Here is a 70135-nt window from a genome sequence, read left to right as displayed (position 1 = left end):
GAGGGCATTCTGGCATTCATGCTACTACTAGCAGAATTGCTAGATTGTTTTATTGGCCAAAGCTGCACAAAGAGGTGAAAGCTTATGTTAAGAATTGTATAGTTTGTCAGCAGTTTAAGTCAGAAACAGTGGCTTATCCTAGGATGTTACAACCTCTCCCAATTCCTCAAGGGTATGGGAAGATATAGCGATGGATTTTGTTGAAGGGTTGCCTAAATCCAAGGGTAAAGATGTCATTTTGGTGGTGGTGGATAGGTTAAGCAAGGGTGCTCACTTTATTGCTTTACACCATCCTTTTACTGCAGTTGATATGGCTCAGCTATATTTGGATCACATATATCGGTTGCATGGCCCTCCTAAATCAATTATATCTGACCGAGATAAGGTGTTTATTAGCAATTTTTGGAAGGAACTGATGCTACTGCAAGGGGTAGAGCAGAAGATGTCTAGTTCATACGATCCCCAAACAGATGGTCAAACAGAGGTGCTGAACAGATGCTTGGAGGGTTATTTGAGGTGCATGTGTTTTGAAAAACCTCATGAATGGGCTAATTGGTTACCCTTGGCAGAATATTGGTATAATACCACTTATCAGTCAGCTATCAGGTGCACTCCATTTGAGGTCATCTATGGTCAGCCTCCACCTATACATTTACCATATTTACCGGGAGAAAGTAACAATGAAGCAGTGGATAGAAGTTTGGTCATTAGGGAGGAGGTGATTAATATTTTGAAAGAAAATTTGAGGAAGTCTCAACAACTCATGAAACAGTTGGCTGATGCTCATCGAACGAAAAGGAGTTTCCAAATAGGAGACTGGGTATATTTGAAGTTACCACACTACCGACAGCAGTCAGTGACTCAGCGGCTCAATCAAAAGTTGACAGCCAAATATTTTGGACCATATTTGATTTTGTCTAAGGTAGGAGAAGTAGCGTACACATTGCAGTTACCAGCTGGGTCTGCTATTCATCCTACAGTACACGTATCATTGCTAAAAAAGTATTATGGTCCTGAGCCCACTTCAACAGCGGTGGTTAATGAAGAAGTGCTGCAAACCACTGTTAGGGAACCTGAGAGTGTGGTGGACACTAGGGTTCTTAAAAAATTCAATAGAATGTTGGTGCAATGGCTGATTAAATGGAAGCATGTGGGGGTGGAAGATGCAACTTGGGAAGATGCTAAGTTGATGATGCAGAAATTTTCAAATTTTGATCCTTGGGGTCAAGGATCAGGTTATCGGGAGGGTATTGATATGGATAAATGATCAGTGGGCTAAAGGGCAGTGGATAGAGGTGTTATCTGTGGATAAATGTACAACAGGGGTTACTAATAACAGTGGATTAGTAGCAACAGTGGATCAGTAGCAGAGGGTATTAGTAACATAGGTTAGCAGCAGGGGTTGTTAGTAGTGGGTGGTTACAACAGGGGTTGTTAGTTAGTTGAACGGTTGTTACAAAGATTGTTAGCTGTCAGTTGTAGGGTTGTTGGGGTGGGATTATAAATAGTAACAGTTGTAATAGTATAGGGTATCTTGTGAAATAATAATCAGTTTCCCTCCTAAATTCTCTCTTAACCACCATTAACGAACTTTCGGAGCTTATTCAATCATTAAGTTCCCTGAGCGTTAATAGGACTTGACCATTGTTAATCAATCTCAAGTTCATTCAATTTCAATCCTTATCAGATAAGTACATGTTTTGACCCATCATCCGACTCATATGAATCTACATTCGAGAATAGAGAGTGTACATGATGTAACGAAAACCACTTTAATGAGTAAATTAAAAAAAAAATAAGATATTAGTTTAGTTTGCCACATTACTTTAGAACAATTACAAAATCAAGCTATGTGGTTTGGACGACGGGGGTAGCCCAAGGATAAACAAAATGATTAATATGCAAAGAGCTTAAAAGGTTGAAAGGTTCATCGGATGAAAAGCTGTAAAATGAGGAAATCGAGAAACAGTAATCAGACATCAGTCATGTCTAGAAACTCGTCCCACCAACTCATGCTCACCAACTCACAAAGTCAGAGCAGGTCTGCACAAGCACACTCTATTAACCAGGGGTCCAAAGCCTTCAACCCCAAAAGGGGAAACCCTCCATTTGCAAACAGGTTTAGCTAGTATAGTTTATGCTATTTCAGGAGATGTCTTCCACTATAAGAAGACAGCTCATGTACACTTCTAAGACATTCCGAAAAGGCAGAGATTCCTTAATCTCTAGTCATTCAAAGAGTTCTTTGTCACTTCCAAACAACTCTTCATTACTTCCATTCTATTTGCTTTCTTTTCTGGATTCGAGCTGGCCTCGGAGAAAGAACCTCAAAGCAAATAACAAGAACATACTAGTGAACCTCCTTCCACGTTTTGCAAACGTGGAGGGACCCCGCGACCTGCGTTAGGCAAAACTGAACCCTTCAGCCCTTTTGCCTAACCAGCTTAGCTACCATCCTTGGTCCCGTGTTTGTTGCATCAACAAGTTGGCGCCCACCGTGGGGCTACGCCGCTGTTTCTCCTCAAAAGAGACCTGGTACGTGTAGCTCCTTTCATTCAAAACCACCATGTCAGAAAGTGGATCTCCGGGAGAGGTAAACCAGATCCCTAACACCTCTACCCCGGGAAGTGGTCAAGCTCACACAACAATAACAACGCCTTTTTCAACTCCGGGGAGTACACCCGAGTTTCTTACCTTTAACACACCAACCCCATCCAGATCTGGAGCTCCGTCTCCCAACGTTGGTGTGTCAGACACTCCGGCACGTGTTGAACTTACCCCCGAGGGGGTCGCTAATAACTTCCTTGAGCTAAGATCACTTCTTAACCAACATGTGAACAGAGAAAGGGAAAAAGGGGTAAGGATTCGTCTAGATTACGACGAACCTGAGCCAACGTTGTCTCCTGGGCCACCTCTACCACCCTTCGTTACAAGAGGTGAAGCCGGTCCCAGCAACCCTTCAAACCTTCACCCTTATCTGTCCATTGTGACAAACCCCACTGTTCATCCTATTCTCTCTTCCCAACCAACTGTTAGTGGTACTCCTCTAGGACACGAGTTAACGCTCGACCAACTCCTACAATCCCCGGTGACCAGTTGTCCCACTTCTCTAACTACCACATGGGAGCAAGCCCTGTCCGTGCTCCCTTTAGCACGAAGTGCTGTTGCCAGCACCCCTCTTGGGGTAAGTTGCTCAGTTGGTCCGGGAAGCCTTCAAGGTTTCAATTTCATACCCAACATGATGTCTCAGATGATGGCCAACTTCCCCTGGCAACACTTTATCAATCAAGTGCTTGCCACCCAGGGAAACCATGGCAATAACAACAACGTAGGTACGAGACCTGAAGAAGACCTGGCTAAACCTTACAAGCCAAGTAACCTTTCATGCTTTTCTAGACAGATAGCTGATTATGATTTTCAGTCTAAAATCAAAATGCCAGCTCACATCAGAACGTATGATGGGACTGAAGATCCCGAAGATCATCTTCAGATCTTCACTGGAGCTGCTCGAATAGAAAAATGGACGAATGCTGAATGCTGTCTAATGTTCATGCAGACTCTTGTTGGGTCCGCTAGAATCTGGTTCAACGACCTACCCGCTCAAAGCATTCGAAGCTTCGACGATCTCAGCAGAGGTTTTCTGGCAAACTTCTCCCAACAAAGGAGGTACGTTAAAGACGCAACAGTGATCTTTCAGATAAAACAACGCGATGATGAAAGCCTACGGGCATTCATTGAACGATACAAGAAAGAAGGGCTAACCTATGTGGGGGCTGATGAGAAAATGAGGGTTGCCGATTTTATGAACGCCATAACCTCCAAGTATCTCACATGAGATTTCAACAAATCTCTGCCCAAAACCTTGGAAGAAGCCCTTGAAAGAGCCGAGGCTCACATTCGGGGAGAGGAAGCTGTGGATATCAAAGAACAAAGAAAAAGGGGTCCTGGTTGGCGAAGCAGTAGCTCAGCCAGAAAGAGAGGAAACTTTAACTCTTACGACAGACGCTCAAAGGGTTCAGACCCTCGAAGGGTTGAAGGGCGAAACCCTTCAAGCAGAGATAAAGGAATGAATTTCACTCCCCTCACCAAAACCCCTCAAGAAATCCTGGCAACGGAAGAAGTCAAGCAAAACTTTAGACCTCCCAGACCTCTTCCCAAGAGTCGAAAAAATGAGAACTCCACTCAGTTCTGTGAATTCCATGAAGAAAAGGGACATCACACCAATGATTGCTTCCAACTGAAAAAGAGAATTGAAGAGGCTGTTAAGTCAGGAGAACTCGCCCATTTGGTAAAAGGGGTTCGAGACAAGATGGCTGAAGGCAAAGGGAAGGAAGTAAACATGGTGTATTCTGATGAAAAGGTCCCTTACAAGAAGCGACGGTTGGAAGATTGGGAGCTTCAGTGTGTCTGCTTCCCCCCGACAAGGAAGGACCCACTTCCTGGTCCCCTTGTGGTTGAAGCCACCATAGGCACTTTACAAACGTGTAAAGCATACATAGACACGGGGGCAGCCACTGAAATTATGTTTGAGAAATTTTTCAACCAATTAAGTGATGAGGAACGTTCAAGGCTTCAACCCTCCGGGACCTCCATAAAAGGTATCGCCGATGTAACCCTGAAGCCTTTGGGGCAAATAACCCTTGATGTCTGTCTTAAGGAGGGATCAAAGGAAAGAACCCGATCACTAACCTTCGTGGTTATCAACATCCCTTCCAACTATGACGTAATCATAGGGAGGCCCGGACAATGTGCATTCTACATGGCAGTGTCTGTTGGCCATGGCACTGTCAAATTTCCCACTGAAAGAGGAATTGCAACCCTTCAACCCTCTCAGGAAGCTTATCTAATCGAAGGGGAAAGTTCGAATGGTGAGAAAGACAAGCAAGGGTTAGTCATCAACCCTAAATACCCCGAGCAACGAATAAGGGTCAACCCCAACCTTTCTCAAGAGACCCTTTCATACCTTGAAAAGTTGCTGAAACATCACAGCGATGTATTCGCCTGGTCTCCCGAAGATATGACTGGGATCCCTCAAAGCATTGCTGAACACGAGTTAAGGATACCACCCAATGTAAAGCCGGTGGTTCAAAAGAAAAGAAGCTTGGCACCCGAGAGAAGCCTGGCAGCTTGCCAGGAGGTCGAAAAACTTGTATCAGCTGGCATCCTCCGAGAGGTCAAGTACCAATCATGGATTGCAAATCCTGTTATGGTCAGAAAACCCGACAACTCTTGGAGAATGTGCATAGATTTTAAAGATCTTAACAAGGCTTGTCCCAAGGATTGCTACCCGCTCCCGGAAATCGATCTCAAGGTTGATTCTCTCACAGGGTATCCGTTTAAATGTTTTCTCGATGCATACAAAGGTTATCACCAAATTCTCATGAAGAAGGAGGATGAAGAAAAGACAGCCTTCCACACCGACAAGGGCATTTTTTGTTACCAAAAGATGCCTTTTGGCCTCAAGAATGCGGGTGCCACCTACCAACGACTCGTCGACAAGGCCTTTGAAAGCCAAATTGGTAGAAACATGGAGGCATATGTCGATGACCTGGTGATCAAAAGCAAAACGGAATACCAAATGCTTGACGATATCCAAGAAACCTTCAAAAACCTTAGAAAGATCAACATGAAGCTTAACCCGGAAAAATGCTCGTTTGGGTTTGATGAAGGAAAATTCCTGGGCCACATCGTTGGAAAGCAAAGTATCAAAGCCAACCCTAACAAGGTAAAAGCTGTCCTTGAAGCTAAACCACCAAGAACCAAGAAGGAGGTTGAAAGCTTGAACGGGAAGCTTGCAGCCTTGAAGCGTTTTACCTCAAAACTGGCCGAAAGATCTCTACCATTCTACAAAACGCTCAAGAACTGCTCAGATAAAAAAGATTTCAGATGGACCGATGAAGCTGAAGAAGCTTTCAATCAAATGAAACAGCACTTAGCTTCCCTACCTGATATCGCAGCACCAGAAACCGGGGAGCTCATATCGGTGTACCTTTCAGTTGCCGACGAAGCCATCAGTGCAGTTCTCACTATTGAAAGAGACAAGGCTCAGGTACCCGTTTATTTTTTCAGCAAGGCTCTAAAACTAGCTGAAACAAAATATCCTCCCCTTGAAAAACTCGCTCTAGCCCTGGTCCAAACAGCCAGAAGGCTTAGAAGATACTTCCAAGCACATCCTATACAAGTGGTCACTGACCAACCTGTCAAGAATGTGCTTGAAAAATCTGAGAACTCAGGAAGGTTGGCAAAATGGGCAGTGGAACTAGGTGAACATAACATCACCTACGTCCCACGAAAAGCCATCAAAGCTCAGGTCTTGGCTGATTTCCTAGTCGAAGTCCCAAGCCAAACAATTGAAGAAGTGAACACCACAACCGCTGAAACCTCCAACCCTGAAGCCTGGAAATTATTCACTGACGGGGCTTCAAGCGTTGAAGGGTCAGGAGCTTGTTTAGTCTTAATCAACCCCGAGGGGCTGGAATTCACGTATGCTCTCCGTTTTAATTTTCAGACCACCAACAACGAGGCTGAATACGAAGCACTGATCGCCGGTCTACGGCTGGCCAAAGAAATGAAAGTCAAAAAGCTTGAAGTGTTCACTGATTCACTACTAGTATCAAGCCAAGTTAATGACAGCTATGTCGCCAAGGAGCCAAACATGAGAAAATACAAAGAAAAATCTAAGGAGTTAATGAACACCTTCCAGGCATGCAACATCAAACAGATTCCGAGATCCCAAAACAAAAAGGCCGATGCCTTGAGCAAATTGGCATCTCTCACATTCGCCCACCTCACAAAAAAGGTGTTGGTTGAAGTGTTGAAGGCCCGGTCGATTGATGAATTGGAAGTACAAGATGTGGTCACCGAGGAAGATCCAAATTGGATGACTCCTATCAAAAAATTCCTTCAAAACAATGAACTGCCTAATGATCAAACGGAAGCTGAAAGGGTAAAGATCAAAGCAAGACAATATGTGTTGCAAGGAGAAACTCTCTATAAAAAAGGTTACCTTGCACCATTGCTAAGGTGTGTAGGCCCTGAACAAAGCAAATATTTGGTTAAGGAAGTGCACGAAGGAATATGCGGAGCTCATTTTGGAGCTAGGTCGGTGGTTGCAAAGCTCATGAACTTGGGATATTTCTGGCCTTCAATGCATCGTGACACCGTCGAGCAATTGAAGAAATGTGATGCCTGTCAAATCCACTCCCCAATACCAAAAAGTCCCAAACATGACTTGGTCCTCATAACCTCAGCATGGCCATTCCATAAATGGGGAATGGACATTGTTGGACCATTCCCTCCAAGCAAAGGGGGAGTAAAATTCCTGTTGGTAGCAATTGACTACTTCAGCAAATGGCCAGAGGTCAAACCCCTTGCCAAGATCACAGGAAAGTAAATCATAGACTTTGTTTGGGAGAATATCATATGCCGCTATGGGCTGCCAGGGGTAATTGTCACCGATAATGGGAAACAATTCGCTGAGAAACCCTTCAGCCTTTGGTGCAAGGAGTACAGGATCAACCAAATCTTCAGCTCAGTGGCTTACCCGCAGTCAAACGGTCAGGTTGAAAGGACCAACAGAAGCATAGTGGAAGGCATCAAAACAAGATTGGGGAGATATGAAAGTAATTGGCTGGAAGAATTGCCTAGCGTTGGGGCAATCAGAACAACAGAAAAAGCAAGTCATAAAAAGACACCTTACAGCTTGGTATTTGGATCCGAAGCCGTAATCCCCGCTGAAATAGGAGTTGTAACCCAACGAATCGTCAACATGGATCCCGAGGTAAACACACAAGAGACCATGTTGAACTTACAACTCCTAGAGGAGGCCCGGGATCAAGCAGCAATACAAGAAGCCAAATACAAGCAAAGGATGGAAAGCTACTACAACAAGAAGGTCAAGAACGAACGATTCAGGCCAGGGGATCTAGTCCTCAGAAACAACGAAGCAAGCAAAAAAGAAAATCAAGGGAAACTAGGCCCGAAATGGGAAGGTCCATCACCATCCTCGAAGCACACAAAGGAGGGTCCTACAAGCTGGGAGATCTAGAAGGCAAAAGGCTCCCAAGGCACTGGAACGGAAAAACCTTAAGAAAATTCTATGTTTAGAAAGTTTGGTTTGTAGCAAAACAAAAACCTTTTGTAAAAGCAAATGTTGCTTGAATGAATGAAGTTACTTTATCAAACTTGTCTTTCTATCCTAATATCAGGTTGAGAACCTAGCAAAAAACTCCATGGCAAGGGCCATGTAAGGGGATGAGCTCCCAGGCCATATCGCTCAATAGGTTCAAGGGTTGAATGGACCTATATAAGGGGTGAGTTCCTAGATCAATACAACTCCATGAGACTTATCAAAGAAAAACAACAATGTCTCATAGACAGGTTTGAACAGCCTACACCAATCGTTCCTTAAGTCTAAAAAATGTACTCAATAAATAGACTTACGAAATCAAACAAATTACAACGAAATAAAGAAAAGGATAGATACTACGTTTTGATGATAAACACTAAGGTAAAGTGACTGCAGCACTGAACCCTTTAAAGTGTAAAAAACATAAAGACAAAGTAAACAAAGACAAGACAAGAAAATAAAAACAAAGGACAAAAGATAAACGAACTTATCAACTAAACATGCAAACCAAACCAAAAGCTACCCAAATTTCAAGCCAACAAAAAACACGCTTGAAAGGTTAAAGGCTTCAACCCACTAACAACTACAAAAAAGCCTGAAGGGTTGAAACCTCACAAGGCAAACCAAGCAAATGGAGCAAACATAACACCAACAACAACCATCATGTCATAGTTAGGAAGGCCATAAAAGACCTTCAGAAGATAGTCAAAGCAAGCCCTAGTGACTTGCAAATAAAACTAGTGTTCAATGGCCATACAGGCCTAACCAACCACAGGAACCTTAAGGGTTCCCAAAAACCTAACATTGTTTAAAACATTACAGACATTAAAGTGTTTGCTAAGAAAGCTACGAATAAATATCAGTTAACAGAAGGCTTGGAACCTTCAGCTTTAGACTTCTTGGCTTTCTTAGTCTTCTTCATCTTAGCACCTCCTTCACCACCTACCGCAGAGGTCTCTAAACCAGCATCCTTTGAAGTCTCAGGCAAACTCGAGAGGGTATCATCACTATCCCCAGAGTATGACCTTTTCCTTGACAAGGAACCCAAAACCTCAGCACAAACTTTCTCATTCAACCCCTCAGGCTTCAATTCCTGTAAAACAGACAAAGGCTTACCAAAGCAAGATGATACCTCATGAATAAAGGGGTAAGTTAGCCTTTCCATCTGCTCAACAGAAGCCTCGGGGCGAAACATGGGTGACTTCTCCAAGGGTTGTCCAGACTCATGAAGTTTGTAGCCAGCAGTGAGGCCTTGATGCTTCCCCAAGTTCAAAAGCTTGGTGTAAACATCACCAAGGGCAGAGTTAAATTCCTTGGAATGCAAAAGATAAGTCACAACCTGCTGGAAACCATGCTCGATCAACCATTGATTGTCCGCAGTAACTTGACCAAATGAAGCTTTCAACCCTTCCTTTTCTTCACGAAAAGCCTGCTGCTGGACAGCTAGGGCCTCTCGATCAGCCTTCAACTTCAACAAGTTAGCTTCAAAGCTCTTCCTCAGGTCACCCATTTCAATATCATGCATCTTCTTCAAACCATCAACCTCCTTCTTCCACGCTGCTTCCTTCTCTGCAAACCCAGCTATTTCCTTCTTCATTGATGCTAGGGAGGATTTCATCTTATCCTTCTTCTTTGAGAAATCCTCATACTCCCGCATCCTTTGGCGAAACCGAGTAATCCCTTGGGGAAGCATGGCAGCAAGGTTACAGGTGGTTAAAACCATGCGAGATAACATAAAGTCATCGTCCATCTCAGCAATGGTTTCACGAACAGAGGGAGGAGCAAGATGACTAAGAGCATCCTCACAAACGGCAGCATCCTTAAAGGTATCATCATTCTTCACTTGCCAAGCAGGCACATAAACACCTTCAGGGTCCAACCCTCCAGCGTCCCTGCTTGAAGATTCTTGAACAGGAATAACCTTCTTACCTCGAACCTTCTTGCCATGAACAACCAACTCCTTATCTTGTTCAACACCCACTTCAACCTGATCCTCCGAAACCTCAATATCATCAGTCAAATCCACTGGCTCAGTGGAAGTGGATTGAGGTCCAGCTTTCAGCAAACGACGAGAAGATCGGCGACTTGAAGACTTGGGGGCAGTAGACTTGGTAAAACCCTTAACATTGGCAACATTAACATAACCCGTGCCCTCAAACCTTTGCTCGGAAGTCCTAACAACAACATTCTCACCTGGAACAGACGGGGCATCCTCAAACACAACGTCGGACGTGTCGTCACTCTTGATGAAGTCCAAAGCAGACATAACTGGTAAAAACAAAACAAAAGAAAATAAGGCATAAGCAAAGTAAAATAAGAAAAGGCATAAGGGAAAAAATGCATACCAACGCCATTTCTCATTAACACCGGATCCCGATCGGCTTTTCCCCAAATATTACTAACCCCTAAAAGCACTAACAAATGTTCGGGAAAGGGACGAACCCTCGAAGGGCACCCCCGAATGGCTGAAAGAAAAGCATCGTTCAACTCTGACTCAGAAGGCTCCGGATCATTGAGAACAGCATCCGGACGCCTCCACACCATTTTGAAAGGAATGATAGAATCAGAAACCCAGAAAAACTGATCCTTCCAGGACCCAAGCGTTGTAACCATGGATGAAATAAGACAAGTATCAACCTTTGATGTCTCAAAGGTGAACCAATCACCATCTTTGGCTAAACGAAAAAATCTCCGAAAAAGCAACAAAGAGGGATCATACCCAAGAGCACGACACAACATTTCAAAGTGCAAAACCCTAGCCATCCCCTTCGGATGAACTTGCCCAAAAGAAACACGATAATATTCAAGCAAGTTCAAAACGAAAAACGAAAAAGGGTAACGAAGATTAGACCACTGAAAGTGACGACAATACAAAGCAATCGAACCAGGATTTGGTTTGTCAACAGAGACATCGCAAGAAGGGGCAGTTGGATTAAATTTCTTATCAATACCATATTCAAGACAAAACAGGTCTACTTCCTCTTGTGTCATTCGAGAGAATGACCTTGCTAAATCCTTAAGGGCACCCATGATTGAACAAAGTAAAAACGAAAATGGAGAAGAGAAACTAACCTGAGGAAGGAAACTGTGATTGATTGTAAGTAAAATGAAGAAATTTTACAACTTTAAAATAAATATGAGAGTAAAGTAGGGGTAATAAAGGTAAATAAATAATCCCTGCAAAACCGCCGCCTGACACATGTCAATCAAATCAACTGTCAAATCGTTTCAAATTCAAAATTCAAAAAAGTAACTGCCTCAAACCTTTCAAGCCTCCAAGCAACGAACCCTTGAAGCCTTCAAAAGACATGCATAAAAGTCAGAAGTCTTTGAGCATACTACCCCAAAAACCTCTGACTTGAGGGGCTGACGACGGGGGTAGCCCAAGGATAAACAAAATGATTAATATGCAAAGAGCTTAAAAGGTTGAAAGGTTCATCGGATGAAAAGCTGTAAAATGAGGAAATCGAGAAACAGTAATCAGTCATCAGTCATGTCTAGAAACTCGTCCCACCAACTCATGCTCACCAACTCACAAAGTCAGAGCAGGTCTGCACAAGCACACTCTATTAACCAGGGGTCCAAAGCCTTCAACCCCAAAAGGGGAAACCCTCCATTTGCAAACAGGTTTAGCTAGTATAGTTTATGCTATTTCAGGAGATGTCTTCCACTATAAGAAGACAGCTCATGTACACTTCTAAGACATTCCGAAAAGGCAGAGATTCCTTAATCTCTAGTCATTCAAAGAGTTCTTTGTCACTTCCAAACAACTCTTCATTACTTCCATTCTATTTGCTTTCTTTTCTGGATTCGAGCTGGCCTCGGAGAAAGAACCTCAAAGCAAATAACAAGAACATACTAGTGAACCTCCTTCCACGTTTTGCAAACGTGGAGGGACCCCGCGACCTGCGTTAGGTAAAACTGAACCCTTCAGCCCTTTTGCCTAACCAGCTTAGCTACCATCCTTGATCCCGTGTTTGTTGCATCAACAGTGTCTTGATAACTTTAATTTTTTAATATTGTCGAATCGAAGATGGTAGCTTGATAACAAGAAATGTACCCATTTCTTGAACTAGATAAAATAATTTCTAATTATTTTTTTCAAATATTTTGATTCTTAGAACGGTAACAATTACATAATTTACATTAAAATGTTGTAAAAGAAAGTTACACTTGGAAGTTAAAACTTTTAATTAGTTAATACGTTGACATCAAGGATTCTTATAATGCTTATAAGTTTAGGTAATTACTTATATTCGGATAGTTGAAATTAAAAAAAAAAGGAGCTATTTTTCATTTCGATACATTTTTTTAATGGCGAACTTTCATTAAATAAATCACTAGCCAGGAGCTAGCACATATAACTTACACCCAATACCCACAACAACATTACATCTCATTACACAAAACTGAATCCTAGTGTCTTGAGTTCCTTCTTTAATATCGCCGGGTTCATTTTTGATACATGACGTAAACAAATGAGGCTATTTGGGTTATTAGGACCGATAAATAATCCATTTCTTGTAACTCATCGGTAATTAACTTATTACAACATAAATTGAATATTTCTCGAGCTAATCGAATTATATAAATAAATGACATAGCTGGCCGGCTTGCTTGTTTGCAAGTTGCATTGTTAAATGGATAAATGATTAACCCAACAGCCCGAGTCCATATTTAAATTTTTATTTCACATGTCTTGGGCTCAAGCCCGAGTCCAAATGGTTCCATTCGAACTCGCGGAGAATATGATATTCATCATAAATAAATACATGGTGTTTTACGAAACCTAGTTATGTAGCTAAACCATAATAATAATAATAATAATCATGGGCTATAAAAAGAGGGCCCACACTTGCATTTCCAACCCTCAGGCTCATAGTTTGTATAGTGGAGGCTGATTGTGGGCACTTGGGTGGGTTGACATGGGCTACACCCAAAGCACTTGTGTTCACAACTTGGTGGTCTTGATCCAATCCTGTTTTCAATCCCTCTTCCATATCTCTCATCTTCATTCTTCATCACATCTCCATCCTACATTCATCAAGTCAAACCCAACATCACTCATAACTCAGTTGGTCAAAGGAGAGAGAGAGAGAGAGACTTGTAGATAATTAAAAATGGTACCTTTGTGGAAAATCTTGAACTTGACACTGATTTGGAGGGCATGCTAAATTGAGAAGAAGTAATGTGTGTTTTTGTGCCTGTTGATCAAAAGATTGCAAAATATGTGGTGAAGACAATGAAGATGCTGCGCATATTCTGATGAACTGTAATTTTGCGAGGAGGGTTTGGGAAGCGGTCGAGACGTGGACAGGTTTATCAATGGTAAATGCCGTTAACAATGCGAAAGATCTGCTAAAAATGATTTTAGAAAGTAACAGAAATCGATGCAAGAGGAAGATTCTACACGCGATCGCAGTACAAACTATGTGGCTCTTATGGAAGAATAGAAACGATAAAATCTTTTCGGGGAGAAGACGCACGGTTCAAATGATCATTGAGGAAATAAAAGATACTTCCTTTCTAGGTGTGAGACAAAGATCAAAACATAGTTCCATTACAAAACAACAATTGTGGGAATTTAGCTTTAATCTATAGCTCGTTTATTTTTTCTTTTGTTTTGTTTCTTTTCCGGTTTGTTTTTGTATTTGGTTCAGCTTCTGGCTGAGTACGTTTGGTTTACATTTTTATGAATGAAGTTTCGTTGGCTATTCAAAAAAAAGATCAAAAGATTGCAATGCATAAGACTGGAGGGTATGGGGCAAGAGGATGGGCCGCCACGTCACCGGGATTGACGATGGGCCTAAGGGGATGGACCAAGGGGTGGAGGATGGGGCTATATATATATAGTATAGATAGGGGATGGTTCAAATGAAAACCACTTTTATTGTGAAAACTCGAAAACTAACTAAAAAAAGCCTAAAAACAGACACAGAATTTTTTTTTTAAATTTTTTTTTATAAAAATCGCTTGTTTTTATATATAAAAAAAACTTTTTTTTCAAAAAAAAAATAAATAAATAATTTTGTAGTACACATGTGTAATACACATACACATGTGTAGTATTACACATGTGCACTACACAAATTTTTTTTTTTTTTTTTGAAAATTTTTTTTATATAAAAAAAACCTGCGAAAATTGGTTTGCAAAAAAAAAAAAAATAAAAATTGGTATGTTTTTTTGGCTTTTTTAATTAGTTTTCGAGTTTTCACAATAACTAGTGGTTTTCATTTGAACCTTCCCCTATATATATATATATATATATATATATATATATATATATATATATATATATATATATATATATATATATATATATAGGGAAAGGTTAACATACAAAAAGCCTTATCGTACTTCATGTACGCGACGCGCGCAACCATCGGATCAGGGCAAAAATCACGCATGGATCAGTTAATCACGCATGGGAGCCAGTTAATCACGCATGGGAGCAGTTAATCACGCATGGGATCAGTTTTTTGGAGATAATCACGCATGGAAGTATAATTACGCAAGTTAAATTGATCAAAAAATGTGATAATCACGCATGGGATAATAATTACGCACGTTCTATTTGGTCGCGTACGTTAATGTACGTTAAGCCCTTAAGTACATTATACTTTATGTATGTATGTATGTATGTATGTATGTATGTATGTATGTATGTATGTATGTATGTATGTATGTATGTATGTATGTATGTATGTATGTATGTATGTATGTATGTATGTATGTATGTATGTATGTATGTATGTATGTATGTATAGGTATGTGTTTGAAGGAGTGGCCCGGCTTGGGCGTCGGCTGGAGGACGGGGAAGACGGGACGAGGCTCCGGGGGCGGTGTGGGGGTGCGGCGCCAGGCCACGCCGGGCTTAAGCCGCCCCCCATACCTTCCAGTCTAATAATAAGAGTTTTGTCTATTTTTGGTCTTGAAAAAGCTAGCTAGTTAATAATATAAAACGCTAAAAGTAGTAGTCACCTTGTTTTGGAGGGACGGAGATTGGAGGGCTATCAGTTGGTCCAAAAGGCCTGCTGCTGCTAATTACTCTCATAATTATACAACACATCATTATCATAACAAACCTACACAATCTTCCATTCATCATGATCATGGTTTGTTCTTGAACTAGACAAAGAAAGAAAGAGAGAAAGATGATGAAAGCCTAAATCAGAATGATTGCATATATACATACAATCAGGAGGGGGCCCCTACAGAACATCATAAAGAAGAAAAATCCAAACAAGTGATTCTATCTTTCTTCTTTCTAGTGATCCCAAAAAGATCAATCTTTTACAACACACTTGAATATGTGTATGAGAGAGAGAGAGAGATGAAAGCCTAATTGTGCTTGGAACATAGACTGAAAAGCTATATTTTTATACAGAAACTTTCATTCCACAAATGGAGGTAAAGAAATCAAGTGATGAGAAAGAGAATCATACTTTTTACCATTTATTTTCTTTTACCATCAATGAGTTGGTTTTAAAATAATGAATGGGATATGAATTAGAATTAAAGAGTGTACCTGAGAGTCAACAACTTATGAAAATTTGATCACATGACCCTTTCTTTCAACTTTTAATCTTGGCCATTGATTGAGTTGTATACCCCACTTATGACAATCTATTATTAATTCAAATAGTAGAAGATGAATAATATTCATTGCTCTTTCTTTGGGTACCACTATGTATTTGTACCAAGTGTATTTAAGAATGTACTCCATTCATTACTGATTTGAAGGTTCAAATATGCATTTTATTTCAAGTCAAGTTATAAAATCATTGTACAAATTAAGGTATACTTTTTACGGATCCTCACTCTTTGAGGCTTAATTAACAATCAATTTTAGTTTAATTTCTAGTTCACTTTAACAAAAGTAACATCAAGGTTTCAAAATTTGCCAAAGTAAAACAACTTTTTTACTAACATAAATTGTTGCTTGAAATAAATAAATGTTACATTATATACACCAACATATAAAGTAATGCATATTATTGTTTTAAAAGATCTATCATTGCAGTTATTTTACTAGTAATACGCCCCGTTAGCGGTATGCGCATATAATGTATATATGTGTGGGCGCTCGGGGAGCAAAAGTGAAAGTGCACCAATTTTAACGTTATTTTACTAATTTCGTGAAAATAACGTTAAAAGAGGGGGGTGGTTAATCATGCATCATGCGGTGGTGACGTTGATAGCCGAAAGACAAGGGAGTACATGCACTAATCGGCCGTTGTCTTAATTGTTGAGTGTTATGTGCCTTACGTCCAAGGCTTGATGCAAAACTACTATCGAGCCGGGGGTCTCACTGGAAGCAACCTCTCTATTCTTAACGGGTAGAGGTAAGGCTGTCTTTACCATTCTCAGACCCTACCTTAGCTTTGCTATTGATGGGATTTACCGAGTATGATGATGATATTTTACTAGTAAAAACTTATAATAAATGTTTTGTAATCCTTCGGGTTTCAGTTTCTATATTTTGTTATATAGAAGTTTTGTTGTTAAAAAAAAATAAAACCAACATATAAAGTAATGCATATTATTTTGAAGAGAAAAATGCTCGGATAGTCTCTGTGGTTTCGCCTTTTTTCACCTATAGTCCCCAACTTTCTAAAACTACCTGAATAGTCCCCAAGTTTTCATTTTTTGTTCCCGGATAGTCCGTGGGTCTAACTTCAGTTACTTTTCTCTGTTAAAATAATGTGAAATGACAAAAATACCCTTTCCTTAAAAGGCCAAACCACAGGGACTATCCGGGCATCTTCTTCATTTTTATTTATAAAACCCCACCACCACACTTCATCTTCAACCTCCACCCTCCTCCACCATGTGAATCATAAACCACCCTATGAATCATAACCCGCACACCCTGTGAATCATAATCCGGACGGTATTTTTGAAGCTTATCAGTTCGATTCCATTGCTCATCTTGCGGAGAGTCTCCATTCGGAAGTTCTGTTCATCCAGGGTTTGTCGTTGTTCATTCGTTAAAAGTGGTTCAGTCTTACGGATTAGCATAAAACAAATCTGTGTGCAAGGGTCGATATCAGTACTGTTTAAAAACAGTTTCACAGTTGTTGTTGATAGCGAACAGGAATATTTTTTTAACAGATCTATTAGAACAAATCAGTTCAGTTTGAATCAACTTCTGAACGTTGCTGGTTATACAGATCTGCATAATAATTGCGAATACATCCACAGAATTTAGATGTTTGAAACAGTGTTCATTCGTTGAAACATGGTTCATTCGTCCTATCTGCTGATAATCTGAAAGTCCGAGTCTTGTGTGTTAATCACTGATCTGGATATTCACGGATAAACACTCTATTGATCTGTATGAATCAGTTGTCTGTTTATATTCAAGTAAATCTGAAACAAGAATAATATTCACGAATCAAGATTGATTCGCCCGGATCTGAAACAGATCAGATTGTTGACCAGTTAGCGTGAATCGACGTTGTGATTAGTATTGTTGCAGTGGATCTGTTCTGCACATATTCAGTCACTTGTTGTTTACGCATCCGCGTAAATCTGTGAATTTGCAGAGTCAAGAGTTCAGTCTATTTGCAGATTAATATACAGTCTATTCGCTCGAACAGAAACAGTAAATCTGCTGTTCATTGTCTGAAATCAGTAAATCAAATCTGAAACAGTTCGATAACGCCGCAGAATTAATTACAGTCGCTGAAGTTTGCACATTCATCGAGTTAGTTTTGTTTGGTTCAATTTGGTGATAATTCAAACGAATCCGGTGGAAGGAGAGGGCAGGTGTGCGGGTTATGATTCACAGGGTGGTGGTGGAGGGTGGAGGAGGGTGATGGTGGGTGGAGGTTGAAGATGAAGTGTGGTGGTGGGGTTTTATAAATAAAAATGAAGAAGATGCCCGGATAGTCCCTGTGGTTTGGCCTTTTAAGGAAAGGGTATTTTTGTCATTTCACATCATTTTTAACAGACTAAAGTAACTGAAGTTAGACCCAGGGACTATCCGGGAACAAAAATGAAAACTTGGGGACTATTCAGACAGTTTTAGAAAGTTGGGGACTATAGGTGAAAAAAGGCGAAACCACAGGGACTATCCAGACATTTTTCTCTATTTTGAATAGATTGACTGTAAAAAGGTAAGATAATTAAAGACTACACTTGCGTGAAAACTAGCTTTTAACCTGAGAAGAGAAAGTTAGGGCACTACTTTAGAGACTGATTTGGAATGTGGGGTGGGAAAGCTTTTGCTTTAAAAGTCAGAAGGATTTTGATTTGATCAAGGAGTGCTCTAAAAATACATATAGAATATCAACATAATAACTGAAATATTTTATTTCAATATAATAAGCTAGCTACGTTATTTCTTTCACGGTGCCTACCTCGATTCTTAAACGATCTCTACCATCTGGTCGAGTCAGCTTCGCCCCTTTATTCGTACATCTCTTTCTCGAATGAAAATTTCCCAATAGTCAAGGTAGGACGAAGAACATTGTAATAAATACTAAATATGATTTTAAAAGTTAACTAAAATCAGGAAAGAAATAAAACAAAAATATATGTGTGTCTATTATATGTATATGTATAAGGCAATGTATGTTGGCAGGTCTTTCCTGTGAGGGTTTATCTGATGGGCCAGTGAAAGATAGATAGATGTTTTCTCAAGTATATATCCACATTTGCAATGGCATGCTCTCATTAATACTATACTTATTATAAATTTTGGGTTTTCTACAACTAAAATAGTAGCTGGAATGGGTCAGTAGTCAGATATTATTGGTATATGGTCTTAACCATTAGCTCAGACCCCTCAACCCTAACTGCCCCTACTTTCTGAATCAAAATTAACAACCCATAGTTTTACATCATTTGCTGCCCAAACAACAACTTAAGGGTAATGTAAATAACCTTTTTTATGAAAATAAAAAAAATATACATATATATATAGGGTCTATAGTGGCTCGTATTTTAGTACCAAATGAAAATATAGGGGCTCTCCAATGGCGCCCATCGCGTAAATATTCTTAACAAGCAATCCCAAATAGTCAAATACACCTCATGTCAAACCTTAGATTTATTAAAGACGACGCATACGGAGTGTTTGGCATAGCTTTAAAGTGATACGATATATTTAGAGTTAAATGTCATTTCCGTCCCTGTAGTTTGTTCACTTTTGCCATTTAAAATTGGCCTGAAATGGCAAACGTGAACAAACCACAGGGACGAAAATGGCAGTTAACTCATATATTTAATAATAACTAGGATCACATAATAAATTAATTCTCAGACTGTGAATATAGTTGTTTTCTCTATGGTATTGAAAACAATAACCAGAATCAAAAGACAAAATGGACCAATAAAGATGATCACTGGCATACATACCAACTACAAAACATTATTGCAGGAAATGAGTAACTAGGTTAAAGATTTTACTTATTAGGGTGAATTGCTTCGACAACGGCTTCAATCTCTTCCTTAGTTCTTTCAAGAACACCGGGTCCTTTGACTTTTTCTATTGGGGTGTCTTCATCAATGTCGTTGCTTGTTCCATGTGTTTCCTTGTCATGGCTAGCTGGTGATTTCTTCTTGTTTTCTTCCTTGCCTTTTTCAATCAAGTTTGAGGCTTTTGCTTTTGCTTCTTCCTCTACATTTTCAAAAAAACCCAAAATAAAATACATAAATTTATATGTGTCGGGGTAGAGGATCCTGTACATTAATTCAGAAGTGTGAGAAGTGTATTATAACCCTATATATAACACTATACAACACCATATAAACACCGTATAACACTATGTAACACCATATAATAACATATAACACTATGTAACACTATATAACACTGTATAACAAATATAACACTATATTTTCTCTGATACGAAGACTGACTGACAGATGTATACTGACACATAGGGTAGGGATAGTGTACATTAATTCAAAAGTGTGAGAAGTGTATTATAACACTATATATAACACTATATAACACCATATAAACACCGTATAACACTATGTAACACCATATAACAACATATAACACTATATAACACTATATAACACTATATAACAAATATAACACTATATTTTCTCTGATAGCATGTCTATGATAGATGTATAGTGTTATATATTGTTATACAGTGTTATATAGTGTTACATAGTGTTACATGATGTTATATGGTGTTACATAGTGTTATGCGGTGTTTATATGGTGTTATATAGTGTTATAATACACTTCTCACACTTTTGAATTAATGTACACTATCCCTACCCTATGTGTCGGTATACATCTGTCAGTCAGTCAGACAGTCTTTGTGTGTATGTGTTGATGGCATGAATAATGTATTTTCAGATAGAGCATCAATGAGATCCTTTTATAGATCAAACTTAGTGCAAAAAGAAGGTCTTTTTGTTAGATTTACACTGGACCCTAATAGTAATACCAACCAATAGCGGAAACTTGTCAAAGCGAAGCAAAGCAGGCTTAATCTCTCACACGCATCAAATCTTGTAACACTACTAACTAACTAACTAACTAACTAACTAACTAGATTATGATTACCATAATGTAAATTATCTGAAGACAAATGCACAACATAATTAATGCGCGTGCATGATGTATTATTTTACTGGCCTTGGACGTAAGGCACCAGCAATTAAGACAAAGGCCAATTAGTGCATGTACTCCGTTGTCTTTCGGCTATCAACGTCACCACATGATGCATGATTAGCCATCCCCTCTTTTTAACATTATTTTCACGAAATTAGTAAAATAACCACATATATGCAAGCGGGGCGTAAAGGAGTTGTGTTATTACTTGCTGATCATTAAAACCCGGCAGTCAAACGAACGATTAAAGTTGTGTTGCTTGCTGGTCAGAGAATTAATTAATTAATTAATTGTCGATCATCAAAACCCTATTTCTGATGAATCAACCAGTGAGTCAGTCAGTCAGTCAACTGAAGCTTTGTTATTGATAATCAAAACAGGTAAATTATGCAATAATAATAATAATAATAAAAGAGAATTAACCAACCTAGAGATTTTGTGGATTCAGATCCTCTGTCCGCCATTGCTAGTGACTTTCTTTCTTTCTTTCTGGAACAAATAAACAAACAAAGTCCTCCTCCTCCTCCTGTATCAGCCAAGCCTTTTGGACTTTGTTAGCTGGGCTAGCGTTATTCATTGGCCCAATAAATAAAGATTTTAGAACTCACTAGCAGCAGCAATGATATTTTTGTTTTTCAATAACTTTTTTTTTTAATTTTATGCTACTTTTTAAAAAAAATAATAATAATAAAAAGTAGTAGTAGTAGTGTCTTTTTAGTGCTTCTGGTTCTATCTCACTTTTTATATTATATGCTGATCACTTTTTATATAAAATTAACATTATGTATATATAAAAAAATTACAAATAGCTATTTTTATTTCTTTAATTTTTAATTACCTTATCGCTAAACACAAAATAGCGGGCGCTGTTTCGTCACTATCGCTACATAGCATATAGGTACCTCGTCGTTATTCGCTATCGATAACTATGATCTAGACCTTTTAGTCTAAATCTATAAATAAAAGAGGTTAGATTGTTAGCTTGGTACCCAATGGGGTGGTGGTTCATTAGCAAAGACAAAGTCTTTAAAACACCTAGGTTGGGAAAGGAAAGTCTTGAATTTAAATCTCACAAACGACATGACATTAAAGAAATTAGTCATTAAAAAAAAGATTGTTAGCTTGGTCAACAAGGTGGTCAAATTTCATCAATGATAAATTCATGATCAACAACGAGAGCATTAATTTCCTGAGGTGTCCCATTTTTGGTTGAATAACTTTTTGTCTACGAATATTTTTTGAATTTTTTTTAATGACCAATAATTAATTTCCGTTGTTGGCAAAATGACTAAGGAGCCGTTTGGCAACTTCTAAATGGTTAAGTGCCGAACCAGTAAGAGGTCTGAACCATTAAGTGCTAAACCAGTAAGAGGCCTGAACCATTAAGAGTCAGTATAATGCTTAACCGTTCAGAGACAAATGTCTAACCAATTCAGATTAGAGGTCTTAACCATTTAGACTCAGTATAATACTTAACCATTCAGAGGAAAATGTTTGAACCATTCAGACATTTGCTCATGAAACAAACAGTCTGAACCATTAAGTGTTGAACCAGTAAGAGGTCTGACCCATTAAAAGCCCCATTAAGAAGTAACCAAACAGCCCCTAAGTGGTAAATGGTTGTGGGTAGCACCTTAATTTCATTAGTGGTAACTCTAAGAAGTGGTACCGAGAATTTCCACTGTTACGACTGATAACTTCAAAGTAGTTGTAATCGTCGTATGTTATACCCCGCCTATCATACCCTTTCGTGAAGGGCTGCAACAATACAGCATGATCGTTGTAATCATATATAAAGGAAGACATATGACCTTTCCAACATGAAAAAAAATCACGATTTTCTTCACATAAAAAACCATCTCGTTCTTTACATAAAATCGTTTGGTCTTATCTGTTTATTGATTTCGTATAAACATGAAATACTTTAATCAAGTAATGCTGACACGAGTAATTTTTATGGTTGTTAAGATTAAGCGTTCGTTTCAGTTTGGTTTGCTCATTTACATACTATGTTTAATGAGACGGATTTGATAAAAACCCACAAAACATAAATTTTCTTTAAAACTACTACAAGAAGTGTTTTTTCAAACTTAAACTCATTTACAAACCGCACACCACCAGAATACAACATTAGTCGGATTCACAAGCTAAATTCGAACACTAAGCTTTATAGCCAATTCTAATGTTGAAAGAAGCCATCAATCAAGTTTATGGGGTTGGTTTTCTCTAAAAACATGTCACCACGAAAGGAAGCCGAACATGATCTCCCTAAAACTAATCTCGCATAGAGACATGACGTTTATTAATTAGATTACCTTGAACTATACGGATTGGTAGGGGACTGCATGTCTCACGCATGATGCGAAAGGATTATAACAACTTTTATCAACGACGACACTTTACCAAAAGTCTACTATCTTTGTCCATAGACATGACTTAGATTCCTACTTTTGTGTTTGACAACAACAATGCAAAATGTTTTAGTCCCCTCAAATGTCAATAAATTCAAAGAATCTTCCAATAAAAGCAATAGAATGAAATACCTACAAGAGATATGCCTTTCAATTCAAACCTTAAAATAAGCAAACCTAAATTAAAGTTTTATCTATCACTTTGACTAATAAGGACTACCAAGAAGGACCCCCTTTCTATGCTATGCACCCTACTTTATCTTTTCCCATTTATGACCTACAAAATTCTATTTGATTCCCAACATTCAATATCATCATCATTTTCGTCGTCACATGGGCACGCAAGCGTGCACGTGTACACAAATATATATTACATCGTTTGCTTGCCAATGATCACTCACTCATCGTTCGAGAAACATGAACAACTCCCTGAAAAGAGGATTATGGTCACCGGAAGAGGATGAAAAACTCGTCAAGTACATTTCTATCCATGGTCTCCATGGTTCTTGGAGCGTTGTTCCTAAGTTTTCCGGTTTATTTCTATCTCACTTGTAGCCGTTATTCAAGTCTTTTATATATCTATATGTTCATGTCAAAACAATTTCACGCATAATAGACGTGAATCTTTGATCACGTTTCTACTTTTACTCGTCTAAACCCTGAATACTTTTCACTCTTTACGAAGATAATAATACATACACCAACTTATGAGCAATGTTAATGCAAAAATTTTAATACGATAATAAAATTAGATACACGACATGGCTAAATGAGATGTTTATTTTTGACATGACTCGGAAAAAAAAATAATAACTTAAGTAATTTTGTTTTTTTTTTTTAAATTTAAATATGGTTATATTATATATTGAGATATTTACTCATTTTTTAAAAGCAGGGTTACAAAGAAGCGGCAAGAGTTGCAGATTAAGATGGATTAATTATTTAAGACCCGGCTTAAGACAAGGAAACTTTTCTGATGAAGAAGCGACACTCATAATCAATCTACACAATAAATTGGGAAATAAGTATAAAATGAATGCTGATGTTTGTTTTTTTTTTTTTTATTATAATTTAAAATTCTGATTTATTTTGTTTGAAAATAGATGGGCAGAAATAGCAAAACATTTACCAGGAAGAACAGATAGTGCCATTAAAAACTTCTGCAATTCCAACATGAAGAAGAAGAAGAAGAAGAAGCTTCTTGCTGCTAACCCAAAGAATAAAGAGATTCAAAACCTTAACTTTGACTTGATGATTGCTGGTCAATATCGGAATCCAGACAATCCGACGATGCAATTCCAGCCAAGTGAAATGAAGGGTATGGATTTGATGATTCACAGTGAAAGTGATCTTCCTCCCCTTCCACCATCATTAGTTCTTCATCTTCATCCACCCGAGAACTTTGACTTCATTATTGGTCAAAATTCGGATCAGAATCATCTAATAATGCAATTCGAGTCAAGTGAGATGAACGGTATGGATTTGATTATGAACCAGCCAATGTGAAATCAAGTAAACATGAGTATCCTGTTAGTATTGTTACCAAGTATTGCGGTTATCCTATTATGGTCTATAGGGGCGATGCTTCGGCCAGTAGTGTTATATATGTAATTTTCATATAGAAATTTTTGGGTATATTATAGAATTTTTTGGGTATATACATTTTCGACCCCCCGTAAAAAATTTCAAGCTTCGCTGCTGATGGTCTAACCAGTATATACATGTATCCTACGTCATCCTAAAAGAGTGGCCAAAACACATTGGTTGGTGCGAGGGTCCGACTGTTACAAATGGCTAGAGCTAACTCCCGATCGCACCTATAAATTTTTTGTTAAGCCTGCTATGAAAAAAACTATTGGGTCTGCCACTAAACTCAGATCGGCTAGGGACATGAAAGACGGGTGACTCACAACACACGTCAAACTTGGTAGAAAACTGCGTAATTGTACATGTTTACGACTACTAGCATACAACAACATAAAAACACAGAAATCCTAAATGAAAACTTTAAACAAACAACTACTCATCATCCTCGTCTTCTTCAAACTCTTCCTCGTTGTCATCATCATCCTCGTCTCCTTCTCCTATATCTTCATCGTCAACTATGAATCCACCCAATGTTTCATCACCTTCATCTTCATCTTCATCACTCCTCGCCTTCTTCTTTGCGTCATCTTTTACACTTTTACTTGCCCCCGCACCCGCACCCTTTCTACCTTTATCTTTCGATCTAGTTGAATACTTAGGTTTCGTGTCATTTCTCAACTTCTTAATCGACTCAACATCTTCTTCTTCTTCTTCGCTCTCACCCGTCCAAACTTCATCATCAACATCATCCCTCTTTCCACTCTTCTTCCTCTTCTTTCTTGATCTTTTCTCGTCGTCTTCTTCATCATCGCTATCCTTGATAGGTTCTTCAAGAAACCAATTCCAGTTCCTCGTGTCCCGGATCAATTTCTTCTGGTAGCAATCAAACTCACGCCCCATTACAACAAAACCAAACTCTGCAAACACAAATTAATTAATTAATAAAACAGAAACAACAAAAAGATGTGTAATTTCATAAAAATCAAACCTTGAACAGGATCATCGATATCAGTGGTCTCAATTTCATCATGATCAAACCCTGAAATCTCTGCGAATGCTTCCTCGTATCTATTCGATTCATCTGCAGATGCGATTTTGTTCAGATTAAACCAAACAGGGTGTTTGGAAGACAGACAGAATGAATCTCCGATGTTTAATTGACCAGATTGAGAAGCATTGTAAACCCTAATGTGGGGGTTTGTGGAATGGCGTACCCAAATGGGGTTTTTGCCTTTCACTTGGAAATAAGCACTGCTGATTCCGTCGTCGTCTTCGTGGGGTTTGAAAGAAACATGGCGGCGAGAAACTGTTCGGTCAGTGGAAACAAACCCTAATCCTCTGCCGAAATCCATGTCTTCTTCAACTCGGATTTTGGAGCCATTTTTGCTTTCGATTTCCATCTTTCCATGACCGCCCGTAAAACAAAGGGTATTTTAATACCCGGTATAAAAAACCCGAACCCACGTACACGATACACGTACGTATGTCGGTATTTTAATATAATTCACACTGATTAAAAATATATTTTTATGGTTTATTATTTTACTTGTAACTTGTAAAAAGTTTGTTTATTTTAAAAAAACATAACATGTAAGTGAGTAAAAATACATAAATGATATACAAAACCCACGTACACGATACACATACATATTTGTACGTATACACGGTTGGCACATACATGCATGATGCACGTTATAAACTAGTAATTTGACGAGTTTACCTAATTATCATGTGCAATGTTCAAATGAGTAAAATAAACCATCAACCTGCTATTTAGATGTGCTTATAAATACATGTTGTTTCTCCATTAAAACTCTCCTCGTCTTTAAGATTTATAGAATAATACAACCTTAAAGTTAAACCGCACAATGTGAAATCACATGTGATGGTAGTTCTCATGAAATTAACCAAAACTTATATAAGAGAATCATTGTTGCAAGTGGTAGTACCCAAAAGTCCTTTTTCACCTAGCTATACCATGGGATGGGTCATTTACCCATTCATGAGTGAGAGAGAATATGTAACTTCAAACTGAACTATCCACATTAGTCGTTCAAGATTTCTCGAGCTCTGCCTGTGGAGTAGAAAACGGATCATTTTCAGCAGCACCCTGAAAGTATAAGGGTAATTTTTTTAAACGAGTTAACTGCCATTTTCGTCCCTGTGGTTTGGTCACTTTGGCCATTTCAGTCCATTTTTCAAAAATGCGCCATTTTCCTCCCCGACGTTCTGGAAAGGTGCCATTTCAGTCCAAAAATCATAACCCAGTTAAGTCGGTTAGTAAATAAGGACTGATTGTGTAAATTTGTAACATAAAGGACCATTTAAGTAAATATTAAACGCCACCACCACTAGCCCTGCCACCACCACCACTCCGCTGCCACCACCACCACCACCGCCACCACCGCCACCACAGCCCTGCCACCACCACCACTCCGCTGCCAGCACCACCACCGCCACCGCCACCACAGCCCTGCCACCACCACCACTCCGCTGCCACCACCACCACTGCCATCACCACCACCACACACTCTCTCTCTACTCTCTCTCTCTATGCTCTGCAATCACCACCACCATCACCTTTACCCCTCTACTCCGGTGACCGGAGTAAATCCGACCATCTTTCCGACATCCCACACCCCCACGTGTTAATCTTCTGTTTCTGTCGATCTGGGTCGAATTGAACGGACATCTGAAGTTCCTTAGATCCCCACAAACATTTTACACCCCTCACAATGCTCAAACACATCGATTTTAGACGGAACCGAACCTGCAACTTCGCCGAAATCTTCACAATGGCCGGAATCAGTCAACACGTCGTTCCAGCCGTTAATGGTTCGTTTTTCTTGTTCCGGTTCATTCGTTTATACTTGTACAATGTTTGCACCAGGTTAATTGGAATATAACCTGATTTTGGTCGTTAATTTGAGCCGTTGACTTTCCTGTTTGACCTTCAGTTGACCGCTTTGGGGGAGATGACACTGTTGACATCTGTGAGAGTGGTGGTGGCAGGGCTGTGGTGGTGCGGTGATGAACGACAAATTCATCATCATCATCATCGCTTCTATTAATATTTGAAGGAAGCAACAGTAACAGCAGCAACAACATTATCAGCAACAACATTATCATCAACAAAATTGGTGGTGGCGGTGGCAGCGGAGTGGTGGTGGTGGTGGCAGCGGAGTGGTGGTGGTGGTGGTGGCAGCGGAGTGGTGGTGGTGGCGGTGGTGGTGAATGGCAGCGGAGTGGTGGTGGTGGCGGTGGCAGCGGAGTGGTGGTGGTGGCGGTGGTGGTGGTGGTGGTGGCAGCGGAGTGGTGGTGGTGGCAGGGCTAGTGGTGGTGGTGTTACAAATTTACACAATCAGTCCTTTATGTTACAAATTTACACAATCAGTCCTTATTTACTAACCGACTTAACTGGGTTATGATTTTTGGACTGAAATGGCACCTTTCCAGAACGTCGGGGAGGAAAATGGCGCATTTTTAAAAAATGGACTGAAATGGCCAAAGTGACCAAACCACAAGGACGAAAATGGCAGTTAACTCTTTTTTAAACCGATGAAATGTTAAGTTGAAATAAAATGTGTGTTAAGTAACACTTTGAATGATGTAGCAACCATACAGGATGACGCCCATACGGAGGGAGAAAACTGTTGTCGTAAGTGCCGAAATTCATCCAGTATGATCCATCTAAACAGTCAAGTATCAACAGCCAGTAAGGAGACATGGTTTAGCCCAGGTATATACATTAAAAATATGAATATTACTTTCAAGAATGCAATGCAATGCAATGCACAACTGGAAGTAAGAAAACCAGTAGAACTAATTACATAATACATACGTAATTTTGAACCGTAATACATACGTTGTGCATTGCATTGCATTGCATTGCAAAATAGTAATTTTAAAATGAGGGTGAAATCGTAATTTTGAACCGAGTGGAAAATCGTAATTTTATGCTGTGGGCAAAAGCATAATTTTACTTTGAATTTGGGGCGAAGACAAAAATTTAAACCGTGAAAACCATAATTTTATTTTGATACGTGGATAACTTCACTTATGTCCTTATCCATCCGTGCAAAACTCTTCAACATTATCTCTTTCCACGAAATTGCTTCCTCCTCACAAATCTCAACTTCCTCTTTTACTCGTGCATCCGGTCTTTGCACTTCGTCACCACCTAAAAGTAAGTAGTAATTCAATATATAGGAGTAAAACAATAGTAGTCTAAATATTATTATATATATGATGGTTTTGGATGTTACATGAGAGCAGCCATGGCCATCGATTACACCGTAAGAGTGTAGATCAGAGCAAATCGTTTTACAAAACCACGGTCTTACCGCAACAGCATCTTCTAGATCTCTCCTTCCAAACACAGCGGTCAAACCGAATCTGGAACTCTCCTTCACCAAAACATCATCTCCAAAACTCTTTAATGTAGTTGCGGTTGTCTTTGCACAACATGGCTGTACTTCGTTTTCGTGCGGTTTTCTGTTGCTTTCCGGTAGAGAAATTATGCTTGAGGCAGCAGTTGCGATGAGTTTAAGCTATTGTAACTCCATACGAATTTGTCTTCCTTGACCACCACCGCTAGGCTAGGCTCGCTAGTTGACGGTGTGGTGTTGAAGCATTCGTTTTACAAAACGACGGTTTTACCAAAACAGCATCTTCTAGATCCCTCCTTCTTCCAAACAGAACCCACGTATACGATACTCGATACACGTATGTCGGTATTTTAATATAATTCACAATGATTAAAATTTTTATGGTTTATTATTTTACTTGTAACTTGTAAAAAGTTTGTTTATTTTAAAAAAAACATAACATGTAAGTGGGTAAAAATACATAAATGATATACAAAACCCACGTACACGATACACATACATATTTGTACGTATACACGGTTGGCACATACATGCATGATGCACGTTATAAACTAGTAATTTGACGAGTTTACCTAATTATCATGTGCAATGTTCAAATGAGTAAAATAAACCATCAACCTGCTATTTAGATGTGCTTATAAATACATGTTGTTTCTCCATTAAAACTCTCCTCGTCTTTAAGATTTATAGAATAATACAACCTTAAAGTTAAACCGCACAATGTGAAATCACATGTGATGGTAGTTCTCATGAAATTAACCAAAACTTATATAAGAGAATCATTGTTGCAAGTGGTAGTACCCAAAAGTCCTTTTTCACCTAGCTATACCATGGGATGGGTCATTTACCCATTCATGAGTGAGAGAGAATATGTAACTTCAAACTGAACTATCCACATTTTATCGACCCGTCGTTCAAGATTTCTCGAGCTCTGCCCGTGGAGTAGAAAACGGACCATTAGAACTAATTACATAATACATACCGGGACCCCACGATCTAATATCAGGATTTGAAAGTTCTGCCCGAAGCGTTTCAACTTCCCTTGCCATAGAAGCCAAATTCTTTTCCATTGCGTGTTTTTGGTCCAAAAGCTCGGTATTTCCCTTCTTCTCGTAACCAATAGCATCTCTACAAGATGGACAATGAACCGTATCAGTTACTGCAACTTACCAGGTGAATATAAAATCGAAAAGCCGACCCGACCCGACCCATGCACAGCGTATGAAATAGAGGGGACGATGTATTGTCGAACCTAGCATGGCGAAGCTTCTTGTGTAATTCATCAAGCTCTTTTCTTAAAGCTGGAAGTTGGTTATTCGCAGCTTGCAGTTCCGCAAGGTCTTTTGTGAGAGTCTGGATCTGCCCATATAAATCACGCGTAACAGAATTAAGCCATTTTACTTCATCATGAAGTTGCACAGCCTCTTTTTTAAGCGGTTCAGTGGCCCGAATATCAGCTTCAAGTTTCAAACCACTCTCAATAAGTTGCCGCGAATGCATTTCATTTTCTTTTTGAATTTCAGTAATTGCAATGTTCATTCGCCTAAATTCTTCTCGTGCGCCACTTAATTCTTGTTGCAGCCCAATCCGGTCTTCAACTAATCTTCGATTTTCGCCTAAAAGCCTGCCAATTTCATGATGTTGCATTTCAAGTTCTTCTTCCAGCATATTGTCATGATGAGGTGGCATGACATGGGCCCCACAAGGCCGCCCGTCTGACGGATATCGATTTCTTCCTGCCATTTAATTTGAACCTGATAGAAGATGAAAATATACAACGGTCAGTCGCATCTGACCAAGCCCTCAAACCAGCCTTCAAAAATACTAAAGCGGCTCGCAAGCGCCACATTGCGCCCACATCCCCACTCACATTTTTCGTGCTGCAAACGAACCAAACGTTTGGCAAACAGTTCGTGAACCGTTCGGCGGGAAGTTCGTTTGTTTATTAAACAAATGAACACGAACAAGAAATTTCGTTTGTTTAGTTAAATGAAGAAACATGAACAGAGGCCGCGTTCGTTCATTTATGTTGGTGAACGTTTGGTAACGTGTTTGTTTCTTGTTTGTGTTCGATAGTTCATTAGCGTTTTTTGTTTTTATATTTTATTTAAATATTTCAAAATTCCGAGAAATAAAATATTTGATGAGTGTCAGTGTAATATCTATTCTGTTCATGAACGCTTGTCTATGTTTGTTTCCATTTGTGTTCATGAACACTATAGTTTGTGCTCATCAATCAATGTTCGTTGCCTAAAATTATCAAACGAACAGGAACAAGTTCATTTCCTTAACAAAGGAACACGGTTCGGTTGGTTTGCGACATTATTACTAATTTTATGATTTCAGTAAACTAAACCATGAACCATGGTTAGGGGTTCAGCAGGTGAATGTGTTTACAAAATCAAAACTTGTATGAAGAAGTCAATGCTATTAAAGGAGCTTATTTACAATGTTGTAAAAAAAAAAAAGATAAATCCAACTTGTATTGAATCTTGAAAGCAGAAAATGAAGCAAGCTGATGTAACAACAGAAGAAAAACAGGTAAACCCTAATAATAAATAAATAAATAAATAAATTGCTATGTATTTTTCCAAAATAACACACAAAAGAAAAGAAAGGTGAACCGAACCAAACCGTGGTGAAGTGAATGCAATGGTGGTGATGTCAAGGAATCGCCTTCCGTTCGGTTGGGGACAAAACAGGGTTAAAAAAAATAAACATAATAATAATCATTTTATTTCAAAACCAAGCATATGTTATTCTTGAATTAGTTAAAAAGAAATATCATTTTTTTTAAAGTAACATGTTGCTGGTTAGTGCTTACCCGGTGCTTGTTCAATATTTTCTCTAGAGTTAATTACTGTTTTCGTCCTTGAGGTTTGTCAAAAATAACGGTTTCAGTCCATTAGTTTAAAAATTGCGATTTCAGTCCATTAGTTTCATTTTCGTAACCATTTCAGTCCACTAACTTAACTCCATCCATTTATTTTGTTAACTTTGAGTTAATTAACTATTTCAGGGACAATTTGCGTCAGTTTTAGAAACACAGGTACTTAAGTGTAAACTCTAAAACATTAAAACATAAAAAACAGTAAATTTTAAAAAGTCAAAAAAATTCCAAAAAATCAAACAAATTCCAAAAAATTCTAAAAAATAATAAAAATTCTAAAAAATCATAAAATTCTAAAAAATCCAAAAAATCCGTTTCGGCGTGAACTGTTTCGACCCGAACCTTTTCGAGCTGAACCGTCCGTACCGTTTCGACCCGAACCGTTTCGACTCGAACCGTTTCGAGCTGAACCGTTTCGACGCGAACCGTTTCGACCCGTACCGTTTCGATCCGAACCTTTTCGACCCGTACTGTTTCGAAGCCGAACCGTTTCGAGCTGAACCGTTTCGAACCGAACCGTTTCAATCCGTACCGTTTCGAAGCCGTACCGTTTCAAGTCGTACCGTTTCGAACCGAACTGTGCCGTTTCGAACCGAACCCTTTCGAGCTGAACCGTTTCGAACCGAACCGTGCCGTATCGAACCGAACCGTTTCGAGCTGAACCGTTTCGAACCGAACCGTTTCGAGCTGTACCGTTTTGACGCGAACCGTGCCGTATCGAATCGTGATGTATCAAACCGTACCGGTTCGGCTTCAAAACGGTTTGGGTCCAAAGGGTTCGGTTCAAAACAGTTCGCATCGAAACGGTACGGTTCGAAACAGTACAGCTCGAAACGTTTCAGTTCGAAACGGTTTAGCTCGAAACGGTTCGGTTCGATACGACACGGTTCGGTTCGAAATGGTTCAGCTCGAAAGGGTTCGGTTCGAAACGGCACAGTTCGGTTCGAAACGGTACGGCTTGAAACGGTTCGGCTTCGAAACGGTACGGGTCGAAACAGTTCGGTTCGAAACGGTTCAGCTCGAAACTGTTCGGCTTCGAAACGGTACGGGTCGAAACGGTTCGGCTCGAAACGGTACGGGTCGAAACGGTTCGCGTCGAAACGGTTCGCGTCGAAACGGTTCGGACGGTTCAGCTCGTAACGGTTCGGGTCGAAATGGTACGGGTCGAAACGGTTCGTGTCGAAACGGTTCAGCTCGAAACGGTTCGAGTCGAAACGGTTCGGGTCGAAACGATACGGACGGTTCAGCTCGAAACGGTTTGGGTCGAAACAGTTCGCGCCGAAACGGATTTTTTGGATTTTTTAGAATTTTTATTATTTTTTAGAATTTTTTGGAATTTGTTTGATTTTTTGGAATTTTTTTTATTTTTTGAAATTTACTATTTTTTATGTTTTAATGTTTTAGAGTTTACACTTAAGTCCCTGTGTTTCTAAAACTGACGCAAACCGTCCCTGAATTAGTTAATTAACTCAAGGTTAACAAAATAAATGGATGGAGTTAAGTTAGTGGACTGAAATGGTTACGAAAATGAAACTAATGGACTGAAATCGTAATTTTTAAACTAATGGACTGAAACCGTTATTTTTGACAAACCTCAGGGACGAAAACAGTAATTAACTCTTTTCTCTATATGAAAGATAAAGTGTGGCTTAACCAAAACCCAATCTTGGGGGGTTCTCAACACCTACTTTATCTTGATATCTAATCTTTTATCTTCATGATACTTGAGCAGTTAAGTCCCAAGACTCGATTTGAATTTCTTTATCAAATGTCACAAAAGATACAAGATAGATTTTGATCATATCATATGCTTATGGTCATTGTATTTTTCTTTAAAGCATATTTCGAGTTTGATTCTTGAATTTCAATATTACAAATTTCAGGGGCGGATCCAAGGGGTTTTTGAGGGTTCCTAGGAACCCCCTTTGTTTAGAAAAAGTGGAAAAAAATAGTGAAAACCTTGTATGATTTGAAAAAAAAATAGTGAGAACTTTTAAGAATCTACCAAGAGGAACCGGTAAAAAAAAAAAAAAAAACAAAAAAACTCTGGATCCCGCACTGACAAATTTGGTCCCCACTATTCACTCAAGCGTAACATAAATGGTCTTTCAAGTATCTAAAATTAAAATTTACACCTTCTTCGTCGCCTATCTCTGCAACCTATTCCTGGAGAACTCGTTAACTTTGTTCCACCAGTATCCTCCCCCAGTTTCAACTCATCTCAGAACGTATTGCACAATACTAAAAGGAAGATTTCCTAGATGTTTTTGTTAGGACACGAATGAGCCTTTTATTTTCGTCATGTTAAGGTCAAGCTATCTGAAGCTGTATTTTGTATATTTATGGTCCTTAAACTACGAAACCCGCGCCAAAAAATGATGCATGTCATCTAGCCGTTAATTTAATTCTTTGATACATGTATTAATTATAAAACTAGAAATAAATAAAATCAGAACTTAAGTGCATATCTTAATATAAAGTTTTTAGATCAAACAATAGATATCCAAAACTAACACACAAGATAAAATAACCTTTAAGGCAGATTGCACCTTTTCTTACCAAAAGCAATCCGATTTTGCAGTTTAAGTTCAAAAGCTAACAACAACAGTCTACGATAAACAACCATACAATGAACTTAAGGTGATAATAATCTTAAGAACCTGATGAAACAATGGTTAACCGGGCAGGATTAACACACTGGTCTCGTCAAGAAGGGTTAATCCCTTCCTCTCGAGGATCGCTGGCTGGATCACCGGTGGTCGATCTCCTGCACAAGGAAACAAGCTGTGACTCGTAACAAGGAGGATGGAGTGGGGGGTGCTCCTTGTTACCACTCTCCGGCGTGAGAATCAGTAGTTTGCTTGGGAAGCAAAGTAAGATAGTAGTAGTAGTGAGAGAGTTGTGAAGAGATACCTCAAACCTGGTTTGGGGTTGGTATTTATAGCCGATGAGTGAAGGAGGAGATTGATGGATGGACTGACGACGTGATGCACCCTTGCAGGTGTGTCAGGCTTGTCGGTTGTGGAGGTTACGCCACGTCAGTCCATTGCTTACGTAGCTCTGACAGGTTACTGCCATTGGTGCCACTTGCACTGTGGTGTCAGTCCCACTTGTTGAGTGCATAGGATGCGGTGCAAGCCGCATCGCTGCATGCGGTAACGTCTGAAGTTACCGCGTCTCCTACTTGTGATCAAGAAATACGCGAGATGCGGTGCTGGCCGCATCGTCGTCTGCGGAGACTATTTGCCTGCATCCCTTGTCGTGACGAAAATGCCCATATGGTGCGGTGCCAGCCGCATCGATATGTTCATCTTCTTCTATGCTCAAGGTAAGGCTTCTCATCCTCTGACCGATTGGATTCGAAGGATGTGACCGCATGGGTGCGGTTCCTTTACTGGCGGGGGTTTGTTTGATGCGGGTGATGGTCGATTTGGGACCATACCCCTTCAAGTCCCCCCAGTCTAGTGTTGCTGCCTCGTGCAAGTTGCATGTGGGAGGAGCACTGGACTATAGTATGGGAAGGTAGTTGGCAGTCTGGAGAAAATTCTAGGCCAGATCGGGCTGGTGATCTGGTAGAGTCATGTGACGCCTCTTCCGTACCGGTGAAGGAATTTCGTTTGATGCGAAATTCTCAGCCGTTTTATGTCACCAGGTGGGTTGCCACCTGTTGTTGTGTTGAAGGTCTACTGGGGACCTTGTTAGTAATGCTGCACAAACTTCGAACCAACCTCTGAGATGGTGGTTCAAAGGTGTGCACATTCTTTCCACCTCTGAGAGGTGATCCTGTCTTCAAACCATTTATTGAAATGGTGCATGAAGAAGAAAAGAAACTTTGAACCAATCTCTGAGATCGGGATCCAAAGTAGTTGATGTTGTAAGTGCTTTGCTCAAGCTCTATGTTCAGCATCTAGTTATGAGATGACGATCCCTTTTTTGTTGGGTGTTCGCGTTCATCGTCATAGCTCTCAAGTAACCGCACGTCCTTTGCGGTTACCTCGTTGCGTCATTGTTGGCCATGTTTGGTCGAACAATGTAGATCTGTACTCTGGGTAAATAAACATGGCCATAGACAAGGGTATGCCCACCGTTGTTTATTCTATGCGGTCCATAGGCGGGCAAACAAAGTCATAAGCAGACTTGTTACCGCTGTTCGGACGCTTGCTGTTCGACAAGGGCTTGTTTAGAGCGCTTATCTGCGTTCTTTCTGGAGCCACTTTCCTTCACGCTCCAATACCGAGTTTGCCTTGAAGTAGCCTCGCTCAGTGATGTGGAGTTAGCTTTGCTCTTCCATAGCAACCACTCTGCGGAAGCTATGGTTATGTCCGTAGCTACTCATGAGTGTCTGCAGTTTTGCATTCCCATATTCGCTCGAAGTGGGTGTGTTGCTCGGATGTAGCTCTTGAAGGTTCAGGAGTCAAGGTTGCTGATGTGCGGTCGCGTAGATTCCCTTCCTTCTTCTTGCTGAAGAAGTTGTTCATGCACCCTCTGCGGTTGTGAACCGGACAGGAGGGATTTGAAGCTTGAAGAGAATGAAGGCAATGCGGTTTACTTGTTCCTGAGATGCGGTTCAGTCCAAAGAACAACGTTGGTTCTGAGCATCTGACACACCTGAACGGGCTCGTGTGTGTCATTTCCGCATACTCCACGTGTGCTCGTGGGTAGTGCGGATAGGTATTATACCCCTTTATAGTAACCGGGCAGGGTTAACACACTGGTCTCGTCAAGAAGGGTTAATCCCTTCCTCTCGAGGATCGCTGGCTGGATCACCGGTGGTCGATCTCCTGCACAAGGAAACAAGCCGTGACTCGTAACAAGGAGGATGGAGTGGGGGGTGCTCCTTGTTACCACTCTCCGGCGTGAGAATCAGTAGTTTGCTTGGGAAGCAAAGTAAGATAGTAGTAGTAGTGAGAGAGTTGTGAAGAGATACCTCAAACCTGGTTTGGGTTTGGTATTTATAGCCGAGGAGTGAAGGAGGAGATTGATGGATGGACTGACGACGTGCTGCACCCTTGCTGGTGTGTCAGGCTTGTCGGTTGTGGAGGTTACGCCACGTCAGTCCATTGCTTACGTAGCTCTGACAGGTTACTGCCATTGGTGTCACTTGCACTGTGGTGTCAGTCCCACTTGTTTAGTGCATAGGATGCAGTGCAAGCCGCATCGCTGCATGCGGTAACGTCTGAAGTTACCGCGTCTCCTACTTGTGATCAAGAAATACGCGAGATGCGGTGCTGGCCGCATCGTCGTCTGCGGAGACTATTTGCCTGCATCCCTTGTCGTGACGAAAATGCCCATATGGTGCGGTGTTGGCCGCATCGATATGTTCATCTTCTTCTATGCTCAAGGTAAGGCTTCTCATCCTCTGACCGATTGGATTCGAAGGATGTGACCGCATGGGTGCGGTTCCTTTACTGGCGGGGGTTTGTTTGATGCGGGTGATGGTCGATTTGGGACCATACCCCTTCAGAACCCTAAGAGTTCTGTTCTGAGGAGCAAGTGAGAATGTGAGATTTGAACTTATCCAGCTCGGTTATAACCTCCTCTTGTGGGCGATAAATTAAATCAATCATCCGCCATATCTGCACGCATTTGAATTACATATTAATAATATTGTATTAGGTTACAAGATTATAAACAGTAACTAGATAGTAGAGGTGGAAATTTTGACCCAAATGGCTTTATTCAAACGTTAGATTCTTCGTATTTTAATGACCATGTACTTGTACTCGTGTCTAATATGTGTTAAATAAGTAAAAAAGGACAAAATCATTTGAACCCATTTTGACTAGGTTTGACACAATGAGAAATAATCAGGTTTCAGGTGGTCGTGTTCAATCTTTTATATTAAGCAGGTCGTGTCCGGGTTGACCTGTTTAACCAATTTAAATAAACGAATCATGTTTGGGTTGTGACAAATTTAACCCATTTTAACTAACAGGCCGGCCGTCAACCCATTTAAATTTAGAATACAAGATTAACATGCCAACCCGTTTAACCCATTTGTACTTACAAGTTACAACCCATCAAGCCGTTAGGATAAATGGGATACACGTTTTTCAAGTTCATCAATTCAACCTTACAAAACTGCCACTCTGAGTCCGAGTTTTGAAATGTACTAGAAGTTACTCACCTGTAAGGTACCACCGCCACCAGTACTTTCATTGTCGTCAGATACACTAACGATTGTCCATGGATCATGTGCGTTCCAATGAAAATCAACCACCTTGTCCCTACATTTTACACAACCGCCGGTCACTTCATCTTGAAGAGCATATGTGAAAAAATAAATGTGACAGACTATGACTAAACCAAAGAGAAACAATATCAATACAAGTTACACAAATGCCATGATGCACTTCGTCTATTGTGTTTAACATAATGTGTCGTTTACAATTGCTAGTAACTAGTAAATATCCGAAGGACCCCTCAACAATAAAAATGAAAATGTTCGGCCCAGAAACCAATGCATGATATGGGAAAAAAGATTTATCAAAATTTTGCCAAAAATATAAGAACTTCGGTACCCGCTAAAAAAGAGAACAAAAGGATGAATATACTTATGAATAAGTGCTTATATTACACCAAAAAACAAACAACTAACTAATAAAAATAACGAGCTTTTTGTACCTGTGCCCAGAATGACGGAACAATAAGCCTTGTGCCGGTTTTGTGGATGGACCAGAAAGTTCCCCAATCTGCTCAAAAGCAAACATAATTGAAAAGAAAAGCAAAAAGAGCAAAACAAAAAGTACAGGTGACAATTTTCACCCGTTTGGTTATAAATGGGTCTTTGTGCGATAAAGATAAGATCAACACCTTATTATGATCCCAGATGTTCAAGACTCCATCTTCTGCCGAACTGCCAAAGACGGATGATTTGTCTGGAGACCACTGAAATATAAATATAATCGTAAGTATCTTTTAATGATGCAGAACTTCAATAAAAAAACATGTAATGAAAACAAAATTACTTTTGAGTTATACCTGTACACAAAGAACAGCGGCCTTGTGATTCTCAAATATGTGGATGGGTGATCCAATCCCATTTCCAGTGAGATTCCGACGATCAAACATGCGAATAGTGTTATGAAAAAAATTAATTGAATTAAGATCAGGAACAGTTTCTGTAGAATCCAGCTTTATGGTTCATACTTTAGTATGTAGAAATTTCTAACGAGCAAGTAATATAGTAAAAGGCAGTTTGTACGCGTTTTACCCTGTTAGTAAAAGATTTTCATCGCTCAGATTCCAATCAACACAGTGAAGATCAGCATTGTGCGCTTTCTCAACCTGCAAAAGAATTACAAAAGGGGAAAAAATAGATTTATGCATATATACAACTTATATCAAACAAAACATTTGCAAAACACAAAAGGGTATAGATACAAGAGTAATTGTTAAGTGTCTTTGAGTCAGAAACAGGTAATTTTTTTGCTCGAAACGAACCGGGTCGGGTTGTCCAGATCTTGGTTTAAAAAAGCGCGAAGCGCTCCGAAGCGTTTTGGTTCCAAAAGCTTTAAGCGAAGCTTCAAGCGCGAAGCGAGAGCTTCACGTATACAAAGCGCTCAAAATTAAAATATATATATATATATATATATATATTTATAGGATGAGGATCATTACAGAACACTAAGTATTGCGAGAACAAAAAGAACAACTCTAAATCACTAGATTTTATGATTTAAAGTTCATGTTTTTTAAATTTTATATTTCCTACATTCGTATGTATATTATATATGCATGGAAAACCTTATATTTTTATCTATACTTAGCCTACATACATGTAGGTAATTTAACCTACACAGAATGCACATATGTGTAGGTTATATAAAAAAATGAAAAATTTTCATATTTTATTTTAAATTCTAGTGTGAGAAATAATAAATATTCTATTGTAACATTTCCCTTTACTTTTTAGGTATTTAGGATTGAAAAAATGGGTGATTCGATTTGTTTTGCGTGTTCTCGCAATAATTAGTGTTCTGCATAGAACCCTCCCCTATATATATATATATATAGTACACATCAATATGACCTATTCTACTTGTTAATCAATAACAAACACAAAAACATGATTAAAAAACACACTTAACACATAAAAAACATAGTTAAAACATAAATATATATATATATAGTACACATCAATATGACCTATTCTACTTGTTAATCAATAACAAACACAAAAACATGATTAAAAAACACACTTAACACATAAAAAACATAGTTAAAACATAAATTAAAGTCGAAACACACTTAGGGTAAAGAAACAGGCCTCATTTAACCCTATTTAAAGACTGTTGGGCTTAAAAAATGGCCCAAATGTGACCTGATTGGGCTGAAGCGTCGCTTCAAACCATCATCGCTTCGCGCTTAAAGCTCGCTTCACAGCGCTTCACGTAATGTAACGCTTCAGACCAAAAAAAGCGATGTTTCCAGCGCTTCACGCTTAAAGCTCGCTTTAAGCGCGCTTTTTTAAACACAGGTCCAAACCCTTTTCTCATGTCTTTAACAAATGCATTAAATAGAAATACAAAAACTAAATTAGTTCAACAATAAATCGAATCTGGGAGATTGACTGCTTCATACGTAAACCAGTCAAAACAACAATATCTATATTCTATTTGAAAACATAATATGCACGCACCCGCTTACTTTATAAGGCCTTATTAGGGCACCCAAAAACAAACCGATTACAAGTAACAAAGTCAACTAACCATTGACTTTAGTCTTTACCTTGACAACTGGAGAAGAACCTGTTCTTGCATCCCACAGAATAAGACAAGAATCATCACCAACACTACATAATTCTTGTGCACTGCACCAAGGTCAACAGCAGTCAAACCAGCTTCCAGTTAGTCAGATCTATCATAATTCATAGATGATTTTTTTGATTGTGATAAAAGTTTATATTGAAAACGGATACTTTTCCATTATCATGGCAAACCTAATAGAGGCAGACCAAAGGTTACTGGTATTTATTTTTGTTGTTTTTGGTTTTGATAAACTGATACCGTGTTTCTAGTGTAGTGTACCGAACAACATCATTATGGATAGTTGTATTCATCTATGGTTTTGGTACCATTATATTTAGACAACATTGTCAGCAAAGATATATGAATATGAGTGCCATCGGTACCGACACCAATTTTCATTTTCGGTCAATGTAATACACATGTTGATTTCTATATTTATTGCACCGATGCTGTAACGAAACAGAGCGATGCCCATGATAACGTACCGCTGTAACGGAAGCTTAACCTTGTTGCATGTTAAAAAGTTAGCGTAGACAGTTGGGCCGAAGAACTAATGGGCTGAAGACATAAAGTGCGGCCCCAGCTATCGAAAAAAAAAAAGACAAATCTATATATATATATAAATGAGATGTGATTTGGGCTAGGTGGCATGGGATTTGGGACATTTTTGCTGATGTGGCAACCTCATTTTTGAGTTTAGGAGGGAATTCTCAAAAGCAATAAGCTTTCACGATTTGAACAAAATGGAAGCGGGATCCGGAATGTTGTGGGTCGGGTTTTCCATTTCCGAATTGACCTTTTGCATATATTCGGATCATTTATAAACTTTTTTATTTTCTTATCTCTCATTCATACCTACCTCAACTTTACCTTCTTCTCTCTACCTTAAGAACATTCAATCGGTTATCTTCTCACCATCTTTACAAAAATTAGGTCAAGATCAAAGGTAAATACGCTAAATTGAATCTAAATATTTGTTATATATTTTATGAATCAAGATCTGCTGTTGATTTTATGTTATTAATTTATATATAAAGTTAGGTTTATAAACATTGTTTGTGCTTCTATTAACTATTATTTGGTCTGATTTTTGAGGATCCGATCATAAATCTTGAATATATTTTGTTTCACTTTGTTGTTTATGTAGGATTCATATTTATTCTAATGTATTGAACATGCTTACTGTTGTTAAATAAAAACCGAAATCTAGATAAGATGTTTTACTTGATTGTTGATGATTGTTTCTTCTATCTAAATCAATAATTCCGTCATAACAATCGGAATACGGAAATTGTCAAGCAACAGAGGTTAGCTCAAACAACCTAATTTGTTTTTGTATATTTTTCCGTTATGTTTTATTTTTTAATTAACAATAATCTGTGTTAAAAAATTTTGAATTTTGGTTTAAAGATGATTAAATGTATATAAGCATAATTATCAAAATTTATGTTTTTGTAATTAATAGTCTGTTTATATAATTAGTCAATGTTTCTATAATTAATTTCACGTTTTATTTTTTTAACATATTATTTACTTCCTTTTGCAGTTATGGTTCCAATCAACTTTTCAACTTCTCTCCAATCTTATTCCAAGAATACCATCGGTTTCCATATAACAATCAATTTCTTTAGTCGATCTACATATATAGATGGGTTGACGTTCTTTACCGTCATCATCTACATCTACAATTCATTGAATCCATTCCTCAAGTTCAAATATCGCTTTACAATCTGTAAGTTTTTTTTGTTAAATTCATTCTTTAGTCTTTATTCATGTGTTTTTTCTTTTATGTTATGTGTTTAATGTATGTTTATGTTTATTTAACCCTAAGTCCCTTTGGTAGTTAACATTATTGAAATTTATGTTCATTTTTTTGTATTTAACATTATTTACACTGAACCCTATATCCGATTTTTATCAATATCTGTCTTTACTTTTTATATGAATTGATTTATAATAAGTTATATTTGATTATGTTTTTTAATAAGTTTGTGAATGTCATTCCAGATCCTTAATCCCATTAGCATTGTTATTTATGTTGATCTAAAGGAGATTTTTGATGCAGACTATTTCGTATGATTATGTTTATATGATTTTTTCAGTCTGATGGACTTTTTAGGTTTATGTTATACATGCGATGATTCTTATTGTCATAGAAATTTTTATTATTTGTTCAGTAATATATATTTTTATCATTGGTAACTTTATCTATATTTGATGATAGTATACTAGGTTTTATTATAATGAGGAATTTTTATTTAATTTAATTGTCACTGTAAATCATTTGGTAGCACATATTTTAATTCATCTGACGTGCTTTGTTTATGTAACCTCTTATGTAGGTATTTCATATGGCTGAAAGTTCATCAAGGTATTTCATTTTTAGAATCTGTCTTTTGTTTTCATTTTTTTTTTATCATGCTAACCTTAACATTTTACACTTGATTAACATCGTAATCTTTAAATCAGTTTCAGGGGACCCTGCTTCTGTAGGCACATGAATAAAGCAGACGAGTTTATTATGGTAAATGACAAATTATTAAATATCTTTTTTTTATTTTCTTTATCTTATTATTAAGTACAGTTTCTTATTATTGTATTGTTTATATTTTTTCCCTATAATAATAAATCATTTTGTTTTTTTATTAGTGTATTCCAGATGACGCTGCGTGCAAACTATGGGGTGTATATAAATGTCCTACGAATGTTGATATACACACAGAAGATGGCCGACTATTTAATGTTGGATTAAGCGCTTCTAAAGGAAAGATATTCTTTTTTCATGGTTGGTCCAAAGTTGTAGAACATTTACGACTAACCATAGGGTGTTTGGTAGTATTTAATCCTATAGATTCTACTACGTTTAAGTTAACATATTTCGTTGATGGGGTTAGTCATAGCACTTTTTGGACGTATCTGCTCCCTCCATCATCTCAATTTTATGTAAATAAGTTATATTTATATTTTTCATACTGTATTGATGTATTACTTTACTTATATTAAATTTACTTTTTGCTGATTTTTTTTATCATTCCCACAGGTCATTCCTGAATGTATCCTGCCAAAACACTATGATTATTCGTCAAATGATGTAATCTCTACTGCAATTACAGACAACAACACGTTTAACGTTCTCATTGAAACATCTGACGGAAAAGTAGGTTTTTTCCGTTGGTATTGACGTAATTGTTAGTCAGTTACAGCTGAAGGATGGTTGTTTTCTTTTTTTTTACAAAAGCTTTTGGTAATTTTTTCCATTTAAAAGTATTTGGGAAAAACGGTCTTGAAATGAATTTTTCGGATTTAGAGGTCGATGAGGTAAGTTACATATTGGTACATAATAATATATTTTATACATGTTAATTTAATTTCTGTTATTTATTTAATTGCAGACTGACGTTGCACCTATCGATGTTGAAAATGAAGTTGATGAAGTAATACATGGTGGTGTTCGTCATTTTGTTCGTATGGCTGATGATCGTTATTTTGTAAGTTTTATAATCTTTTTTTGTTTCTTTCTAAACATTGTTCTTTTATTTCATAATTTTTATTAATTTTATTTCCACAACAATACAGAGGATTCCAGATCCTGTTTCACGAATGGCTAGACTTGATGAAGGTTTAAGAGATATCACCGTTAGAGTTATGCATCTGGATCCGCCACAACAATTTACTAACGGTACCAGACGTGAAAGAAAAAACGATGGAGGATGGCGATATGCTTTAACCAATTGGAAGAAGTTCATGAAAGCTGCTGGAATTAAGGTCCGTGACAGGGTTCATTATTCTTTTGTTGAAAATGACCAGGTGTTGAGTGTTGATCTGGTTGTACCTTACGTTAGGCGTAGTCATTAGATATATGACATTTACGGCATGTTTTTTGCCTTCCATCTGTTACTTTTTAAGTTTTTATATGGTTTTTTTGGTTATTGACATTCGTTTTGGTTTTGAATTTTAAGTTTTTATATTTTTTCATATCTTAACTGTTCTTTTAACCAATCATTTTTGTCATCTCTTTCAAAATATATTGTATTTGTTTAACAGTTAATGGTCAAATTTAAAAAATCCTTGACAGATTCTAATGAAGTTAATAATTTATTAAAAAAGTAGATTAAACACACTTTTTTCTTAAACAATTAAGTATTTAAGATTAGTTAAAGTAATATGTATCCCATTTTTAATGAATAATGTATTTCTATATACATAACACTATGATTGTCAGTTTTTAAACTTGGATTATGCTTGGGAAATGATACAGTATAAGTTTTTGTCAACTATATTTAACATAAATAACCAATTTTATATTTATCATTATTATAGAAATTCAACTTTCAATTTGTATGTTGCAAATTCAATATTTCATTTTTTACCTTTCAAGTTATTAATCATATAATTTCGTCATTTCCAAATTCAAACCTATAATTATGTAATATCGTTTCATTCAAAAACATTTAGAAAAATCCAATAATCATAGTTGTGAAATGCTACATTATAATATATATAAAATTATATGTTATTTTAAAAAATATTTAAAATCGTATACGGAATCCCAGGGTATATAATTAACATGTATAGTTTCCATTTATTTAAATTTTCATAAATGTTAATTACATTTATCTAATTATAAATTATTTTGTTTTCTTATTTATTGTATTTTAAAAACGAGGTTTATTTTGATTACAAATATTAATATTATATTACTAAAAATAATACGTTTTATCGTTTTATATAAATAGATCAATTGTTTTCTGTTTAAGGCAAACTAATAGTTTATCAATACCCTACTCCTATATTGATTGCATCTTAGCTACAATGGAAAACGAAGGTCAGATAACCTTGTTGAACGATATCGATGCTCTTAGCACAAACTACACTATCAAGGTTAAAATTGTTAGTTTGTGGAGGAAGAAGATGAGAGCTAATGAAAGAGAGACTTATCGTATAGATATGATACTGATGGATGAAATGGTATATTGATGATTTATTCTTTTTTGTTTAAATTATACTGACTTTCATTTCATTTTAAGATCTCTTTTTTATGCTTTTATGTATTTACCGACAGGGTACCAAGATTCAAGCATCTTGCTTGCATAAGCTATTTTCAAAGTTTGAGAGGCATCTTATTGTTGATGAATGCCTTATCATAAAACGACCTTCTCTTGCTGCTAACACCACTTTTTTCAAGATTGTACCTAACAATCAGAAGTTATCTTTTTACTACCACACGTTTGTGGAAAAGTGCAAAAAATGGGAGGGTCCGCAATATGTTTTCAATTTTGTTGATTTTAATGATGTTCTATCACAGAAAATAAAGGAGGGTACAACAGTAGGTATGTAGCTTTTTAATTAATTTTTCATACTTTATATACCATAATATTTGTTTTAAGAATTTTTATGTTTTTTTTAATGTTCTTATATATGCTGACATGTATTTTTTATTTTTTGGTAGATTTCATTGGTTATGTTTGTGTTTGTTATAACATCGAGGATACGAACAAAAAGGATGGTAGTAAAGGGAAACGCGTTAATCTTAAGCTTCAAGATATTGAGTAAATTTTTTTCTTAAATTATATGATTGTTATTCTATATTAGGCTTTTAAAATTACAAAATGTTGTTAAACTTATAATTTTTTGTTATAATATTTTTTAGAGATGTTCAGATCGATTTAACTCTTTGGGATGATTACGCTAAGGACATGTATTCTTACATGGTTAGTGAAAAGCGTGAAGCACATGTTGTCGTTGTTGTCCATTTTGGTGCTGTTAAGACATACAAAGGTATTTATTTCAAACCACTTTACTTACCTCATAGTACACTTTATTTAGATGTTGTTACTTTATATATATTTTATTTAATGTTTACTTTTTTTACATTACAATAGGTAAATGGGGTTTGTCTAATAACTTTGATGGTTCACGACTTTTCATTAACGACAACTTTGATGATATGCTATTGTTTAGGCAAAAGTAAGTCATATTATATAAAATATTTATTTATTGATTTCATCATTTTGTTTTTTATTTTATTTTTTTGTTTATTGAACATTTTTTTTATTCAAACTGTTCAATAGGTTTCTTGCAAAACTTGCTGCTTCAACTGAGTCAAGTAGCCATGCTGGGTCATATATCATGTGTTCTGTCGAAGATGAATTTTTAAAGAACGATGTTTTTTCACCAATTGCTTATCTTGGATCAATTATAGAGGTTATCATTAACAATTCATATGTTATATTTTAAATTTTATCTAAATTTTATTCTAATTGTTGTCTTTTGTTATGTAAACAGCCAAAGAAAGTTGTTGTTGTTGGAACTATCGTTGCAATTGTTTCAGATAAGATGTGGTATTATGATGGGTGTAACTATTGCAAGTCCAAGGTTGAGCAAAAGTTTGAAACATATGATAAGGATGATGGAACAAGTGATGTTAAAGATGAGAAGTTGTATCAATGTTCTAACAAGGATTGTAATGGTAAAGAAGTTTTCCCGTTGTCCAGGTAAAATGTTTTTTATTCCTACTTCAACCTATTGTTCTGATCTACAACAACGACGTAGGTCGTTTGTTTATATATTCATAAATATATATGTATATATAGATATACTTTTTTAAATATTTAATCTATGTTTTAAAGGTTTAAAATACCGGTTCGTGTTCAAGATTCAACCGGTACGGTGACACTTACATTGTTTGATCATGAGGCGATGAAGTTTGTTGGTAAAACTGCAAAGGAACTTATAGAAATTCAGGACGAGGTTATTTTTATTTATACTTTATATTAAATATTAGTTGTAATTAAAATTTTATATATTTTTCATAACGACACCGTATATTTTGTAATATATAGTTATTGAAGTCGAATGAGAATCCCGGAGAATATCCAGTTGAATTTGAATCATTGCTAAACCTAAAGTGTGCTTTCGTGATTAAAGTAAGTGACTTTAATATTGTCAATGCTGTCGAGAATTATGGAATCTCAGTTGTTACCACTGATGAAGACATCTTGGATAAGCTGAACAAAAAATTCAAAATTGACCAAGTAAGCTTACGTTTTGTAAATGTAGATATACATTTACTTTCATAACTGTTTAAAATATCTTCAAGTAATTTTCTTTTGTTTTCTCATATTGTTACAGCTTGATGTATCTGATTCTTTTGGTATGACTCAGTCTGAGCTCCAAGCTACTGGTGGTGACAGTTTTAAGGTATTAAATTTAAAATTAACTTATATGTAATTTTAATGTTGTCTTAGCAGATTTATTTTTATTTCTTTAAGGATGCGGATTCTTACACTGGCGATAACACCACACCTGTGTCAAAGGATTACGTGTGTGACTTGAAGCAACCATCTTCTGATATGAAGCGTAACCTGGATGATGTTTATTTGAATGATGAGGGATTGGGGTCGTCAGCGAGTAAGCCTCGCATGTGTGTTGAGAAGAATGCTGTTGACGAAGATCTAAGCAACAATTGATGAAGGAGATTTGTCAAAGGGTGGTTTTAATAAGAAACAAATTATTTGTTATTTGAGTATTGGATTTTTTTTCGTTATGCTATGACTAATTTTATGTTTAAAGACATTTTCTGTTTTGAGGTATTTATTATGACATATTCATGTTTGATGTAATATTTTTTATTGTCAATGATGTTTTGTTATATTCGTTATTTTACTAGAGTACGTTGATTACTTTAATTTTTTTAATTTAATCATCCGAAAACATAAACATAACTAAATCAAACTTAAATTTTACCTTTAACATTTATTAATTGTTTCTCATCAAATGAACATTTACCATTTATAGTTATATATGATTTAATATTCAATTACACCTTTAAACTTATTTTAAGTAATATTGTAATTATGTCAAATTTTTCTTTTCAGTTACATTTCTATACTTATTTATAGAAAATCGTATTTTTAGCAAATTTAATCAAACACCAATAAATGTAAGATTATTTTCATATTTAATGTGATTAACTTTCTTCCAATTCATTTTACCAATTTATATTATTCATTCCATAAATAACTAATACCATAGTTCTATAAATTCGAATACTTCATAGACTTTCAAAAAGCATCTCATGGTTATGTGAATTTGCATTCTCGAGTTCCTTATACGGTTGAAACATTTTATTAATCACTTTTTATATTTCCAGTATTTTTTTAGGTATTTTGTTATAATTTTATTCATTCATGCATTTGTTTTTCATTTTAAACTTATATGGTTTTTGTTGTAGTACTCTGTGGTGTTAACAAAATGCAGAATACGTTTAAACAACTTACTTCATATTCTTCTGAACGTCCACACCCTGGCATCGGTAATAAGTGTACGTGTTTTCATACTTTTTACTTCTAATATAGAAAATGTTATTCAACTTTGTTTTCGAAATCTTTTTATACTTTAACAACTACATTTTCCTGCAATATCAATTGTACATTTATTTGTACTTTTTTACTTTTTTTTTCTTTGTAGCTGACGAAGGTAAGTATAGACGTTGGTTAAGAAAAATATATCTTGATTATAAGAAGTCAAAATCAACAGCACTTCCGGCTTATTTTGTTAGAGGTAATTTTTTTTCATTTATATATTCATATATGTTTTTAATACATTTATTTATATTGTTTACTGTTATAAATCACATATTTATAAAATCGATATTACATATAACAGATTGTAATAACCAAAACCATTGACTTTCATACCTCATTTTATTTTTAATCAAAGAAAACATTAAAATTGAATATCTTATTCAAACATAGTAAATATTTATTATTCGTAACAAACAAGACATAACACAAATTATCCAAGAAGACTAATTATTCAATTTCACCAATCGTGTTATCTTCTTACATTGCCTCATATTCTTTGTTATTCTTCTGATTCGAACCTGGAGGAAAATATTCCTTATAAAGTTCTTTATTTAGTGACGCGCAATCCTCCCATAATCTCTCCTGCGTCCATAAGTTTCGGATAATTTTAAAGTAAGAATCAACAATGTAAGTGTACAAGTAATTTAAATATGAATGTAAGTAAAAGACAAGTATAATATCTTACCAGATATTCTTCAACATAGTTAACATGTAAGGACATAAACTGCCATGACGATAGCCCTTCATTCCATTGTCGACATACACATTTGTACTGATCAATGGATCTACCATGGAGTCGAATTAAGATTTCAAACAATATAATATCGAAAGGAATATAAACCATTATGTCAAACTTCAAACCTATAGTTGATGATGGTATGTATACCCTTTATATAATAGTTTTAGTTCGGTCCAATTGAAATAAAAAACCAATATTTATTAGATTATTGTAATTCTGTTATAAATGGAAATGTTGAATCTAAATATGTTTATCATTATAAGGGTACACGGGGTGGTCCGTTATACCACCCCTATAACGCGTTATAGTAAAACGCTACACCGCCGCCTCCCCTCTTTCAACGCGTGATAAAGATAACGCGTGGAACAGATAACGCGTTGAAGATGACATGACCGTTTGTATTTTTGACCGTTTGGCACAAATATTACCGTTTGGAGGTTTAAATTTTTGAGAGGTTTTTTATATAAATCATTCCCCCACTCAAATAAATCAAATAACTCTCCAATTCAACTTCAAAATTTTACATCTCAATCTAAATAATTTTACAACACACATGGAAGGTTCAAGCAAGAGAGGTGGGGGTTCGAAAAAAAAAGGTTCGGGTACGAAGAAAAATCCCGTAAGACCCAAGGTTCGAGCGAATCTTGGTGAGCCCGCTCGATTTAGGTTGCAAGACGAACCCGGCCAAGTCCCACCCTTTCAAACCCAACAATATCCACCCTTTCAAACCCAACAATATCCACCCTTTCAATCGCAAACGCACCATAACCAACCGTTCGTTCCACCGTTTCAACCTCACCAATTTCAATCGCAAACGTATCAAACCCAACCCCACACACTCGACCCTCTACTAGAAGACAACACCCTCATTCATCATTTTGCAAAAGCGTGGAATGGACCACGTGAACCACAACCAAGTCTTGACGAGGACGAGGAAGAGGAAGAGGAAGAAGAAGCGGAGGAAGAAGAAGAGGAAGAAGAACAAAATGTTGAGGTTCAAGAAATCGTTCCAATCGGCCGACAACCTTGGACGAGCGAGGAGGAGGTCTCGTTGACGAAGGCGTATTTGCACATCTCGGAGAATAGGAAACACGGGAACGAGCAACGAAGGGATGCGTTTTGGAGACGGGTTATTAATCATTTTATGAAACTTCCCGGTGCAAGGGTCCGAAACATGGACAAAATGACGTCGAAGTGGACGGATTTGAACGGGAAAATTAGCAAGTTCAACGCTTGTTTCATTCAAAAGGTATGTTTTTTATTAACAAAAAAGTTAAAAAAAACAGTTTTATTTAAAAAAACTGTTTATAAAAAAAACAGTTTTTTATAAAAAAAACAGTTTTTTTATAAAAAACAGTTTATAAAAACAGTTTATAAAAAAAACAGTTTTTTTTTATAAAAAAACAGTTTTATATAAAAAACAGTTTATAAAAACAGTTTATTAAAAAAAACAGTTTAAAAAAAACAGTTTATAAAAAAACAGTTTATTTAAAAAAAAACAGTTTTATAACATTTTATTTTTTTTGTAGAGCCGAAACCCACAAAGTGGAGCGAGCGAGGCGACGATCATGCAACAAGCCATCGAATTGTATTGCACAACGTACCATAAGAGAACTTTTCCACACGTGGCGGCATGGGAAGTTGCGAGACATCACCCGAAGTGGGTCCCCGTTGAGTTGGTTGACACGCGTGGTCCTACGGCTCCAAAAAATCGAGGCGGTTCGAAAAGATCAAAGACATCCGATTCGGGGAACTACACGACTTCCGCGTCGGATAACTTGCCCCAAATGAACTTAAACGACGAGCCTCTAGACGAACCCGATCAACCCCTTGACGAGCCCGTTGAGGAAGATACACCCACAAGGCCACGACGCAGACGAGGTGGTGATTCGTCAAGCAAAGGGAAGGAGGCGGTGGCGGAGTCGATCTTTAGAATCGAAGAGGAGAAAATGACCCAATTCAAGAAGGCCGAACAAAGAAAAGAAACAATGATGACCCTAAAAGTTGAACGGGAGCAGGCGTACAAGGAACACTTGAAAACGATCGAAAGACAAAATGATTTAAAAATCTTGTGTGAAAACCACGCCCATCTCGACGAACCGTTCAAGTCAATTGTCATCGAACAAAAGCGCGCGATTTGCGCAAAGTGGGGTTGGGAGATGCCATCGGTTTAGTTGTTTTTTTTTTATTTGGTTATGTAATTTTTTTTTAAAGTTTAATGAAATTTATAATTTAGTGTTTTATTTTTATTTTCTAATTTTAAAATAAAAATTAAAAAAAAATGGGAGTGATAGAATTCCATCACTAGTGATTCCACCCCTCCTACATTTCTATCACTAGTGATAGAAATATGGTTGATGACATGTCATGATTTGATTGGAGAGTGGGAGTGATAGAATCCATCACTAGTGATTCCACCCCTAGTCCCCTAAGTCAAATATTGAGCAAACATACTTATTTAAGGCAACCTAATTTCTTACATTATTAAACGAAATAAGATTTTATTTTTAATAATTGATTTGTTATTTAACGAGATGTGTAACAAATAATTATTTTAATTAAAATACTAAAGAACCATATGTCAACATTTATTCATTTTTCTATTTTACTATTTCAGCTGTTCAGGCTAAACACAAGCGGAAGTTAAGAAAACTATACCTTGATAGTAAGAGATCAAGGATTAGTAGAAATTTGATTTCTAAAAGTGGATGCTCAACGTCTTCATCATCAACACGTTTTTTTAATAACAAAGAGAATTTAACTCCCAATTTTTCAATACCAACATTTACTACCCAATCATCAACTCTTATACCGACACGTAAGTTTACTTTTAATATTTAGATAATGTTATAGACTTCACATTATGGATTTACTTTGTCAACTGCAATTCTGTGATATTACTTTTTATATTATGTTTTTTATATCCTATTAGGTAATCATTTAGATTCCTTGGTTAACGTAACATCTTCCATTATTACCTCTTCTACAATGAAGAAGAAAGGAAATGTACTACAAGATAAGTATACAACACCCAACCGTACACCGTTTGCAAATATAGAAAACATAACACCAGGTAATCATAGCCAATAACAAGCACTTACTACTTTGTGATTTTTCATATTTTGTTTATTTTTTATACCAAAAAGATGTCAACAAATAATTTTCTAAATAATTATTTTGTATTATCATATTTTTTTTCCTGAATAGGAAATAATTCTAAATCGTCGAGAAACGTACCTTTATCATCGGGGGCAATTTCAAGTAAAAATATGAGGACAAATGTTTTGCAACATTCTTCAACATCAGTACCACGTATGATGCTGGCAAACAAGGAAAACATGACACCACTGTCGTGTATTACAAACATACGTACGCAAGTTCCGAGTGTACCATATTGTTCTAATGCTATGTCTTCTTTGAATCCTATATCACACGGTAAATGTTACAATTATATTCTTACATACATTATTATTTGTATAATTCATATACTTAACCAAAAAGTATTTTTTCTTTGTTATGTAGATAATATTGCAAGCTCATCAACTTTACCATTGAATGACTGCTACTCTTTTAATCCTCCAATAACCAATAAACGTAACACAAGATGTTCGATCTCCGAAATTACCTCGCTAAAAAGATGTCTTCTGGAAAGCGTAGACTTATTCATAAACCAATTGAAATAGAAGCCATACCAATGGCTCCTCTTGATTCTGATGATGAAAATAATATTCACGAGGTTGTTGTAGACGCCACCAAAGGCGTATCCAAAGGTAAGTTAGTAATGTTAGTCATATTTTTTTTCATATTTTAAATGTCCTACACAATTATTCAATTTGTGTTTAATGTTCGTATTTGTGTTTATTGTTCAGATTACGTTGACCATGGTGACCAATCACTTACGTGTGGCTTATGCTTTGCAAAGTTATGGGCTACCGAAGGTGGAAAGGGTCGCATTACACCTCAAAAACAAACATATAGCTTATGTTGTGGATATGGTAAAGTTGACTTGCCTGAATATAAAGATTCTCATCCATCTTATCAGATGCTTTTTTTTCTCTTTCGATCAAGAAAGCAAGTTTTTCTTAAAGAATATAAGACGTTACAATTCTATGTTTTCCTTTACTTCAATGGGAGGAAAAGTAGATACTAAAATAAACAAAGGAAATGCTCCATATGTTTATAGAATCAGTGGTCAGAATGCACATAGTATGGGTAGTCTTCTTCCTAAGGAGGGAGCCCAGCCAAAATTCTCACAACTTTATATCTATGATACTGAGAATGAGCTTGCTAATAGAGAGTTGTTATTTGGGTAAGTATCTTTTTTGGTTATGTTTCTTAATGTTATGTTATAACATGTAATACTATTTTTGTTCATTTCAATGTTTAACACGGTAATTAACAATCTATCATTTATTTACAGAGATTCTACAAGCAAAGCATCTTTAAGGGCAAAGGAACTTGATGCTAAATTTATAAAGTTTCTTACCAACATGTTAGATTCTACGAATATGCTGGTAAAAACTTACAGAATGGTACGCGACCACCTCCATGAGAATCCTAACGTTTCCCTTAGGCTACGGTTAATCTCACAGAGCGATCGTGACGGAAGGACATACAATTTACCTACGTGTTCTGAAGTTGCTGCTTTAATAGTTGATGAACCTGATCTCAAGATAAAAGTCGTGATATTATTGTTGAAAAGCGTTCAGGAGTCCTTAAGCGTATTAGCGAGTTACATCCTTCTTACCTTGCTCTCCAGTATCCGATTCTTTTTCCGTACGGAGACGATGGCTATAGGATTAATATTCCTCATAGGGAATTTGGTCCTAACACAAAGAAGACAAGACCAACTTGCACTATGAGGGAGTTTTTTTCTTATAGAATTCAGGATAGACATAACAAGTTTTCTCTAATTCTTAATGCAAGAAGGTTGTTTCAGCAGTTTTTAGTCGATGCCTACACAATGATTGAAAGTGAGAGGCTCAACTTCATACGTTTTCAGCAAATCAAACTGAGATCTGACTCGCTTAACAGTCTTAAAAATGTTCAAGAGGTTGGTCAGAGTGATTTGAATCATACCGGACAACCTGTTATATTACCGTCATCGTTTACTGGTGGTTCTCGATACATGATGCAAAACTATTTGGATGCTATGGCGTTATGTCGGAATTATGGGTATCCTGATTTCTTTATCACTATCACATGTAATCCGAAATGGCCTGAAATTGTTAGATTTATTGGTGACTCATCAATTAAGCCAGAAGACAGACCTGACATACTTTGTCGATTGTTTAAGATGAAACTCGATGAATTGATAACTGATTTGAAGCAAAAAAAAAATTTGGTGATATTAATGCAGGTATGTAAAATCGATATCCACTTTTAAGTTATTAATTGTTTTTGTATTTAACATTCCTTTTATCTACTATATTTAACTCATTGTTTTTTTTTTTTGTAGTTGTTTACACAGTTGAGTTTCAAAAGCGTGGTTTGCCACATGCGCATATTTGCTTATTTATGAAAGCTGATCATAAGCTTCCTACGGTTGAACACATTGATCCATTTATCTCAGCTGAAATTCCTGATAAAAATGAGGATCCTGAATTGTATTCTCTTGTGAGTGACTTTATGATTCATGGTCCTTGCGGACATGCCAACAAGAAATGTCCATGCATGGTTGGGAACCGTTGTTCTAAGAACTTTCCAAAGAAGTTTTTGGAATCCACTTCCATTGATTCTGATGGATTTCCCGTTTATAGGAGAAGAGATTCTGGTCACACGGTTGTGAAGAAGGGTGTTACTTTGGACAATAGGAATGTAGTTCCATACAACAAAAAGCTTCTTAAAAGGTACCAGGCGCACATCAACGTCGAGTGGTGCAATCAGGCGGGTTCAATTAAGTATTTGTTTAAATATATTAATAAAGGACCTGATCGAGCCACGGTTGCTGTTTTTGATTCAGACAGAGGTCCAGATGAGGAGATCCCAAAAGATGAAATTAAAGAATATTACGAAGCTAGATATGTTTCCGCATGTGAAGCAAGCTGGAGAATATTTGCCACTGATGTTCATTATCGGTATCCTTCTGTCATGAGATTACCTTTTCATCTTCCAGGACAACAAAATGTTGTATTTAGTTGTGACGACGATATTGAGGATGTCTTACACAAACCTCAAGTAAATTCATCTATTTTCTTAGAATGGATGAAGATGAACAATTCTAAGCCTGAAGCAAGAGAACTTACTTATGTTCAGTTTCCTTCAAAATATGTGTGGAAGTTAAAAGATCGTTGCTGGCAGCCACGTCAAAATTATGTTGTTATTGGGAGAATATATTCTGCGTCTCCTTCTCTTAGTGAGGCTTATTATCTAAGAATTCTTCTTACCAAGGTTAAAGGACCAAGATCATTTGAAGAAATCAGAACATATGAAAGTGTTGTTTATCCTACTTTTAGGGATGCGTGTTATGCACGTGGCCTGTTAGATGATGACAATGAATATATCGAGTGTATTAAAGAATCCAGTTTCACTGGGAACGGTCATTATCTTCGTTCTTTGTTTGGAACACTACTTTTGTCTAATACGCTTTCAAGACCTGAAGTTGTTTGGGAGAAAACGTGGGAGCTAATGTCCGAGGACATTTTATACAATATGCGTAAAGATACTGGCATGAGCGGTATGTTTTTTTTTATCCTTTTTGTTATATTTTGTTTATGTTATATTAACAAATTGTTTTGTTATATTAAATGTTTTTTGTTTTCATTGTAGGATTCGTTGTATCAGATGAACGTTTAAAGAATATAACATTGACCAAAATCGAAAAATTTCTTCTTCGTAATGGATCCAGCTTGCACAGGTTCTCAACGATGCCTTATCCTAATAATGACTATCTAATGACCGAGAGCAACCGTTTGATAAATGAGGAGCTTTCTTTTGACACTGATGAACTTAGGGGTGAGTTCAATAATCTTCACAGCTCTCTAAACGAAGATCAAAGAGCAGTGTATAATGAAATTATGAATGTTGTTCGAAGTGGAAAGGGTGGTGTGTTTTTTGTGTACGGTTATGGTGGTACGGGCAAGACTTTTTTGTGGAAAACTTTAGGTGCATCCATTAGATCCACTGGACATATCGTTATTAATGTTGCTTCAAGTGGTATTGCATCTTTGTTGCTATCACGAGGTCGTACTGCTCACTCACGATTTCATATTCCTATTAATCTCAATGAAGATTCGGTCTGCCATATCAAGCCTAATACTGAAGTCGCTAATCTTCTAAACCAAGCCAAGTTAATTATTTGGGACGAGGCACCGATGGTACACAAACATGCTTTTGAGGCTCTTGATCGTACAATGAAGGATGTTTTGAGTGTATTTGATTCACGAAATTCAGAACTTCCATTTGGTGGAAAAGCTATTGTCTTTGGTGGTGACTTTAGACAAATCCTACCTGTTGTACAAAATGGAAGCAGGCAAGATATTGTAAACGCATCTTTATGTTCATCCCACATCTGGTCCAATTGCAAGGTGTTAAAATTGACAACCAACATGCGTTTATCGGTAGGATCCAGTAGCTCAAACATCGAGGAAATAAATCTATTTGGTAAATGGCTTCTAGAGATTGGCGAAGGCAATGTTGGTGATTCTAACGATGGTGATTCTAATATTGAAATACCTGATCATCTTTTGATAACTGATGAAAATGATCCGATTCAAGCTTTGATTGACTTTGTATATCCTTCAGTTTTGGATCGTTTTAAAGACCGTGACTACTTTTCTGAAAGAGCTATACTCGCTCCTAAGAATGAAGTTGTTCATGATATAAATGACCGTTTGCTTGCTTTGTTTCCGGGTGAAGAGGTAGAGTATCTTAGCTCTGATAGTTTATGTCCTACTGAGGAGATTAATGATCCGTTACATCAAGATTTATATAATCCAGATGTGTTAAACAGTGTGAAAGTTTCTGGATTACCAAATCATAGATTGGTATTGAAATTGGGTGTTCCGGTAATGCTTTTGAGGAATATTGACCAGCAAAACGGTTTGTGCAATGGTACGCGTCTTCAAATCACACGTCTTGGTAAACGTGTTATCGAGGCTGAGATATTATCGGGAAGTAATGTTGGTTCAAGAACTTACATCCCAAGAATTAGCATGATACCATCTGACAAAAAAAATACCCTTCAAGTTTCAACGAAGGCAGTTTCCAATAACCGTATGTTTTGCGATGACTATTAACAAAAGTCAGGGACAATCTCTATCCAGAGTTGGTCTATACCTTAGAGACCTCGTGTTCTCACATGGTCAGCTTTATGTTGCTTTGTCGAGAGTAAAGACTAAGGATGGCGTTAAGGTTCTAATATTCGACAAAGATGGGAGACCAACAAACAAAACTGCAAACGTGGTTTACAAAGAAATTTTTGGGAAATTGTAGCTTAAACTTATGTTATGTACTTGATTTATCCTAACATCAATGTTATAGTAAATGTTTTTAATAGTTATTTTTTCGTATATATAGATGTTGTCATTTATATATTTTCTAATTTTCAGGTTAATAATATAAAATTTTGTTATTTGAATATACTTAACCTCATTGTTATATCCCTATAAGACGATATTTCTATGAATTAAATATAACATATAAACAAAAACTAGAACAAGTTGATATTTATAATCACGGTTACATACTAGAAGTCCATAATACATAAAGATGTTAACTAGAAACATGTTAACCTACTAGAAAACAACTTTTAACAACAAATAACTTACTGTATCTTCCTTCATTAGCCAAAATTACCATATATGATGGTCAAAAGTGTTTCATACTTTGAAACATCACCTCTAGCTGAAAACACCAGCATGGAACAAAACACATATATCCGGAAAGTACTGGAACTTGCAATGATCACCTTCTTGTATGTTGTTATCTTTTAGCCATTTTGCCCAGCCTTTCACAACGTACTTGATACTGTTTTTATTTGGCTCCGGCCTAACATCATGTTTTGTCTCCACATTTTGCCTGTTGGCGATCTTAACTTTCAATGTTTCGTCAATTCCTGTGATCCGTGCTACTTCAACTGGTATGCGCTATAAGTTAGAAAATATAACAATAATTTCCATTAATGATGTTGAGATATTTGAAAATACCATAGTTAACCAAATTATAAAAACATATTTCACATGTATTAACATTTACTTTATGTTGGAACTTACAAAGCGTTTCGTGTATGGCACAACAAATATAAGTGGACCGATATCATCATCATCAAACTCATCTGATTCAGCCGAAGATTCTTCAGAATCCGATATCACGACAACATCGTTTTCAGCTCCAGCCATTCTAACAAACATTTATAATTTTAACCCATTTTTTTAAAAAAGGTCAAGTAATACCATATAATCCATTCTTTTTTTGTACTTTAAAGTAATGACAATCATACATACTTTAAATACCATAATTCCTTTTGATGTTACATTTGTATTCTACTTTAGTTAATTACTTTTATTACTTAAACATATCCTATATTATTATGATTTTTTAATCAATCTAGATTACACAAACCCATTTGTCATTATATTCAAAATCAAAATCAAGTAGAAATCTTTGTTCTTTCATCATTTATTACCCAATAATATTTTCATTATTTATAATCCAAATATAAAGCATATAAACAATATTATAGAAACTGTTATAAATAACAATACAAATTTATGTCAATATATGTGATTTAAGAATAGTGTAAATCATACTTTATTCAACAACAAAAACCATTTAATCATCCAAATCAAAATATAAACCAACCAAATCAGTTTCTTCATACGACTATCAACATAATATTTCAACCAAATCACACTACCAACCTAACAAACTAAAGTTCCAAACACATGCAATACATATAATCCCTTTTTAATTTACATAACATACTAATTATTTATTTTAACTTTAAGTCACTCAAATTTCACATTAACTTACTGATTAATCGTTTTTAGGGTTAGATCGTCTGAGTTATTTGGAATAAGAAAGACAACTTTAGTTTTGAAATCAGAATAACAATCTGTTTAAAAGTGATCGGATGTAAAATCTAAAACTTACCTTTACTAATTTCTTTATCCTCCTTTTGGGTATTCTTGAGGTATGTGATGAAGTTGAAGTAAAGCTTCTTTAGGTATTAGGTGATATATATAATGATTCTCATAGATAATGTAAAAGCTAGAGATATTTTCAATATTTTATTCGGTTATTATTTCATATATAACATTTAACTTTATATTGTTTTATATTTCTAATATTTACTATAATAACATTTAACTTCATAGGTGTATAAATTAAGTTTTGGAACTGAATTGATAACATTAATACAATTACACAATTATTTATAACATAAATTTATTGTTAAATTCAATTTATTTTAGTCACTTTATAAACTATAGGTTGTGTAGACGTAATTTTTTAAGTGTGACGGTTGTAACATAGAAGTTCTATCAGTACATTTTTATACTAACATCTCATCTTTGAAATTCTGAGTATCACAACAAATCTGTCATTTAAAAAGATTCCATACAAAATGATCTATAATACACGCACATTTGTCTTTTTTTTTGTTGTATTTTTATTATGTATATTCTAATTTTAGTGTCAAACTTTACAATTAACATATTATTTATTTTACCTAAATTATATACATGAAATATCAAAAAATATGTATATAATGTTATATTATGAATTCTATTTTATTGTTTCTTTGCATTTGTATGATAATACATTTTTAACTCCAACAGTTACACAATACGAGTGTACTGAGATGCGGAAGTTATTTAAATCCCAAAACATTTAATGTACTACATGGCTTACCGGTTTATAATAATACTCAAATGTAGTTTACAAAGACATATTATCAATTTTATAGTTTCATTTATGTAATCATTAATTTTATATTATTAACCAAGTTTATAAGTCTTTTACATATTTATTTTTTGATATATAGTTTTTTTTTTTAAATGTAGTTTAGGTTCTTTTGTTAGTTACAAATTATATAAACAATTTGAATGACATATAAATAACCACAACTTAATTTATAAATATACATATTTAAACATTCATAATCCACAACCATTTATAAAAGATACCAACATTACGTACATTCCAAAATATGGTATCATATAAGATATAGAACTAAGAGGTTTTAAACTTAAACTACTAATTAAGAAAAAAAAAGTTTAACAGTACTTGCATGTCCCAAAAAAGAAGAAGACATTTAATAGTTACACAACCATCATCATTTAGTCTGCACAAACATCTGAAGCATTCTGTTATCGAAAATGTTTTAACCTGCATTAACTGGATCAACCTTTGATAAGATCAGGAGATTTTGTGAACATACAAATGTGAAATGCAATGTGTCACCGGAATGAAGTCCATTATCCTTCATGAACATCGGCCAACCTTCGATAGCATACCTTACAGCATCTCCATTCTTCTGCCTCCTAAGATTCATATCTATTGTTTTTCCTTTCATGTTCATCACTTTTAACTGGTGCACTTTGTTTTTGAATCCTCCAATTCTTACAATATCAGCAGACATTCTCTGCATGACAAATATAGTTTTATAATTAATTTAGGCTTATTGATATTAGAATATTTTTCTTTGTCGTTGACTATTTTAAAAAATCATACCAATCGTTTATCACCATTTTTTTCGAACTCATGAATACCACTTTTGTAAGCATCATTTATCCTTGCAACACCTTTTGTTTGCACATCCACTATCTTCAATGCTTTGTCATAACTCTTTGTATTTTCTTTAACCTTTTGAAACATTATACAAAATGTATTATTAGAGTAATATATATAATCACAGCAGTTATACTAAATACTCATTACTAAATGTTGTTAAGTTTAGTTATACGTACCAAGCGGCTGTATGTTCTCTGTCCAACAGTTGTCACTTCTTGCATTTCCACTTCGGATTCACATATCAGGCTTTTACTGTTTTCTTCCTTACAACATTCCACCATCTTTTTTCCTTTCATTTGAACCTGTTAAAACAATTAATAACGTTAAATAAAAAATGAACAAATACTAATTAAATATATATAAATGTTTGTAAATATATTAATATAAGTAATCATCTATTATTTTGTTTAAAACCAATACATATGCTTTTCTTGCTTGGTTATTGTCTTCTATGATCAAACTCTTTCTTTCTGCCTTTGGCATTTCTTTTCCTTCATTGTTTTTATTCACCTTTTCTTGGTTATCTCCTAGAAGCCTTTGTATTTCCTAAATAATTAAATCCATAAAATATTATAGTAATTTCAACAAAATCTATACAAATGATTAGTTATTACCTTACTAACTATTTCATCTGTTGAGTCATCATCTTCACAGAAATTCTGTTATAAAATAACATAACGAAATTAATAATATTTACATAATTCTACTGTAAGCTACTTTAAATTACTTACAAAGTTAACGTTTTTGTAGTATGTCTCTCTAGGTACTTCCATCAGAGAGTCATCTTCACTTTCTTCTTTCTTGGTAAAAACTACCTCAACTCCTCTACGGTAAATTTTCAATTCAAATGTGACGGTGTCCGTTTTCTTCAACAACAGTATATCATCCTCTTGTATTGCAAGATCATCAAATAACTTCGGACAACCTTTTGTAAAAACATAATGATCATTGATTTTGTCCGTGTCAATGTTCCAAGTCTGACTTGCTGCATAAATTTTGTAACAATCTTTGACTGGCGAATAAGTGTAACAGTTTGTTACGTAAGCTTCCGGAATGACCTGAAAAGTTTTGTAATATTTTATTGTTGGTTATATATGTATACCATTTATTTAAAAACTATATCAAAATAAATTTTAATTTACAAAACATGTTAGTAGACTTACTACAATCTTTAAGATGTTGTAACGGTTGACTGTCACAAACGATTCACCACATATGTTGTCCACAAAACAATCTATCTCAATGTTTTTGTCTTCCATTATCCTTAACCGCAATAACGTCCTCTTTGGCAACTCAAGCTCCCTTATTACATTACTCCATCCGTCAGTTATAACCGATTCACCACTTACACTTCTCAAAGAAACTGGCCAACTTTTTCCAGTTTCATGCTTTATCAATATTTTGGTTCTTTGCCAATAATGTCCATATACGTTCTTCATAAACTCAATTGGAAGCACCTACGGTTACATTTATGTTATATATTTTAATTAATAAAAGATATACATAATTGTTTGTATACATTGTATCATACCAGTTTTAACGATGATTCATCTTCTAACAAAGCCACACATGACGAGCTCATTTTTAAAAACCTGTAATATACAACATATTTTAGAATCATTTACTATTGAACATAAAGTTATACATATTTGTTCATAGCAATATAAAAATTAGTTGTTAACTAATATTCCACAAAAAATTTTGATAACTATGACTTTGTAATTGTTATATCTACAAAATTTAAAGTCATATAATTTTATTAATATTTTCATTATTTATAATCCACATATAAACAATATTAAATTAACTGTTTTCACATGATGTTGATACATATCGTGTGGATACGGCTCGGCTCGGTTCGACTCAACTACGAAGTGAAGGCCGTAGTCAAGACATCCTCCTGTCTTGACTTGGTATGCTAGTTACTTCGTAATGTTAATGTACATGTAACTGCGTGTGTGCAGTATACATGTTAGTGTATTGTTTATTTGTTTGTTGTTTGTTTGTTCTAAGCCCAAGTCAAGGCCCAAAGCCCAAACAACATGCACATGTCTTTGAAGCCCAATATGAAGACTCAAGCCCACATGAAATGGACGAAATCCCAGAACATGTTTGACGAAAACACTATTTGGGTGAAATCACCCTTGTGGTGAAAACCAAATTGGTGAAAACACTATGAGACGAAATCAAGGAGTGATTTCGTCTGGTCTTTTGATTTCGTCACTCCTTCAGTATATATATACACAGACATCAGACATAACACAGCTGAAGAAGTCTGAATAGATTTCAGAGAACACACACACGAGAGAGAGAGAGAGTTTACAGAGCACATTTGTAAACGTTGATTTGTAACTGACTTTTCATAGTATTAATACAGTGGTATTAATCGTTGAAATATCATGTCCATATTATCATTGCGTGTTCTATCTCGGTTTGCATCTCCGGTTGGATTCCGCACAACCGGGTGTGTTTGTACACAAGGATTAGGCGACTAGATCCTCCCCTAGCCGGACCTACACATGATCATATATCAATATAAATGATGAATGATTCATTAGTTAATATTAAGCTATACATATATTATAATTGATGAGCAAAAATATAAATACATAATTTTAAAAAAATATTATGTAAATATAGGTTAATAATGATACTATTAACCAATAAATCAGATGTAATAAATCAGACTATTAACTAATAAATCAGTTTCTTTACAACCAGTTAAACTCCTATTTCAACTCGATAAACAATATCAACATAATCTTTCAACCAAAATCATTTAATCATCGAAATCAAACTATAAACCAAGAAATCAATTTTTTTATAACAATATCTACAGAATGTTTCAACCAAATAACACTATTAACCCATGAAAGTAAACTTCAAATAGCATGCAATACATATAACCCTTTTAAATATACATAACATACAAAAAATTTGATTTCTTTACAAATACTTAATCCCCGATTTCAACTGTATTTCATCATTAATCGGTTCAAAGAAACAAAATCGTCTGAGTTATTTGTAATAATAAACACAACTTCAGATTATATATGAAAATAACAATGCTGTAGAAGTGATCGGAGATGTAATCGGAATTTTACCTTTACTAATTCTTCACCGCCTCTTGGTTGTTCTTGAGAGTTGTGAAAGAAATTGATGTGAAGTGAACTTGCAGTATAGGTAGATGTAGGTGATATGATATGATTATCAAAGATATTGTAAAAGTTTACTTTTTTTATTTGTATATACGGTTATTTGATAGTTAAAATATACCTTTATTTTTTTTTTGTTATATTTTCCTATATTTAATCTAATAATAAAATAAATCCGTAACTCTTAAAGATTTTCATTATTTATTTGGTAAATATTACATAATATACGAATAACATTGAATTTATCAATTTATATATGTCATCTCTATATATAATTGGACATAGAAATCAGTCGAATTTTTTTAAACAATTGTTTTACAATTATATGTGAACCGATTTCTTTTGTTACATTTAGGTTTTAGATATTTGGTTTTCATATGTTATAAGTTTACTTTGTTATGTTTAATAGTTTTTCACAATGTTTAATGGTTTTTATTTTTAAGTTATTACATGTTAGGATTATTATTACTATTTGTTTTAGTGTGCAAACTTTATCGATCATTGTTTTGACTTCCAATGTAGTTTTTTGTTATCATATCCATTCATATAAAAAGTCACAGAATGTTTGATTATTTATTCATACACCGTATTAATCATACAATCTTTTCGTTTATTAATTTAAACTAGGTTATCACCCGGGACTGCTTCCCGGGTAGTTTAATTTTATTAGTTAAAAAAAGTTGTGTTTTTATTAAAACGTAACATATTATTTCATTAAATTTTAAATTTTATGACAAAAATGTTGAAATACTTGAACCAAACAAATAACTACCAGTTGTGAACATTAATATTGGTAATTACGATATTTTAGTTGCCAAAAGTTTTAATACTTAAACTAATCATCAAATAACTACCAGTTGTGAATAAGGCTTTTACTTTGCGATGAATTCTGAAAACTGTCAAAATAAACCATATAATCATCACTTTATTACATAAAACATCATGTATCTCAATACATCATTAGCTTCTTAACACCGTTTTAAAAACATAAAACATTCTGTATCCTACATTCTAGAGTTCGTAAACCTCACTGTTTTAAGATTCTTATATCTTAATGTGAGATACATATATCTCAATATAAAACCTCACCCTTAATTAATCTTTCATTTCACTGAAGTTTGAGTTACAAAGGGATGGTAATCAAACCTACAAGCTGCAGGAGACATTAAAATACAGCTAACGCTAACTAACATAAATGATCAAAAAATCCTTAAAATAATGAATAACAAATAGACTAATCAAATCAGACGACCCCAAATCCCTGGTTCTTACAAATTGCAATGCAAAACCAAAAATAAACCATTCAAATTCAAACCAACCAAAACCAAAAATAAAGCATTCAGATTCAAACCAACCAAAACCAAAAATAAAGCATTCAGAATCAAACCAACCAAAACCAAAAATAAACCATTCAAATTCAAACATTAAGTAACAGCAAAGATATAAAGGATACAAATAAACAAAAATAAAGAGACATGAGATTTCTTTGTACTTTGCTTGAAAAACTCGTAACATGTCAAATGATAACACAAATCTGAAACAAAACATTAACCATCAGTCGTAACATAGTATATATCTAAATCGATCGAACCATTAATAGATCAAGTGATATTGCAGATCTACGACGCTAACCTAAATATAATGTGAAGAACAACAAAAAAAATCGAAATCAAAATACCTCACTTGTGTGCTCATCAGATCTTGTCAAACCGATTCTTGTAAAACCGATTCATCAGATTTATGTGAGTTCTGTTATAATTCTAACACCGATTCTTGTCAAACGCACCAACCTTACGGGGATTATTGTAGTGGCCCACAACCCTCTGGTGATAAAACCGGTTCGCCGCCGGTGCAGACCACCGTGTCGGAGGTAATCCTCACCATGTGATTCTCTTAGCAGCGTCTCTCAACATTTTTGGGATTGATTGTTGTTTTGGATGAGAAATTAGGGTTTGAAATTGGATGGTTGGAGGCGGACGGTTAGAGAATGAAGATTGGAAGTGAAGATTGGAAATATTAATTTTTTGATAACATATATATACGGATCCGAATTGGTGGATTCGGATACAAAACGGGGCTTCATTATATGTGAAAAGAATACCCATTCAGTTTCCCGCCAAAACCACATCTAGGAAGCCCTAATATTGTGCCAAGTGTCCCAAATTTTTTTTGTTTATTATAGATAATAGATAATAGATAGATGTATATATTTATTTGATTACAAATATAGATTTCCAACCCGTGAGTATTCACGGGTTATAACCTAGTATATATATATATATAAAAGAAGGAAAACGTGCGGAGGTGGTTAGGGTTTCATCGAAATGGTTTTCACCGAGGAGAAGGAGTGTGTGGGCGTATATCATCGAGTCGGCAAGGAGGGGAGGGTGTTGGTCTCTTCAAATTGTATCAGGTACTTAGATTTCATATTATTCATCCAAGTTTGTCGATTGATTTCACATAACTGATTGTGTAATTGATTGTTTGTTGATCGATCGATCGATCAGTGAGGAGGAGAGGCTACGCCTATCTCAAATCGACAAGACGGAGAAGGATAAGGAGAAGGAGAGGAAGAGGAAGAGGAAGAGGCTGCTGCGGTTCTCTTCAATAGACAAGATGAGGTACTAATTTCATATTCTTCATTCATTCATTCAAATGATTGATTTTACATAACTGTGGTTGTGTTATTGTTGATCGATCAGTATGAAGCCAGCAGCATATAAGAGGAGGATGAAGGTAAGAGTACTATTTAATTTAAATAACAGTTATACATCAATTGTCATTTTTTTTTTATAATTATTACTCTTTGTTTGTGATTTGAAAAGGTGAGGAGGAGGTTCAATGGCGAGTTAAAGGACATGATTAAGCTTAGCAGTAACGATGAGGCTTTTCGTCTTTCATGGAAGACGCTTAGTGAAATTATAGATTTTATTCGCTCACGGAAGACTCCTACTCCTAACACATATCGGCAGTGGGATGAGTACGCCAGATCATTCTATCGTAAAATGTGTACCTGCTTTGGTGTTGATTATCAGCATTTAGAGGCCACTCCTCCTCAACTGGTAGGTAGTATATCAAACCTCTTAATTAATTAATTAATTGGTTTGGTTGATAATAGAGTTATGTTTTTTTTTAATTACATTTTTGGTGAGTCGTATCAATTTTTAATAGGCCATTCAACTTTGTTATTTTTTTATTACAGGAGACCCACCCCGTGCCAAAAGGGAAGTCATATATGTCTCGTTTAGCAGAGGTACTCTTACATATCAAAATTGATAATCACATAATTAATAAACCTATTCATTACATGAACCTAATTATTATTATTATTATCTTGTGGCTATTGGACTTTGTTATCATTATCCTAATTTATTTGCTCTGATTGTTGTTTATAGAGTGGTGTGGGGTTTGTTTTGAGGACCCTCTCCTGGGCAGAAGGGAAGAAGCATTTTGAACCGGTACTGTTGCACATCACATTGATAAACCTATCATTAATTAATTAATTAATTGTTTATAGCTCGTGTTGTATGAATCTCAATGTGACATGAAGCTTAGTCTTAGTCTCTTATGATGTTTGAATGATCAGCATTAAATATTTCTATTTGTTGATCGATCTCTGATTGCTTAGAAAACGCACATCGAGGAGGAGCCGGGCCCCGTGCAAATCATCCAACCAGCAACAGAAGAGATGTCATTTGACGAGTTTATGGACACGGTACTGTTATATATCAAAATTGATAAGTCACATAATAAACCAGCTATTATCAGTTAACTGATTTGGTTAAATCAACAAGGGTATGATATTTGAATCAGTACTCGGAATGACTGGATATTGTCTTTTGCTCTGATTGTTTAGGTATTGGATAGACTTGAGATTATTTACGCGACGTTGATCCTTGACGGGGCATTCGACTTCGGTCTTTATTCTCCTGGGACTGGACCCGACCGTATTCCGTATCATTTGCATTTGTTGCTTAAGGAAGCAGTTTATATCATGAGCAACACGAATGATAAGAAAGATTTGAAAATGGTTGAAGAAAAAATTTGCTTCTTTATGACCTACTTTCACTCTCATGTGCCATCTTCGTTTAGATAGTATGCATGCATGCATGCTGCAGCCTTTTTCTTTTTCTTTCTTTCTAAAACATCTTCGCTCATCAAGATCTTTTTTTTTTTTAATGCAGCAATCGGCGCCTGGCCAGTTACAACGTTGACTCCTATCACAGCACGCGTGAGCCTAGATACATGCTGGACGGTTACACCCTTTACCCCCATATATCCTTCCTCATGTGGGGGTGGGATCCGAGGGCCCGTCTCTCGCCACAAGAGATGGTTGAAATTATGAATATTATCCACTCACGGAAGACACCGTCATTTTGGGGGATGAGCTCTGAGGAGATATCATTCTACTGTAAACTATGTTCCTGCTTTCGGATTGAATACCATTATTTAGAGGGCGCTCGTGAGGATGCTGTGTGTTTGATGAATGTGAGACGAAACTAAAGGCTGGCTTCTATATGTGAAAACGTACGCCTAGCTTCTATATATATGTATGTATGTACGTACCTATATATATTTGGTGATACATGTTTCATCTTAATTTGGTGACCAAATGGCAACCATACTATGAGTGCGTGGGTTTTTACACACCACGGCTCATATGTTAAAACTTTTTTCTACACTCACCAGATTAAAGACTAGATTAGTTAATTAACGACTTCGGCAACAAAGAAAAATAGTAAAAGGAACTTTAAACACATCACTTAAAAAATTAACTTTAAAATTTTAAAGATATAACTATTCTGCTTATTATATAAAATTTAATTTATGCAACCCATGTAGAACATGAGGTTCTAAGCTAGTTTAATATGATATAGAAATAAGAAAATGATATTAAATCACAAACTTGTCGATCTCTTTTACTTATTTATTATTACTTTTATTTTTTTCCCTTTATTAATAATCATATAATACTTCATTGGTTCTACCACGTGTAATATACATGCTTCTAACCTAATATTTCAATGAATATCAAAAGTTAACTGAAGTTATCGGATCATGCATGTGTTTGTCGGCTATCACGTGAATTGATACAATTGAATCTGAAAAAACAAAGAACGGGACGAGAGAAGGAAAGGGTGGTGGGCTGGGTTATTATATTTTAGTTCAAATTAGATTATTATATTGGGTTGGGCTTGGGTTATGGAGTGTTTATTGGGCTAAAGGTTAAGAGAAAATTAACTGGGTTAAGTGAAAGTTAATTGTTTTGAACACCGAAAAAGTAGACCCTAGTGGAAAAAAATACTTGGTCCGCCACTGCACGTCACATTTCGTGAAATTTGTTGTCACGGTGACATTAAGATGTTTAAGTATATAAGAGAAGCGTAAAAAGTTGTGGTACGAT

General features: G+C 36.0%; 9 protein-coding genes across 11 annotated transcripts; 4 read left to right on the top strand and 5 right to left on the bottom strand.

Annotated features, from left to right (window-relative positions):
- Window positions 1-12434: 12434 nt before the first annotated feature.
- On the bottom strand, window positions 12435-15497 carry LOC110901620 (EPIDERMAL PATTERNING FACTOR-like protein 2). 2 transcript variants are annotated; one of them, XR_004880260.1, is made up of 3 exons: window positions 15111-15496; window positions 13256-13332; window positions 12435-13144 (listed from the first exon to the last, which is right to left on the bottom strand). XR_004880260.1 is itself a non-coding variant. In XM_022148433.2 (3 exons), the coding sequence occupies exons 1-3, from the start codon at window positions 15241-15243 to the stop codon at window positions 12956-12958; spliced, it is 417 nt and encodes a 138-aa protein (XP_022004125.1). In that variant the 5' UTR covers window positions 15244-15497; the 3' UTR covers window positions 12435-12955. The 2 variants fall into 2 exon arrangements, 1 of the variants encoding a protein (XP_022004125.1); XM_022148433.2 differs by having other exon boundaries at window positions 12435-13162; window positions 15111-15497.
- Window positions 15498-19358: 3861 nt separating this feature from the next.
- LOC110908849 lies at window positions 19359-21278 on the bottom strand. The gene is made up of 2 exons (XM_022153849.2): window positions 21140-21278; window positions 19359-19755 (listed from the first exon to the last, which is right to left on the bottom strand). The coding sequence occupies exons 1-2, from the start codon at window positions 21174-21176 to the stop codon at window positions 19541-19543; spliced, it is 252 nt and encodes an 83-aa protein (XP_022009541.1). The 5' UTR covers window positions 21177-21278; the 3' UTR covers window positions 19359-19540.
- A 2262-nt stretch (window positions 21279-23540) lies between these two features.
- Window positions 23541-24673, top strand: LOC110908383 (transcription factor MYB26). Its single transcript, XM_035987288.1, has 3 exons — window positions 23541-23655; window positions 24019-24148; window positions 24227-24673. The coding sequence occupies exons 1-3, from the start codon at window positions 23541-23543 to the stop codon at window positions 24627-24629; spliced, it is 648 nt and encodes a 215-aa protein (XP_035843181.1). The 3' UTR covers window positions 24630-24673.
- A 337-nt stretch (window positions 24674-25010) lies between these two features.
- Window positions 25011-26135, bottom strand: LOC110908845 (acidic leucine-rich nuclear phosphoprotein 32-related protein). The gene is made up of 2 exons (XM_022153845.2): window positions 25699-26135; window positions 25011-25627 (listed from the first exon to the last, which is right to left on the bottom strand). The coding sequence occupies exons 1-2, from the start codon at window positions 26108-26110 to the stop codon at window positions 25143-25145; spliced, it is 897 nt and encodes a 298-aa protein (XP_022009537.1). The 5' UTR covers window positions 26111-26135; the 3' UTR covers window positions 25011-25142.
- Window positions 26136-29758: 3623 nt separating this feature from the next.
- Window positions 29759-30845, bottom strand: LOC110901615 (protein FLX-like 3). The gene is made up of 2 exons (XM_022148428.1): window positions 30351-30845; window positions 29759-30226 (listed from the first exon to the last, which is right to left on the bottom strand). The coding sequence occupies exons 1-2, from the start codon at window positions 30839-30841 to the stop codon at window positions 30013-30015; spliced, it is 705 nt and encodes a 234-aa protein (XP_022004120.1). The 5' UTR covers window positions 30842-30845; the 3' UTR covers window positions 29759-30012.
- A 3612-nt stretch (window positions 30846-34457) lies between these two features.
- On the bottom strand, window positions 34458-39059 carry LOC110908374 (WD-40 repeat-containing protein MSI4). The gene is made up of 6 exons (XM_022153309.2): window positions 38970-39059; window positions 38802-38876; window positions 38613-38680; window positions 38116-38215; window positions 37456-37564; window positions 34458-34648 (listed from the first exon to the last, which is right to left on the bottom strand). Exons 1-5 carry the CDS (start codon window positions 39057-39059, stop codon window positions 37457-37459), a joined length of 441 nt encoding a protein of 146 aa, XP_022009001.1. The 3' UTR covers window positions 34458-34648; window position 37456.
- Window positions 39060-45550: 6491 nt separating this feature from the next.
- On the top strand, window positions 45551-49428 carry LOC110908366. The gene is made up of 14 exons (XM_022153305.2): window positions 45551-45706; window positions 45801-46068; window positions 46188-46287; window positions 46389-46516; window positions 46621-46705; window positions 46810-46942; window positions 47024-47232; window positions 47368-47488; window positions 47581-47772; window positions 47870-47938; window positions 47989-48148; window positions 48972-49052; window positions 49208-49300; window positions 49406-49428. The coding sequence occupies exons 1-14, from the start codon at window positions 45551-45553 to the stop codon at window positions 49426-49428; spliced, it is 1818 nt and encodes a 605-aa protein (XP_022008997.2).
- A 6088-nt stretch (window positions 49429-55516) lies between these two features.
- LOC110908358 lies at window positions 55517-58276 on the top strand. The gene is made up of 3 exons (XM_022153294.1): window positions 55517-56519; window positions 56612-58041; window positions 58091-58276. The coding sequence occupies exons 1-3, from the start codon at window positions 55517-55519 to the stop codon at window positions 58274-58276; spliced, it is 2619 nt and encodes an 872-aa protein (XP_022008986.1).
- An 8711-nt stretch (window positions 58277-66987) lies between these two features.
- LOC110908836 lies at window positions 66988-69400 on the top strand. 2 transcript variants are annotated; one of them, XM_022153837.2, is made up of 9 exons: window positions 66988-67144; window positions 67239-67352; window positions 67434-67467; window positions 67557-67793; window positions 67934-67984; window positions 68127-68189; window positions 68360-68446; window positions 68588-68761; window positions 68916-69400. In XM_022153837.2, exons 1-9 carry the CDS (start codon window positions 67056-67058, stop codon window positions 68943-68945), a joined length of 879 nt encoding a protein of 292 aa, XP_022009529.1. In that variant the 5' UTR covers window positions 66988-67055; the 3' UTR covers window positions 68946-69400. The 2 variants fall into 2 exon arrangements, with proteins under 2 accessions (XP_022009529.1, XP_022009519.1); XM_022153827.2 differs by having other exon boundaries at window positions 68588-68826.
- The last annotated feature ends 735 nt before the right edge of the window (window positions 69401-70135 follow it).

Source organism: Helianthus annuus, chromosome 2 (genome assembly GCF_002127325.2).
Source record: "Helianthus annuus cultivar XRQ/B chromosome 2, HanXRQr2.0-SUNRISE, whole genome shotgun sequence".
Taxonomy (NCBI): Eukaryota; Viridiplantae; Streptophyta; class Magnoliopsida; order Asterales; family Asteraceae; genus Helianthus; species Helianthus annuus.
The sequence above is the reverse complement of the archived record's forward strand: the minus strand, read 5'-3'. Positions and strand labels throughout refer to the sequence as shown.

Excerpts from the sequence above, each read along its gene's own strand:
- LOC110901620 (XM_022148433.2), bottom strand. The coding sequence starts at position 15,243 with ATGATCATGATGAATGGAAGATTGTGTAGGTTTGTTATGATAATGATG. Across the intron at positions 13,333-15,110 it reads CTCCGTCCCTCCAAAACAAG|GCACAAAAACACACATTACT; the intron begins GTGACTACTACT and ends TTTGATCAACAG. Across the intron at positions 13,163-13,255 it reads GTTCAAGATTTTCCACAAAG|GATGGAGATGTGATGAAGAA; the intron begins GTACCATTTTTA and ends TGATGAATGTAG.
- LOC110908849 (XM_022153849.2), bottom strand. The coding sequence starts at position 21,176 with ATGGCGGACAGAGGATCTGAATCCACAAAATCTCTAG. Across the intron at positions 19,756-21,139 it reads TGAATCCACAAAATCTCTAG|AGGAAGAAGCAAAAGCAAAA; the intron begins GTTGGTTAATTC and ends TTGAAAATGTAG.
- LOC110908383 (XM_035987288.1), top strand. The coding sequence starts at position 23,541 with ATGAACAACTCCCTGAAAAGAGGATTATGGTCACCGGAAGAGGATGAA. Across the intron at positions 23,656-24,018 it reads CGTTGTTCCTAAGTTTTCCG|GGTTACAAAGAAGCGGCAAG; the intron begins GTTTATTTCTAT and ends TTTTAAAAGCAG. Across the intron at positions 24,149-24,226 it reads CACAATAAATTGGGAAATAA|ATGGGCAGAAATAGCAAAAC; the intron begins GTATAAAATGAA and ends GTTTGAAAATAG.
- LOC110908845 (XM_022153845.2), bottom strand. The coding sequence starts at position 26,110 with ATGGAAATCGAAAGCAAAAATGGCTCCAAAATCCGAGTTGAAGAAGAC. Across the intron at positions 25,628-25,698 it reads TATCGATGATCCTGTTCAAG|AGTTTGGTTTTGTTGTAATG; the intron begins GTTTGATTTTTA and ends TTGTGTTTGCAG.
- LOC110901615 (XM_022148428.1), bottom strand. The coding sequence starts at position 30,841 with ATGGCAGGAAGAAATCGATATCCGTCAGACGGGCGGCCTTGTGGGGCC. Across the intron at positions 30,227-30,350 it reads AAGAAGCTTCGCCATGCTAG|AGATGCTATTGGTTACGAGA; the intron begins GTTCGACAATAC and ends TCCATCTTGTAG.
- LOC110908374 (XM_022153309.2), bottom strand. The coding sequence starts at position 39,059 with ATGTTTGATCGTCGGAATCTCACTGGAAATGGGATTGGATCACCCATC. Across the intron at positions 38,681-38,801 it reads ACATCTGGGATCATAATAAG|ATTGGGGAACTTTCTGGTCC; the intron begins GTGTTGATCTTA and ends GCTTTTGAGCAG. Across the intron at positions 38,216-38,612 it reads TTCCGTCATTCTGGGCACAG|GGACAAGGTGGTTGATTTTC; the intron begins GTACAAAAAGCT and ends TGTAAAATGTAG.
- LOC110908366 (XM_022153305.2), top strand. The coding sequence starts at position 45,551 with ATGGAAAACGAAGGTCAGATAACCTTGTTGAACGATATCGATGCTCTT. Across the intron at positions 45,707-45,800 it reads TGATACTGATGGATGAAATG|GGTACCAAGATTCAAGCATC; the intron begins GTATATTGATGA and ends ATTTACCGACAG. Across the intron at positions 46,706-46,809 it reads ATGCTATTGTTTAGGCAAAA|GTTTCTTGCAAAACTTGCTG; the intron begins GTAAGTCATATT and ends ACTGTTCAATAG.
- LOC110908358 (XM_022153294.1), top strand. The coding sequence starts at position 55,517 with ATGGTTGGGAACCGTTGTTCTAAGAACTTTCCAAAGAAGTTTTTGGAA. Across the intron at positions 56,520-56,611 it reads TAAAGATACTGGCATGAGCG|GATTCGTTGTATCAGATGAA; the intron begins GTATGTTTTTTT and ends TTTTCATTGTAG. Across the intron at positions 58,042-58,090 it reads CCCTTCAAGTTTCAACGAAG|GGACAATCTCTATCCAGAGT; the intron begins GCAGTTTCCAAT and ends AACAAAAGTCAG.
- LOC110908836 (XM_022153827.2), top strand. The coding sequence starts at position 67,056 with ATGGTTTTCACCGAGGAGAAGGAGTGTGTGGGCGTATATCATCGAGTC. Across the intron at positions 67,468-67,556 it reads CATATAAGAGGAGGATGAAG|GTGAGGAGGAGGTTCAATGG; the intron begins GTAAGAGTACTA and ends TGATTTGAAAAG. Across the intron at positions 67,985-68,126 it reads ATATGTCTCGTTTAGCAGAG|AGTGGTGTGGGGTTTGTTTT; the intron begins GTACTCTTACAT and ends TGTTGTTTATAG.